The following is a 72,089-nucleotide window of genomic DNA, read 5'->3' as shown; positions in this document are numbered from 1 at the left end:
TCAACCTATAGAGTTAAAAACATGATACATTATATTAGAATATTTTTCATATACACAATTAGTGATTGCATTTTTTTATTTTGCAATCCCCATTCAATAAAATAATAGAAGTCAACATTAAATTAGTTCACCAAATCTAAATTCCTTGATTTAAATCTAGATGAAACACATTTTTTAGGGTCATTGCATTTTTTGGCTGTAAAATCCAACCTTATCTTGGATCCTCAGTTTCATAGAGATTGATAAAACCTGCATTAGGTTGATACTGTGGGATTCCTCAAGCCTGCATTGACTTCATTATTGGAAGTAGACTCCTTAACTTGTGTTTTTATTTTGAGGTCACTTTATTCGTACTTTCAGATAGGAGTGACAATTGGATGAATTTGGATGTATATGAATTTGGATCATAATAGATGGATAGAAAGTCATATACCAATCCATATAAATAAAAATACTACTACATTTTTTATACATCTAAAATATGGTCTATAATATACATTTTTAACAAGTGGTATAAATAAAAATAATTATTGTATTCTTTATTGATTTTTCAACATTAATATTAGTATAAAATATATGAATATCTAACTTCACTGGTATGCGATTTAATAATGAACCACTGTTTGAACCACCATATCACTATACCAGTACTCTGACTGGTAGGGTATTAATGACATTTGTTTATTATATTTTGTACGTTGAGTTTGCATAGCAAAGTTGGGTCTCCATGTTGCTTTATAGAAAAATTATTTATGTTTTTATTTTTTGGGTGGATTGAATATCCATCCACATGGATATACCCATGGATATCCATTGGATATAATGGATGGATTGGAATCCATCCATTATTAACGCTATCAATTGGATTATATCAATTTAAATTCATTACTTCTAAATAGTTTAATTTTTGTGATTGCAAAAAAAAAAGTGTTGAGAGAATTTACATCCCTAGAATTGGATATCTCTACTCAACTCGGGTTAGTCTAAATCTAATGCAATTTTTCAAAACTATATGTGTTACACTTAGTTTTTCATTCTCACAATAAAATAACTTTGATATATAATATTATTATATATTATTTGTTGTTATTAAAGGCAAAACAAATATGAGGAAGGAAATATAATACTCCTTAGTAGAACATTGTTTTCAAATTAATTTCAATTTATATTAATCAAGTTGGAGGTTGAGCTTTTGCACCACGATAGTATTATTTGCCTTGTGAGCTGGAGGTCATAGATTTAAAACCTGTAAATAGCTTTCTCCTTGGGAAGGTGAGGTTAATAACGTCGACCCCCACCATACGCAACTGGGTTGGAGTTTTGTGCAATAGATGATACTTCTATCTTTATTTTATTGTTGGAAAATTCCATTTTAATTGAATGTTCCGCTTTGTGCAAAAATTTGGTTGCAGTATACATTCATATTAGATAGTTTTTAGTCTTTGATCTTTATTATAATATCTGAGTATTAAGTACTCATTCATAACTCAAAGCATTGTAATTCAAGGATTGGGAAAATCCTAGCTGTGGTTATGTAAGGTGTTCTTCACAAAGACTTGGAGGTCTTAGAATAAAGAGCGATACCTTGGCTGGGGCCGAATTGCAGTAAGAAAGGTTTTCTTGGAGGCAGTTTTAGGAAAGGTCAAACCAAGGATGGCGAAGTTCTTTAGGTTCCAAGAAAGGAGCGTTCGAGTCTTGTAATTTGAAGCGTGTATGTAACGTACATTGTGTTTTATTGTGAAGAAGGAAAATCTCCCAGATCATAGAGGAGGACTGGATGTAGTTTTGCAGTGGACAGCAAAACGAACCAGGATAAAATCCTTGGGCAATCTTTTCTATCCCTTTCTCTTTTATATTTCAAGATGTTTTAATGCGAGTATGAAGCTTATATTTTGCATGCTTATACCTTGCTATGCTCTTGCCAATCTTGCATAAAAATATTTGTTGTATATCTGTTTGTGTGTTGGTTAATAACTGTGCAAGTTGTTGATCTGATCATTTTGTTTCTGTTTTGATTTAATCGATTAAGCCCACTGGTTAATCGATTAACTGGGCATTTTTCAGCAAGTATGTAAAAAACCATAAAAGTGGAACTTGAGCTCCGCCACACCTATTCAACCCCCTTCTAGGTGTATTCTGCCACTGATACCTAAAATAAAATCCAACCTTACCTTGGATCCTCAGTTTCATAGATATTGATAAAACCTGCATTAGGTTGTTACTGTGAGATTCCTCAAGCCTGCATCGACTTCATTACTGGAAGTGGACTCCTTAACTTTTGTTTTTCATTTGAGGTCACTTTATTCATACTTCCAGATAGGAGTGACAATTGAATGAATTTAGATGTATATGGATTTGGATCATAATAGATGGATGGAAAGCCATATATTAATCCATATAAATCCATAAAATCACATTTCTAAACTATCCAATTCATCCATATTCAATGGATTCCAATCCACTCATTCCATCCATATATCCATTTTAATCAATTGGATGGACGATATCCAATCCATATTTTTTTAAAGTTGAACTAAAACATTTTTTGAAGGAAAAAACCCTTTTAAAAATTATTATTTAATAAAGCATTTTTAAAAAACATTTTTAAAATATATTGTCATCAAAATATAAATTGATTAAAAAGAAAATGATAAGTAAATTTCAGAATTAAAATACTTTAAAAAACAGAAAGTTTAAGCCAACTTTATACTTTTTCTTAAAAAATATATATCATCTTACACCATAAAAAAGTAACATGTATTTAATAATTTATAATTTATTTATTAATGATCCTGTTTATTTAAAATAACCTATGTCATTTTCATAAGGATAATAAATCATTATTAAAAAATGTTTCTCTAATGGGACAATGTTTGCAAAACTGTCCAATCATTTACTCTTGGTATATTTTGATTTCTTGCCCGCAAGTTCAGCAATTTTTACGGGCACCGTTATCTAAAGTGTAGCTCAGATTCTCATTAGATGCACAAAATCTTACATCAGCAAGTAAAGCAGAAAGGCCACTTTCCCATATTTGCACTTATGTCCAACTCACTAACCAATTTTACTCTAGGCTCGAGGCTTCCTATCTCTATTATTTTGATAAACTTATTTAATTTAAACTAAGGAAAATATATCATTATTATGAAGAAGAGAATTTACACATAAAACTAATAGTGTAAGAACACTCTACAAAATCTTTAGAATAACTAAAATATTAAGAGTTTGATTCTTAAGAATGACACTTATTAGGAGAGGTAATCATATATACTTTGACCTTAAAGGGGGAATAGTCCTTATCAAAAAAGTGACAAATATCATTATTAGTACAAAAAAGACAATTTTTTTGATAGGATGATGTATTTTATTGTTCTTAAATTAATACACTCATTCTCTCTCCTATTAATTTTAGGTGAGGGTCCACTTATTACAATTAAGTTTTTTAAATTTACACATCATCTTAATCATCAATTTTAAGGAAATTTAATTGTTTGAATTAGTGAACATATTTAAGTCATTAGATATCCTTAAAATTGAATTAATGACTAGCATATAGAGTACATTTAAAAAACATAATCCTAGAGTAAGTGGATCTCTACACTTAGTTTATATATTTTTATAATTTAGTAGTCATTGCTAATGTCACTAGTTCCCTCGATTTCTCTCTCTTCATTTGGATTCAAAGTTTAATTATTTGGCACTCTCTTCCACGTTCAAGATCCTATAACATTCTTCATAGTTATCTCAATCTCTCAAACTTTTTCAACTCTTCTCCTTTGTCCCCTCACCTACAACAATCTTCACCTAATCTCTTTCATTTAACCAACCATATATATTATAAACCTAAAGCTCTATCTTTATCTTCCACTTTCTTCCCCTAGCTACTCTTTTCACCACTAAACACTTTTCCTCAGATTCATCTGAATAAGGAACAAAATAGGTGGAAACAAAAAAGTTATAGAACCATCTCTATTTATTCCCTCATTCCCTTACCTTATAATCCTATATATTATATTACATACATATATTACTAATATTGAGACAATTTTTTGGTGTGTGATTCAACATGGGTTTGTCTGAAATAGTAGAGGGAAGTTTTGAGTCAGAAGATAATAAAAAATGGGTCATAGCTGGAATTGCTTTAAAAGCACCATTGAAGCCAATATATACAATCCCTTCAAAGAAGAAGGAACAAGAACAAGAAGTTGAAGCAGATGAGTGTTCTTCTACGACACCAACAAGTGTAGAATCAAAGATCCCAACCATGTTGACATGTCCACCAGCTCCTATGAAACGAAAACCTTCTTCGAAGTGCAATTATTGTAGCATCGTTAAAGAGTTGTTTACAGCAACAACACATGACTTAGAAACTGTGTTTATGCGTCAAGTTGAAAAGACCAATTGATGGTAGCTAGAAACACACATCAAGATATTGAATAGGAAAAAAAATTAGACTTTGGTTCTGTTGTGTAGCTTAATCTTCTTTAGCTTGTAAGTGTTTTTATCTGTTTCCTTTTAGTAGCTGAAGCTTTGGTAGTTCAGAGATTAGGTCTAATTTGTATAGAGAAATGTTATAATTATAAGTAAATAAAATGACATTTTAGATTTCATGTTATGATTATCTTTGTATTTCTTTTCTTTTTCGATCATGTGTCTCTGTAGGAGACTTTTAAAAGTATATATAATGTATATTAAACCAATTTTATATATGTATACCCTAGATATGAGTTTATTAATTTTAATTTTTTTTAAGTTTTATAGATTGAATATTATATAGAATATAATTTTTTAACATAGACACTTTTAATTTTAAATTAAAAATCTATAGTGTTGATGACAAATAAGCATCTGGACAAACTTGTAAACAAGACATAAAAAGTGACATTTCTTCTCATTTTCTTCTTAAAGTTGAGGAAAAAGATTTCCATTGTTATTATTAGTTTTTTCTCTATAATTATATTTCTCTTTGCAACCAAATAAAATAAAATAGCAGTTTTCTCTTATCTCTCTTCTTTCTTTCCTCTTAAAATCATTTATACCAAAGATATTGTAATAACTTATGTCCTTAGTTAAACTTATCAAGTTTCTGCTTCTTTTGATAAGGTTAAAATAGAACTATTCTATTTCTTAACTCGGCCACCCATTATGTGAAATGTTACCCGGTGAATTCTATGTGCAAGTTTGATAGAAATAAATTATAATATATGAATGATGTATTTTATAAAGGGTGATATTTACCTTGTGATGAATTTAATTAAGAAAACCAAAAAAGTAAAAATACTATAATGAAAAGTAATATATTTAGATAAATAAACAATATCAAATTCTCAATATATAATATACCCTTTTATGATTTCTGAACTTAAGGGTAGACAACAAAATCATTTTATAAATAGTGTAGGGGAACATGACATATGCAACCTAGGTATGTGTGCTGGTGTGTCACTGTTCATGAACACGCTTATGAATGAGAAATTTGAAGTCAAAGTATAAGATAAGAAGCCAATAGTTTAGTTGCCAAATACAAAGTATTAGGACAATTTTTTAAAAGAGGTATATGTTGCACGACTACTCCTCACTGTTGATTGACACTTGCAGAGAGCAAACCCCACATAAGCCCTTAGCAAAAACTTCATATATATATATATATATATATATATATAATAAATTGTAATTGATCAGCAAATTATTATATTTTTGAATTATATATATTTTTTCAAAACTAATTACAATTCATTCCATATGAAGTTACATATATTATAGGACATAAAATATGTTTAAACCTATCTAATTAACATTTGACAATACCAAATCTGTTGAATTTAATTTATAACTCTCACCTCCCTAGCGGAGCCATCAATCCGATGCACTGATGGGTGGTTGAAAAAAAACACAAGGACGTTAAAGGAGAAGCGAGTAATTAAAATGCAATTATACAAAGTCGTTGTTTTTGGCAGCTGGTATTTCATATTTTTAATGTCACTTACACATTTTTGGTCAAAATCTTTGAATTTTATTATATTTAATTCTATCTTCCATCTTCTCCATATATAGTATTGACAATTAGGACAGTCTTATCTGTCCGTAGTCAAATAATGTCCGCATAAATTAAGGTTAATATGAGCATATCCATTTTTAAATAAGGCATTAAAAATTATATCATGTCTGTCGCAAACATGGACAGGTAGAGCGATATATATATATATATATATATATCTAATACCAATCATATTTTATCACCTAATATAAAAAAATTATGTTTTTATTATTTTTATTTTAAATTAGATATTACTTTTTAATTAAATTGATAACTCATACCGCCCTATTGACACCTAAGGAAACAAATCACATTATCTATGAGAGACCTATGTTAGCATGAACCTAATTGAGTTGGGTAAGATTTATTTCTGAGCGTATCCTAAATTTTGGCCACATTATTTTTTTGAAGTCAAATATAAAATTAGATTCAAATATAAGAGTGTAATATATACATAGTGTTAATATAATGATTTATACACATTTTGTATATCATCACTCGTTCATTTATATTATTTTCTTAGAAGAGATAATGATGATTAAATATAAATGATGGATGATATAATAACACTATATCAAAATTATCAGTGCATAATTTTTTTCTCTAAATATAATGATTATACATTTTATATAAAGTTTTCTCAATATTTTATGAATAAGTGATTTGACATATTAAATTATATACATCTAGATAATTTGTTAATCATTGCCATATATCTATGATGAAAATAATTAGAGAATCAATAATACTTTTAGCCAAAATATGATAATATTCTATACACAATTGAAATGCACATACAAATATGATAAATGAGTAATCATGAGAAGGATCAGTATCGGTCATGTTCGTCTCTTACATCTCCTTAAATATTGATCGAGTAAATTTTTAAACTCAACCTTACTAGACCTACTGAGATCACCCAATCATATTGAAGTCCGATCATGATCGGACCAGAAAGAGTAAGGGGTAGGGTTGAGCCATGCTCATCCCTATTATGGACCTATTTCTTCGCCTGCAATAAGCCATGTCAGACCAAGTTTTTTTTTTCATAAACAAGTCATAGGTTTTTAAAATGCTTATTTAATTTTATGACATTTAAAATGCTTGTTAAATCTAATAAGTTCTATTTATTTATATTATATAGATGAGAAAATGATGTATGTATTGATAATGTAAGAGTTTTTTATATTATTACTACATCATACACAATTCATATTTAATTAACATTGACTCTTAAATAAAAATAAAATAAAAGAATGACGAATAATGTACTGAGTGCATATAAATTTTACACCAATAATACATAGATATTATACTCAATATAATAATATATATTGTACTATTTTAATATAACTAATATTATTATATATGAATTTTAATATAAAATTTTATATGGAAATATAATATATTTGTTAGAGTTAGATGAACTTAGTTAAAACTAAACCAATTATAACCTATTTAAATGTTGGTTTGTTAGCCTATTTAAACATCTTATAATATAATAAAACTTTAAACATTCTAATAGACAACATCAGACTTTTAAAAAGTTGAGACCAATGTTTTAATTTTTGTTAAACAAGTCAGGTCTAATAAGGTTTATATGTTATATAGCTAGGTTTGTTTTGTTTAAGGCAAAATATGGTTTATTTGTTTCTATCTTTATATGTCATGATATTATGGAGTATATATACTATCCGAAAAAGTATATCACTTATTGCAATTGGTTAAAAAATATTTGAGCCAAAAATAAATAAAACATATATTTTTTCTGACAATACAACAAATAACACATAAAGTGAATTAATTTATATATGTGAAATTATAACTTATAAATATGGAATTAGCGATAAAAACTCTGAGAACACTGTAGCTAAAAGTGTATATATGTGTAGATAGTGAATTGAAATAATGTTTTGGTATATCTGCTTGCAATTAGATAACATTTTGTTAAATCAGTTCAAAGAATATAAACTATCATATTAATGCAACTTATTATTTAATAAAAAATTCAAAGATAATATTATCCAAAAACATGATCGATAATTTAAGCTTATAATAATTTATCAAGCAACTTAAAATTATATTCTAACAAATAAGTCATAAGCTTGTATGATCAGATATGCTCTTAAAATTTAACATGGTACTTCGATACTAAATTCAATGTACCATATATCCATGTCTGAATAATTTATTATTTTTCATAACATTTGATGCATATTAATAAGCAGTTTGTGTAGCATTAATCTTATTTAAAAAGTTAAACTTAGTTGAATAGAAATTCCCTATCCAAAAATATGTTGTCTCCCTATCCCTAACCATAAAATTTCAATGAGTAATATAAAAATATAAGATTTTATTTTTATAACATTTAAGTGATATTTTTTAATTAGATAATAACACAAATAGAGATATGAAAAAGATATGAATGAGAAAACTAATCTTCATTCAACTTAATTGGCCTTACGTAGAGGATAGTATGTGCAACTCTCTACTACACACAATTTCCAGGGTTATGATAAAAAACTTTAGCTATAATGTTATATACCATCAATTGCAATTGAGAAAAGTTTGGTTTTTATAAGTTGTAATACATTTTCATCTTGCTATGTTTTTAATTGCTCATTAAGTGGTGACTCACTTTATCCTTCTATTTTTTTTTGGTATTATTAAAGATATTTCCTCACCTTTTTGATATGGAATTAATCTTTTGAGCCATATAAATTGAACTCTCGACTTTAAAGATCCAGCTAGGTCCTATACCACTAGACCATTGACTTGTTCCTAACATTTGTTTCTGCTATAGGATTCAGAGTGAAATTCCCTTAATGGAGGGTAGTCACGTTTTGACTCACAGTATCATTTTATTAAATAAAATCATAAATTATTGTATCACATATGATGCCTTTGTTATTTTGTATTAAGGACTACCTACCTTTAAGAATATTTTGAGGAGATCTCTATCTAAAAGAAATTACTACCAAAATTTTATTGAGAATTAAAATTTATGAATTGATATTTTTATTCAAACTTTAGATGTGGATTACAAATTCGAATAAATATATGTGAATTACAATATCTCTCCGAATGAACCCCACAAAGTGGAAAAAGTTTCCACTTTTCCTGTTATGTTTTTGTGGTATTACCTCATTGATTCATATTGTAAAGAGACAAGGCACATCAAATTAGAATCCTATGCAAGTTGAATGGCTCTATTTTCTTTAACATTTTTAAAGCAAGTTCTAAGGGCCAATAATTGAGACTGAACATTATCATAATAATATCAAGTCATTGTTATCCTATTTGTCCCCTTCTTATACTAATATTATTATATTGAATGCTATCGTGACCATTGAAAGATCACATTAGTTTATTAAAGAGCAAGTCAAGCTGTGGTTCAAAATCTTCTCCCTCCCTTGGACTAGGATATGAGTCACTTATCCGACCATAAATATTGATGAGATTATTTTTTGAATATGAACCTAAATTGAAAACTAATCCAACCTTATGGATAATAAACTAATTATTTTTGGGATGTGTGACTATCTCTTCTAATAAGTATCAGTCACATAAATAAAATATTTAATCTTGTGGTCAAAATAGGAATGAGTAATAGCACTCTAATACACTTAAAGAAAACATAGATTTTACTTGCATTTAGTGGGTGATTTGTTGAATATAGTAGTACTCTCATTTAATTTTCATTTATGGAGCAAACTTATTGGCCCTTGCCATAGATGGTAGAACAGACCGCCTAACCCATTTTGTCTGTGTCGGTATTATGCCCATAGAATTTATGTGGGCGTGGGCATGCCTGCAAAGATTTAATAGGCAAAATCACATGTCCTGTCCGTTTTAAAATGAGCAAATGAGCATGCGGGCGGCCTGTATGCATTTTCCTATTTATACTAGAAAACTAAAAGTTGTGACATATAACTAAGTAAGTCCATGGTAGTTATGTAACCTTTGTTCATATCACTACATTTTCCTATTTTGTTTTGGAAATGTTGAACAAGCTTGAAGCTACTAATGAATTGCAACTTGGAACTGGAAGTTGGAAGTTCATAATGCAATTTGGAGTGAAACACGCCTAAAAAATTAGGCAAGATAATGCATGTGGACCGCCCGCATAGCCCGCTTGGAATGCCCACAAATAAAGCAGGCAAGCGGGCTGGGCAATACAGACTAATAGGCAAAAATGTCATGTCATACCCACATTTTTTATGGGCAATGCGGGCTGGCCTGCAGGCAATGCCTATATTGCCATCATTACTTCTAGTCTTATCCACTAGGTCACTTTTACCATTTGCCTTTTTTATATTATCATTATTGTAAGTAAAAATAGTCAACTATCTCCCTTTATGTTAGAATTTTTTATATTGGAAGAATACTATAGGTCTAATTTTACCTATTTTCTATATTAAAGTTCTATATTTGGAAATCTTTTATGTTGAGTTGTAATACTTTAGAAAAATCTTTTATATAAAATAATTTGAGAATAATTTATATTAAGCCAAACTCATTTTAGAAATAAGTAGTAGATTTAAAAATAAAAGTGTTTTACTATTTTGGCTGATGAACAATTTTTTTCTCTCGATGAAAGTTTTAATTTATTTTGATTAGTGACTTGTCACCCGAAATGAATTATAGGAGCTTTAAATTAATCTCCAAAAAAAATATTTTTATGAAATAACCATAATTTTAATAGTTGAATGAGATAATTTATCTTTTAGTATGAGAATATATTTTATTCACTTACGATATTAGTAAGGCTATCAGAAAATAACCAAATAATACATAATGGTAGCATTAAATGCCAAATATTACTCCATTTGATTCATATGTTTTGATGTTTGAATTTTTATTTTTATTTTTCCCAAATGTTTTGATACTTCAGAAACTAAGTATACATTTGTAGATTAATTTTCAATAATATGCTATTTATTACTCATTTTTACCTCTTATTCCTTCATTTTTCTTTAATGAGGAACATTAATGATTAATCATAATTTGAAGGTCGATCAAATTATCTTATATCCTAGATAAATATATGAGATAATCTCATGATAAATCACAATGAAGAGATAAATATCTATGTAAGATATGCACCCTAATGGATCAATCTAGTGAAATTTACAATAAGTAAAAGAGATACGATCAACCAAGATATTTATCGATATACTTACTTGATTGAAAATTTAAAAACTTAGAAATTATTAGAAAATGTCTTTGTATAACTAATCATTTGCATAAAAATCAAGAGTTGAAAATAAACATCCAACTCATTTGACACATATAACATATCAAACTCCACTAAAATGTGTTTGTAGGTGAGTATATAACACACTTGACACATTTTACAAAACAACAAGTATTTAACTATGTAAGTAAATATGCAAAAATGTATTAGCCTAATGGATTTGAGCTAGCTAAGTCTTAGGGAAAAATATAACCTACCAAAAGTTCGGTTATAATTTATGCATGTTAAATTGCAATTTAATTCCATTCTAAACGGGTTATGGAGGGATAGCTTTTAAAGCCCAGAATATTGAGAGGTCCAAAAGAGAGATTTAGAAGTCCTACTGGATGAAGGGTTATGTAGAGGATTAAAACATCTCTCAAAATTTCTCATATTTTTTGTTATTGTTGTTGTAAGATCTAATCATTTGTATGGTCCAAATCATTTAGTCATATATGTTTTATGCTTTATTAAGGATGAATGAATGAAGAGGAAGCATGATGAATTTTAGTAACAATTTTCTTAGATAATTTCTAGTTCATTTTTGTTATATTTCAACCCAATTCACTCCCACCTCCTACAATCTTCCTAACATTTTGGTGCTTTTATTCCATCTCAAATGCCTCCCAAAGTCACTCACAAAAAATCAGATGACTCCATCACATAGCTCCTCCTTGAGCAACTAAAGGAAAATCAAGAACAACAAGATGCACGACATGTCGCCATCACCACTGTCTTACACACAATCACTGATAAGTTGACTAAGCTCCGCATCTTACCCCCTTTGCAACCAGAACCACCATATGGTTCACCATTTCACGGTTCATATTCCCACCTAAAACACAATATCCCAAATCCACCATAAACCAATGTTAATTTTACTCCCATCCCTACACTTATTCCTGCTCATACATCCTCACCCCCTTTCCACAGCCCACTTTCCCAAATATGGCCCACCACCCACACTCACTTCACAACCTCGTTTACCGAAACTCCAACTCATTCCCTTTGATGGTTCTGAACCTCTTAATTGGATTTTTCAGGCAGGACAGTTCTTTCAACGTCTCCCTATGATTTCTTTTTACATGCAAGGGGTAGCCCTTAATTAGTTCCAATGAATGTCTCAAAACTCTCAACTCTCAGATTGGTATTCTTTTACTAAGACCTTGGAGACCCGTTTTGGTCCATCCACCTACACTAATCATCAGGCAGAGTTATTCAAACTCAAACAGATGGGGATAATGGTTGAATATCAGAAATTTTTTGAGAAGCTTTGTAATAGAATTTGGGGTTTGTCCCCAAATGTCATTCTTAATTGCTTTATTTCGGGACTATCTACTTAAATTCGCAGAGAGTTAGCAATATTACTATCATTGAGTCTTACCCTGTGTGGGATGCAACACCTCATTTTATGGATGAATCAAACCAAGTCTAGTCTCTTCCTCCTACAAGTCCAGATTCATAGGAACTAATTCATTTCCACATTTCAGACCAGGCCTTGGTGGTCAACTATCTCAAAAGACTCTTAGATTTGCGGGGCTCATTAAGGGACATCACGTCACTGTTTTGGTTGACACCGATAGCTCACACAATATTTTACAGCCCCGCATTGCAAGTTTTCTACACTTGCCGATTACTCAGATCATTAATTTTTCAGTCATGGTTGGAAATGGTGCTCACATATATTGTAGTGGTCTTTGTAATCACACTCCTATTACCATGCAGAATCAAGAGTTTCTCATTCCCTTCTATGTACTCCCAATTAAAGTTTTTGATATTGTTTTGGGAATTGAATGGTTATAGACACTTGGACCTATTGTCTCTGATTTCTCTATTCCATCTATGCGGTTTACTGTTGAAAACTCCACTATTACACTAACTGGGAATTGTTATCTTAACCTCTAACCATCCACCTTTCACCAATTCACTCGACTTTTCATTACTGGAAGCATTGCAACATATCACACAATCTCTCTCATTTCCCCCGATCCCCCTACCTCCACACATATAAACCACCCAAAAATACAAACATTGCTCAAATCATATGACTCTATTTTCTCTTTCCCATCTACACTACCCCATCCTAGATATCATGACCATTTTATTCCTCTTCTTCCCAAATCTACCCCAATCAACATCAAATTATATTGATACCCGCATTCCCCAAAAGAGATCACGACCTTTATGCTACATGAGATGTTACAGGCGGGAATCATCATCCCTAGCACCAACCCCTTTTCATCCCCAGTTTTATTAGTCCGCAAAAAAGATGGGACATGGTGATTTTGTATCGATTACCATGCTCTCAATTCCATCACTATTCCTAACCGTTTTCCTATTCCAACTATCGATGAATTGTAGGATGAACTGGGGAGAGCTACAATATTTTCTAAGATCGATTTACGCTTGGGCTATCACCAAATCAGAGTGCAACCCTTGGACCCTCACAAGACGACTTTTCGCACATTCGACGATCATTATGAGTTTCTAGTGATGCCCTTTGGGCTCACTAATGCCCCATCTACCTTTCAGGCAGCTATGAACGATTTGTTGAGGCCACACTTGCGGCGGTTTATATTAGTTTTTTTTGATGATATACTGACATATAGCTCTGATCTAGATTCCCATTTACAACATTTATAGATTTTATTGGACCTATTGGTTACTAATCAATTTTATGCCAAATTACCAAAGTGTATTTTTGGGGTTACTTCTGTGAGTTATTTGGGGCATCTTATAACAAAGGGTGGGTACAGTAGGACCCTGACATAATCCAAGCTATGTAGGATTGGTCGCAGCCACGATCTCTCACGGCACTCAGGGGATTTTTGGGTCTCATCAGTTTCTACCGCAAATTTGTTAATATTTTATGTATACTTTATAATGTTTATTATCAAGCTGAATGTCCCAAAAAAGAATAAAGGAAGATAAAATGGGTAGCTAGAGTAAGAGTTTTAAAATACTTTGTTTGATTCAAGTTTAAAAGGCAGATTTTAGTAACAAAATCTAAATAAGATACCTAATCTTTATGAACTTTTTGGCTTTGTCAATCCAGGTCAGTCAACCCAATCCATTTTGACAAGTATCTTAAAATATTGAGTAAATTACACTGACACCCTCTGAGTTTTAGCGAAATTACATAAGTCACCCCTCAATTTTCTACACCTACACAAACCCCCTAATTTTTATACTTTCATTACACACACCACCCTTGCATTAGAAATAAGTGCAATCTTTTAAACAAAAAATGTGATAAATGTAATTAAGTTAAACAAAACATGATATATTGTGGAGACAAGTCAAAATAATATAGAGTCGATACCTCTTTATTATTTTTGGTTCTTTACGATATAGTATAAGAATAATTTAAACAATATCTCTTTAAAATTATTCCTCATAATATACGATGTTTTGTTTAACTTAATTGCATTTATCATATTTTTTTTTTAAAAAATTACACTTATTTCTCATGCATGAGTGGTCCATGTAATAAAAGTATAAAAACTATGGGAGGTTTGTGTACGTGTAAAAAAGTGAGGGAAGATTTGTGTAATTTAACTAAAACTCAAGATGTGTCAATGTAATTATAAAAAATACGAAATAAACTATAAAGTATTCATTTTGACCCTACCAATTTTTGTGTCAGTCAACCCAAGCCAATCTTAAAATATTGAAACATAATAGCAAGTTGAAACTCTAGCAACTAACAAATATCCAATAAATTCTAAAATGGTTCCACAAATTCAAACAAAACTAAAACTTGAAAACGTCGAACCAACTTTTCTAATTGGGCTTATTTTCGGGTAATGAATTGAACCATATGAATGTTACGGTTTTTTTTATTATTTTCTTTCTGCCAAAAGCCCATCCCAACTTATTTTGGGCTTCAAGAGCTAAACCCTCTTATTTGATTATTGAGCTATGAAATACTTTAGTGAGTCAAAGGAAAATGCATGAGTCCATAAAGGGGATCTAACATATAAGCATAAATCTTGAAAGGCAACTTGATTCTACTTCTTAAATATTGATTTGATTACTGGTTATAATTAATATATAAGTAAAATAATTGATTTGATCTACAAAACAATTGAAAGGGAAGTTTTTTTCTCCCACTAAGTGTGTTTTAAGTCCAACAACATAAACACTTCTGATAGATTGACATTAGTTAATCTATTTAATTGATTTCATCTAATGATATTGTCTTTTGTTTGTTGATGTAATGTTATGCTCAAGTCAATTATCAAAATGCAAGCAACCTGAAAGAGATTAATTCTGTACACAAATGTAAGGTGATACTTTTGGTAATATAAACAATGCAAATAACCTCATCATTGACTTTCATTAAATTATAAGGGGTAATGTTAGGGTGAGCATGAGCCGGGTTGGGATGGGTTAAAACTTGTCCTTATCTAACATTAAATGTTAGTTGAGTCATTTTTGAATCCGGACTCGGTCTTAGACCGAAAGCTAACCCGACCTTAAATATTGACTCAACCAACTTTTAAACTTGAACCCGACCATAGACCCGATTAAATATAATTCATATTAATTTTAGATAAAGTCTTTTTAATATTATTTATTATTATGAATATGTAATTTGACATATAAAATGATATATGTATATATATTATTAATAATGTATATATGATCAAAAAATCAGAGAATCAAATGATACTTTTGATCCAAAAAAAAGTGACATTAATATGTACATATTTGAATAGAGACACATACAAACATGATGAATGAGTGACCAAGAGACAGGTCGAGATGGAACAAACTTGGTCCATATCCGATCTAAATATTAATTGAGTCTAATCTTTAAACCTGAACCAATTCTATACTTAATGAGACTCAACTCTATTAAGGTCCAATCATAATTGGACTATATATACCAGTTGAACAAGTAGGGTCAGGTCATGCTGATCCTAGTTATGGATAGTGCCACTGTTTTATAACTGCATTCCAAGTCATTTGTTTCTTTTCTCTCTAGTTCTAAATCAATAATTAATTAATCAGCGTTTTCTTTATTTCGATCAGTATCATATTCATAGTGTATATTTGTATCTTACACGTATATAGTTAATGTTTGACAGTTAATGCAGTGATAGGGTTAAAAAGTTTTTTATTAAGTTGGCTAAAATAAAACTATATTTTATTTAAGAAAGTTAACCTTAAAAAGTTACAATAGCTAATTACCATATAATTATATTACTAGCCCCTCCTGAGTGGATCATTGCTAGAATTACTACATAGGAGATGATACACTTACGGTTTTTCATAAAAATAAATTTTACATTTATTTTATGAACATTGACATCTATGATCTATTGTTGTTTCAAAGTAGAAGGTTTTTTATCCATTATTTTTTATCAGCTTTTGATTAATGATTATGAATTATACATAAGATTATTGAAGAAATAAGATGAGAATATTATTATGGTTGAATATAGGTAATACTATTTAGATTATTGATCAGTTAAAATAGTTTTGGTTTTCATGTCAGTCCTATAAATTGTTTTGGTGTTAATTTTGTAACTTAAAGCTCATATTTTAGTGGTACTTAGTTAGAAAAGTATTACAAAATTTTTATGGATCATTTTGAAATTAATAACATCAAAATTGTCACTTTTAATTGATAATTAAGAGTTTTGGAAAAAATATCAAATAGTAGCAAATCTAAAAAAAGAGTTAGAAACATATATGACACGCAAGAATTAAGGAGATTGTCTTAGCTTAGTTTGTTTTGTATGTATTTTGTGCATAATCATGACTATATCTATATGATCATATGATTTATGAGAGTGATTATCAATACTTATCACCATACACGAGTAGGACCAGCTTTACTTACTCACCGATACAGTCCGATTATGATTGAGTCCGAGTATGATCAAGTCTAGTGTTACGTTTAGATTCAAAATTGGACACAATTAATATTTAGGGTCAGGTAAAAACCAAACATGACATAATCCAACCTGTCTCATGATCATTCACTTATCATGTTTGAATGTATCTTCATTCACATATGTACAAAATAATGACACCATTTTGGTCGAAACTATAATTGATTCTCTAATTTTTCATCATATATATATACATGATTAATAATATATCTACGTATATCATTTTATATGTCAAATTACATATTCATAATAATAAATAATATTGAGAAGACTTGATCTAAAATGAGTATGCATTATATTTAAACGGGTTTAGAGTTGGATTTAAAGGCTGACCCGGTCGATATTTAGTGATATATTAACTTTAGGTTTAAGGCCGGACCCGAATTCAAAAAAATAACTCAACCAATATTTATGATCGGATAAGGAACAAGTCTTAATCTATTCCAACTCATCTCATGTCTACCCCAACTTATCATGACTGAAATGTTATGTGATAGAATCCTATTTCTTCTTTTTTTAACCCAATGAATGACAAAGATCAAAAGATACATTTGTTCAATGATAGCTCCTATTATAGTAACGTAAACTTTAAGGAAAAGATATAAGATAATAATTAATGTAGAATAAGTATGAAGTTGGACATATTCAAGTGGTTGCACTTTAATTCTACTAGGAAATATGAAGCACGTGTACTAATTACAATGGCCAAATTATTGTGTTCTACTAATTATGGCCTCACTCTGCTGTGACCCTCTATGTGCAATAATGTTATGAATTTGTATGCTTTATTTGCTTTATTTTTACATATATATTGGGATTACATGTTAAGAACTAAACTCAAGTCACACTCTAAAAAGAGGGAAGCTTAATAAAGTAGGAGAGTTTCATCCTAATCAACCCTAACAAAAGTGGATTATTTAACCATATTGTCATCTCATTATATTCATCACCCACCCTATTAAAAATATTATATTTACTTCTCCTAGAGAGAGGTTAGTGTGATGAAAACATATAAATTAGAAATGATCTATCTCTCTATATAAAAGAGATAAATTATATATACAATTTCATTAAATCTCACATGTTTGGATGTAATTCACTCTTAAGTTATTAAATATTTACTAAACATTTTTTTACCAATCATGTGATTGTGACATATGAAGATATCAATTATAGTCAATTTATCCATTATATTCGATAGATATTCACTGATATATTTATTGGATGAATATTCGATCCATCAAAAATAAACATACACATAGGATATATTATTTACTTTTCAATTTTCTTCATTATCTCAATTCTTACTTTCTTGTATGCACTTCTCATTCTGACTTTGATTTTTTTATTAAATTAAATTCATGTATTGATTTGTATACATAATAGTATTTAGTGGAATTATTGTGAGATTAATAATAGAGCATATGAATATGAACATGAATGTGGTTAATATTAAAATTTTAGTCATGAATATATAATATATCTAAATATTTGTTAAAAACTTTACATCTAAAACTTTAAATGTCAACTCTTGTAGAATGTTGCAACAAAATGTTTTTTCAAAAAATCACTTTTTAAAGAAGTATCTCTTAAAAAATTAAGAACATTTTTAAAAATATTATTTTTGTCAAAAATATTTTATTTCCACTTAAAAAATCAAATGGATTTGATACTCACTCATCTAATCCATTAAAATAAGTTAATAGATTAAATGAAATTCATCCTTTAAATTTGGATATGATATGTTAAATAATTTAATAAATTTATATAGATTGATGAATGACTTTTTATCCACCCGTTAAAATCTAAATCCATTCACTTCTCATAAGAATAAGTGGACTAAACCCTCTATAATATTAGAGAGTCCAATACTAGACCAGGATCTTGACACACACACAAAAGAGTTTAAGAGTTCATATTTAATTTATTTTTAAATAACTCAATACTTTTGCCATTTTGGGAAGGGGAAGAGTACTAAGAAAGATAATATATCCATTTGAATAGTTAAAGCATAATAAGATCTCAAACTTACTAGGTAAATATATTTCACTTTGAAGTTCACTTTAGATTATTTTTTTCCATACTATTTTCTCTAAGATTTACAAAGAATCTGCAGGTTGAATGACATGCTAAATGGAGGGCATGTTAGTAAAAATAAAACAAAATTATATGGATATCAATTTAAATATAAGAATGTATGAACCAAGCTCATTGCATGAGATTCACAAGGAAACCCTATCACTAAAACCCAAAATTGTCAGAAAGAGAGAAAAGGGTTACCTATATGTATATATTCAGTCCCTTATGGCTTGTTTGGGAGTTGGATTTTGGAGGGGAAAGAAGGGAAAGGGAAGGCTTGAGAGTGATCTCATAAGTGTATTTCATGGCTTCCAAGCCTTCTCTTTCCCTTCATTCCCCTCCAAAATTCAACTCCCAAACAAACTCTTAAGGACAATTTACATTTCTTCCGGGTCCACCATAATAAATATAATTTCCCCAAACATTATTAACCCCTCCTTGTATATCATAGCAATTTGGTTGGTCTGCTAGAACCTTGAGATTTGGCAATGAAATCAAGTTGTTATCCCAATCCACAACTTGCATGTTCTTAAAATATGAAGCTTTTGCAAAACCTTCCTCAGCAAAATATCCACTACCCATTTGGGTACAAGTATGAGACCCTAATGACATTGAATTCACTATTTCTCCACCAAATTGAACCATATTTGCATGATCCCCTAAGTGTGTGAACAGAAATGATGGCCAATATCCAACTAAGATCCCTGGTCCAAATTCAAGCCACCAATTACCATGCTTTGGATCCTACATTGCATGTACAAAAAAAGAAGCAAAAACAAACCTTTAATGATACCCTTTGTTTTTGTGACAAAGCAAAAGGTACTCAAACTTAGACATAATCATTAAGAGTAACGTGTTAGGCAACATATATGAGAAGTAGTGATAGTGAAATAGGTCAAAACGAGGGACATGGATCGTTGTCTGCAACGATATCTCATTCCCTGTCAGGGTCAATGATATATTGTCATAAACAAAAAGTAATATTCTTATTGGTTCAAAACAAGGAATATAACACTGTTGAAAGAGTAGCATAAACAAGAAAGGTGATGAATGAAATATGCAAGATTTTGGGATTTTGTTAAAATGATAATAAGTTAAAGGGAAAAAGTAAGGAGCTCAAAATCAGAAGCTCTTTAGTTGGGAAAAAAGGAAGAGAATCTTGAAAGGAAAGCATAAGGGAGTTACAGTACATTAATATTCGAATTCTCCTTGTGCATGCGCTATAATGTTCAAAAGTAGTAAACTGAGTAAGATGGTGCACATTTTGATGTCAATTTTCACATTTTGGAAATAAATAATTATCATGTGAAAACTTTATAGTAACATTGGCTTTCTGGTTTCGTATTAAATTAAGTATATCTTGATGTTAACTTACTAATTAATCTCAGAATAAATGAACTTTTATTTTCTTCAAGATCCTATTAACATTTTTAATTATCATCTTAACATTTTTTTATAAATATTTTCTCAAGAAATTAAATTACATTCAACAATCTTCTTAAGCTACCTAGAAATTCTATGGCATTGAATAGTTTCAAAATAGTGGGGAGCTCACAATTGTCCATCTCTTAGTTTTATTTGTCAACTTGTCTTGTTTCCATTTTCTCATCTTCTTTGAGGCTTTGACTATGAAATAAGCATGTTTTGTTATAAGATTATTCAGGTGTGAAGTCTCACACTACATATAGGAGGAGGAGTAAAAAAGTTTATAAGTAGAAAAAACCTATAAAATTAATGAATTAAGGTTTTGATTCAAAACGTGGTGTTTCACTTATAGTTCTCCAATATTCATATATATCATTAATAATAGAACTTTCCTGTGGTCGGACGCTAAAAATATGATGTAACAATATATGTAAAAATTAATCAAATGAAGTGGTAGGCATCATCCTTCTACCATCAAAATATTTTTTCTTGTCCTTTAGAATGGGACAATATTATTTGATAGTATTCATTTTCAAACAAAAGGACAATTGTAAACCAATGAAGAGTTGAACCCCTAATCCCTTTTATATGACATGCACATGTGTGACAAACCATAACTATCCCCATCAATAATAAAATATGCATGTACCCATTAAACAGAAATAATAAAACTGAGGAGAAACTATATAAAATAAAATAAAAATATAACACTATCTAATACTAATCATAATTTTCTAAGGTGAATTTCTTAACCTATGCTGAAAATTACCTTCCAAATGAGTAAGGTAATATCAAATTGGCCACCATCATATGAAGAAGTTGGAGAGATTGCAGCCCCAATTGCAATTTTATTGTTAGTTTGAACAAAGCCAGAGCAAAGTAAATTATAACACCCAGTTGCTTGATAAGCATCACTCTGCAAATAATAATGAAAAATAGTAACAATTATTTTACTTTTTCCATGCACCTTTTATTACTAGTATCTTATACTTGAAGCAAAGGTAAGAACAAATAGTATACATTTCCATGCACCATTTAATACTAGTATCTTATAACTGAAGCAAATGTAACAATAAATAGTATACTTTTCCATTTCCTTTACTTGAATAAATTGACTTACTGTCCAATAAGTAAAGAACCTAGGGTAGCTGTCCCCATAGAGCTCTGGGCTAACCTGCACAAAAAATACTTGGAATTAGCTTTGTTGGCTAAAATACAAAATTAAAGAAAAACTCTTCTCTCCTGTACTTGACAGTCTAATACTCGATTATAAGGCAAATTGATTTATAATTTATTTTATTAATAAATAAATTAAAATCATGACGGTTTGATTTTTATTTTTGCCACATGTTATAATAATGAAATAACAAAAATGATCCATATACAAAATTAAATACATGGATGAAAATGAGAGGTAGGTAGTTGGACATGCTAACTGTCTTTTGAATTCTAACCAAATAGGAAGGATTTCACATAACAAAGATAAATGTTATATCTAATCTTATCTTCTTATCAATTCTATGTTCTGGTTGGTAAAACTAGCTGATAAGGTAGCTAGAGACATATAAACTACTTAAAAACTTATAAACTTGAATTAGAAGTATCATGTAAAATTTGTCGATAAATTAGCTTATAAATATTAAATGAAATAAACATCTAACTTTTTAAAGAGGAGCTTATAAGTTTGTACTATCTCCCTTCCTTTTTATTTGTTTTTATAGAAAAAAATTGTTTCTATTTATTTGTCTTTTTACAAACTCAAGACATCATTAATTATGGCAACCTTAGATAGTTATAGAGAGATAATGAGTAAAATATATTAATTATAATTATTATAGAGATATAGAGTAAATTAGAGAAATATTTACAAAATATTAATTTTGATTCTTAATTCATGTGTTATGACCTTAAAATATAATTAAAAAGAAACAAAAGTAGCTTATCAAAATAAGTCATTTTATGAAACTTCATAGATAGATTACTTAAGCTAGTTTTGCCAAACACATTTGACCTATAATTTTTTTTTGTATGTTTGTAAAACATTAATTAAGGGTTAGTAGGAAACATAAGAAGAAAATATATAATAATTTGTGAGATAAAAATGGTAAGTGGAAAATGAAGAATTAATGAGAGTAACATACCTGCCAACCAGCTTCAATAGTGTTAAGATCCTCTCCAAAGGAACCAGATATGATCCACATTTGAGACAAACTGAATTCATATTGATTTTCAACAATGGGTGCCCACACATTTATTCTTGCCTTTGCTCCATAGTACTCATTCCCACTCACATACCCAATTGCATGCTGTATAAAGTATCCACCAACATCAACTATTTGTTAGTTCATCTTACATTATTTCTTCGTTTAGCCTTCGTATCGTGTACCACATTCGTGTACCTAGTACTATGTACAAGATTCATTATAAAGGAAGTACTGTAATATAGGAGTGACTCAGTGCATGAGGCTCCATGCAGTTTTATGTTCGCAAGTGGATATATTGTTTCCAGGATTTGAACCTGTGATCTCATAATCATTAAGCAATAACCTTACTATTGCATCAAACTCGCCCTATAAAGGAAGTAAATAAAAACTGATGAATGGCATAGAAATAGATGCCATGCACCAAAACCAATATTGTGTACCATATAAGGTTGATAAAGAGATTAAGTTTCTAAGTTGAATTAAATATTTGTTAAGTTTCTATGGAAGATAAAGATAGTTGAAGGATATAATGAATTGAAAGACCCTCTTGCTTTGGAGTTTGGAGCAAGTTATGAAACACAAAATAATAATTTGTTTTTGTTATTATTATTGTTGTTGTAAAGTGAAATACCTCATGTCCATTGCTGGTTGTGTCTCTTCTTACATGTCTTATTATTTTTCTTCCAAATTCACTAACAGAACTTGCTCTTAAAATGTCTTCCATTGTTGTTCTTCTTACTGGAATTGTTCCTTCTGGGCATGATTCTCCAGATAAGGTCCACACTTGAAAATTCTCACTCAACAAATCCATTTTGTTATGCCCTCTAGGTCTTTCTGGAGGATCATACATCTATATACATCAACAACAAAAAGAAAGATGAAAAAAATCAACAGTTGAAAATGACTAGCTCATATTCTATGATAATTATTCTGACTTCCATGACACAATAAAATAAAATTGGAAAATGTTTCTTACACACCGAGGTACGACATTTTCGCAACACTTTTCGGGTTTATAGGGTAAAGTATCTTATAAACTTGAAAAGTGTCGCAAAAGTGTCGCGTTGTGCTGCGCATATACTGATGCTCAATATAATTACCAATGGTTTCTGATCCTTGAGTAGAGGATGATCAAAAGCTAGTTGTTGATGAGACAAAACACAGTCAATAATGTCACCGTCAGGACTCTGCAAAATAGGAACACAACACAAACTAACATCATATTATGCTTCAAAATATATGAAGTAAATAAAAACTCTTTATTTTCAATCTTCACATACTTGAATTGTCTTAACATAAGGCTTGTTGATCTTCTGAAGAAAAGTTCTTAAAATTTTCAACTTATGCATCTCTTCCTCTGGCCAAAAACTCTGATTGGCTGAAAATTCTGAAGAATAAACAGGAGAAAACAAAGAAGCAACAAGAAGAAAATATACAAGGAGGGAAATGATTGATGAGGAGTTAAATTCTGTGTGTGTTTCTTCACATTTGTGTTGTAGTATTCTTTCCACAACAAAACAAAAATGTGAACACTTAGATTTTGATTTTGTACATTGAAACACATCTCTCACTAAATCCATTCAACACAAATAAGTGAGTGTTGTAAGAAACTTAAAATAACTGTTTCACCATTTCAATGCATTGGAAGCACACAAAAACTTGGACCTTCTATTCTATATTGAGTTTAGTGCTGATAAGTAATAAGTAGACTAAAACTTGGGATATATTATTGACACGTTGAAGTTCCAGGCACTAGCTGACATAGGCTTCAGAATATTTATATATGCCAATCTACTAGTTGGTTGAGATGGTTAATATTTTGCTTGCTTGACTAATTATAGCAATATTTTATTGCTGAGGCAACCCACTGCAGTCATATCATAGTTGACAAAATCGAGATCTTACACAAGAGCGGAAGGAATAGATGAAAGCGTAAATCATGTGATCATAACACAGATCGTTAGATCCTATCATTGAATTTTTCTTATATATACATATATACAAAATAATGAAAACTTCGACTTATATATATATATATTTTTTTTCTTTCTTATATATATATATACACACTACTATGAGTTATACTGATGTTGTCCCAAAAAGTATGTCATTTCATATATCACTGTCTCTTATTAATTAAAAAGAATGTATTTACATAAAAAAAAATTAATAATGTTTTACTGATCAATTGCAAGTGACATATGAAGTAGGATACAAAAAGCAGCATTCTCATGCTTTATTTGATTTCACTAGCATTCTTTTACCCCCTTGTCTTTGTGTCATGTACATTTCAGTCACTGAACTTAGAAGAGGTGCAATTTAATCTTTAACATTTCCTAAATGTGCATTATTTTTCTTTACAAGTTATTTCTTATGAGCCTTATATGTGCACCTTATCTTCACTTATCATGATTTATTTTTTAGGGTGGTCTATTTACACTCCAATACGTCTATATCTACATTTTTCACACGCAACTTTTTCAATTTTTGTAATATTTTTCTGAACTACCTTTTTTGTTCACCTTTCTGATAAACCTTTCTATCATTTTATTTTACTATTTATTTTTAATCCTAAACTAATTATATTTTTGAAATCTGAAACCTTTTCCACATACTGTTCTTGTAGATTAAGTTGTTACTTGCGATGTAGGAGTACTTATTAAGGTTACGTAATGTTTATGTAATTACATACCTCATAAAAATACTGTATATACATTATGCTACAATGAAAAAAATTAATAAAGTTGGAGAGGTTTGGAATTGATGTCACATTTACACAATTTTTTCAAATATATTAATAATTTTCTTAATGTTAATTGTTTTCTATTTCTTTTATATCTTAACCATGTACCAGGTTGTAAGGAAGTATGTATCTGTTGGGTTTCTAGGGAAACAGCTCCAGGCTTCAGCCGAATCCAGAACAGAAGTTGAAGCTGGAGAAATGAAAAACTCAACGCATTAACAAGTTCAGTGGGTTTGCCAAGGATGATAACATTTACAAAGAAATTGAAGCTCTTTTAGGAAGTCTTAACAAGCACTTAAAATGGTAGTCATGCAACAATATTACAAGATAAGATCTCCTATACCATTGTGATTTGTGATTGGAATAAAGTGTCTTACTTCATTGTGTACTGTGAGGCTTAACATTAATTAGGTGAGATAGGATGGGACTATATCATGGGAAAACCAAACCAAAATTAAATCTATATTTGTTAACACCGATAATAGAACAAGAAATGAAGATCAAAGAAATAAGAAGAAATCGATTCGGGATCAATGTTATCCCGAATACTAATGCACTTTATTCAATTTGGAAATATTTGAATTACAATATAAGAGAGAACCCTAATTGATTCCCATGAACCAATCTCATACAATAGTATTCCCAAAACTATCTTCTATTACTTCTTATTCTCTATTTATACAATTCCCCTCCCATATAAAGCAGTTACAGGTAGTTATAACACCTGCCACGCTGGTAGGTTTAGTGGCTACAGTGCCACGCGGGTCAACGCCACACGGGTCAGTCCCCAAGTTGCCATGTGGACGCCTCTTATACACTCTAATGATGGGTGGTTGTTTAACTCTATTAATACTCCCTCCCTGAAGAGCCACCTTGTCCTCAAGGGGAAATAAAGGAAAAGCATGTCGAACCTGAGCCACTGATTCCCACGAATTCTCAAAACCTGGCAGATTGTCCCACTCGACTAACACCTCCATATTTCCGCCGATGTCCTCTCGGTACTGCAAAATATCAGCAGGACATACCTGCAACTCGAACTCTTCTGAAACCATAGTGGGAAGCATTTAAGATTGTTGGACCGATTTCAGCGCCTTCTTTAACAATTACACATGAAAGACCAAATGAACTCTAGCATGATTCAGAAGTTCCAACCTATATGCCACCGAGCCAATCCTCTCCAATATCAGATAGGGCCCGTAAAAATTAGTCGACAACTTGGTCGATGGTCTTGTTGCTAAAGTTTTCAACTTATACGGTTGAAGTTTCAAAAACACCCACTCACTTACTTCAAATTCCACCACACGTCTATGCTTATTGGTCAAGGCCTTCTTCAAATCTTGCGTCCTCAACAAGTTCTATTGTAATTCCTGGATAACCATATCTCGAGACAAAAGAAGTTGTTTCACCTCCTCTACCTTAGAGGTAAAAGTACATCCCTTAATTAGAGTAGGGGGATCTTGTCCGTATAACGCTTTAAAAGGTGTCATCCCTGCTAAAACGTACGTGGTGTTACCATAATTATGCCCACGAAAGTCAATCAACTCATCTCTTCGGCTTAGGCCCCATAAAACACCGGAGATAGGTTTCCAAACTACGATTGACCAACTTTGTTTGTCCATCCGTTTGAGGATGATAAGTTGTACTATACTTCAACCTACTCCCAGCCAAGCAGAAAAGCTCCTGCCAAAACTCACTTAGAAAAATCGGATCCCGATTTGAAACTATAGAAGACGAGAACCCATGCAGCCTCATTATCTCCTTCACAAAAACAGATAACCCAGGGGATAAAAGTGGGCATACTTCGTGAGTCGTTCAACCACCACAAAAATCGTATCCTTGCCGCTTGACTTGGGCAACCTAGAAATAAAACCCATAGAAATATCTTATCATACATGTGTAGGATCGACAATAGCTGCAAGACACCCCCTGGTGCTAGAGTCGAGTATTTCTGGCGTTGGCACACATCATACGTTTCCACATACTGCTTCACGTAACCCCTCATACCTTCCCATTAGAAGAAACTCGAAAGCCTTTTGTAAGTTCGAAAAAACCCTGAATTCCCCTCGGACACACTATCGTGGCACTAAGCTAAAATCAAAGGCAGCTTATTGGAAATTTTCGACAATTCCCTTGTACAGTAACCGCCCCGATTGGAACTTGAAACTTGGATGTGACTTGGTATTCCCCGCAAGGTCTTGAATCACCTTTTTCCATTTAGGATCTTGTTGTACTTCTTCAAACCATGCTTCCTCATCTGCTAAATTGATCACGGAAACTGCGACATAAAAGACTTTTCTTGATAAAGCGTTGGCCACCGAATTCTCCTTGCATGGCTTGAACTGGATTTTAAAATCTAAGCCAATTAGTTTCACCGCCCACTTAAATTGCTCCTCACTAAAAAGTCTCTGCTCGGTAAGGAATTTTAAACTCCTTTCGTCAGTCTTAATCATGAAATGTCTACCCATCAGATAGTGTTTCCACTTCTGTACCGCTTGAACCACAACCATCAATTCTCGCTCATATACCAATTTCAGTTGAGACCTAGTCGAAAGACCTTTACTTCAAAAATCTAAAGGTTGGCCTTCCTACATCAAGACCACTCCTATGCCCTTACTGAAAGCATCAGTTTCTACCACAAAAGTCTTTGAAAAGTCGGGTACATCCAACATTGGCAAACTGATCATAGTTGTCTTCAAAGTCTGAAAGGCAGTCGTGGCAGTATCCGTCCATACAAAATTATCCTTCTTCAGCAAATCAGTCAAAGGTTTAGCTATTCGACAATAACCTTGCACAAACCGCCGATAATACCCAGTAAGACCCAGAAACCCCCTCAAGCTCTTCGGATCTCGAGGCATAGGCCAAGAACTCATAGTGGTTACCTTCGACTCATATGCGGTGACCCCTAAATGAGAGATGATATGCCCCAAGTACTCCAGAGTAGGCCTAGTAAAACTACATTTCTTCTGGTTGACCTTCAGCGAGTTGGCCTTCAAAACGGTCAACACCTTTCGCAAATGTTCCTTAAGAGCCTCCTCATCTCGACTATAGATCAAAATGTCGTCAAAGAAGACTAAAGCCAATTGTCTCAAGTAGGGTCGCAAAACTTTATTCATGAGAGATTTGAAGGTTGAAGGAGTGTTGGTAATACTGAATGGCATCACAACAAACTCATAATGTCATTCATGTGTTCGGAAAGTCGTCTTCTCAATATCCTCACTTCTCATTCTGATCTGATGATACTCGGATTTCAGATCTAACGTAGTGAAAAACTGTGGCTCCTCCAATCTCATCCAACAGTTCCTGTATGATGGGAATGAGAAATTTGTTAGGTATAGTTATCTTGTTCAATGTGCGGTAATCAACACAGAACCGCCAGCCTTCATCCTTCTTTTTGACCAAGATAACTGGGCTAGAATAGAGACTAATATTGTGTCTGATGACTCCAGATTGCATCATCTCCCCCACTAACCTTTCAATCTTAGTTTTCTGATAATGGGGATATTTATAAGGCCTCAGATTAGGGATAAAATCTCCCTCGGCTAGATGTATGGCGTGATCATGCCTTTTGACGGGAGGAAGTCCAGTAGGATCAACAAACAGTTTCCCAAATTCCTCTAACAATCCCACCATTCTGGAGGAAATGGCCACTGGTGAGTCAAACTCTCGGTTGGCCATCTCGCACTGCATCAACAACCATTCCCCTTCTTCCATGAGCACTTACAATAAAGCCCCAAATGAGAGTTCTGTTTTCGCCAATGCTAGATTTCCAGTGATTTGGGTCACCTTCGGGCCTTGCTTCACAATGAGTTCTAATTTTCCAAAGTCAGCCTTAACTTCATCCAAACCTGCCAACCAATCCAACCCCAACACAAAATCAATTCCCTTTAGAGTAAAGAGATAAAAATCTTGAACCGCCTCTAACTATTGTATCTGGAAAGGTAATTGCACACACTTTCCCTTACATCTCACCTTATGTCCATCCCCCACCTCCACCATGTAAGAAAGTGTATCTTGGACCACAAGTTTCAACTCATCCACCAACTTATTGGCTATGAAATTATGAGAGGCCCCATAATCAATGAGAATTACCACCGATCTTCCTTTCAGCCACCCCTCCACCTTCCAAGATCGGGTCGTAGTGAACCCCGACATGGATCACAAGGATAACCACAAATCCTGAACATAATGCAAAGATTCTCCTTCCTCTCCAATTTCCTCCTCCTCATCTATAATGATCATTCGAAACTGCATATTTTTGCACCGATGTTCCCGGGTGTAAGGTTTATCACACCGAAAACATAAGCCCTTGTCACACCTCTCCCTTATCTTAGATTTTGTCAAATGCTTGAACTCCCCTCCTCTTGGTTGAATACCTTCGGTAGCCGGTTTCTGAACTAGCCTTCCCACACTATTACTATCAACAAAGCTGTCACGCTTGCTCTCCCAAGCCACTTTAGATTCCACAGTTACTATTTTAGTGTAGAGACTACTACATTGACTTCCCCCGTTTAGGCCTGTATAACCATAGCCTCCCTTCTTGCTGAGTACCACGTTCTTCTATTCAATCAATAACACTTTTTGTATAATATCATATAAAGATTGAAGCTCATACAATTTTACCTCAGCCTGAAGTTCTTCCTTGAATCCATTCAGAAATATGCCTCTCGCAAACTCTTGATCGATGGTTCTCAAAGCCCCAACATATTTCTCAAATTCCTCCACAAACTCCTCCATTGAATCGATCTGTTTGAGAGACAACAATTGTTCAAACGGATTCTGGACCATGGATGGCTGAAAACGACGAATCACGATGATCTTGAACCCTTCTCAATTCGGCCTCGAGTTGCACTTCTACCACCAATGGAACCAACTCAACACATTCCCCTCGAGGGCTATAATAGTCGCCTACATCTTCTCATCTTCCGACAATACTTTCAATTGGAAGTATTGTTCCAACCGGTGAGTCCCAACCGAATGCATCATCACTGGAAAAAATCGGAATCTCCAACTTCCGCCAACGCATCATCGCTTGTGCACCTCCTCTTCACCGCGAAACGAACTGCTCACGAAACCTTCCCGGTTTGGACTTTCAGTGTCGCGACTCTTGCTGAGCTTAACCACTAAATTGACGATCTGCTCCTCGTGCTTCTTGGCCAACGCTTCCGCAAATTCCAGACGTGTTCGCATCCCCTCGCGTTCTTTTTCCCAATCTTCCCCCGATCTCGTCATGCTTCGCGTCTTCATTCAACAGTGGCGAAATCACAGCACTTCTCAGGGCACCAGAATCGGTGCTCTGATACTAGTGTTAACACCGTTAATAGAACAATAATTGAAGATCAAAGAAGAAGAAATCGATTCGGGATCAATGCTATCCCGAATACTAATGCACTTTATTCAATTTGGGAATATATGAATTACAATGTAAGAGAGAACCCTAATTAATTCTCATGAACCAATCCCATACAAGAGTATTTCCAAAACTATCTTCTATTACTCCATATTCTCTATTTATACAATTCCCCTCCTACATAAAGCAGTTATTGGCAGTTACAACACCTACCACGCTGCACGCTGGCAGGTTCAGTGGCTACAGTGCCACGCGAGTCAATGCCACACGGGTCAGTCCCCAAGTTGTCATGTGGACGCCTCTTATGCACTCTAATGATGGGTGTCGTTTAACTCTATCAATGTTGGTCAAGTTACAAACTTATTTGATGAAATGAGAGACTATGTGGGATCAATGGTTAAATAACACTATATTAGACGACCTTAACTCTTAAGTATTCTTGATTTGGTAGCTCAAATATGTTCAAACTTACTACTCCTTTTCCAGTTGCTATAGTGGCCATAGAACTCCACCACTAATATCACCTTTCAAATGAGGGCGAACTTGGATCACATCACAATTGATCTAGAGTGCAAACATCAAACTCAAGAAACGATGGAATAGAGCATCACACCAATGATATTAACATGCGTTATGCAGAGTTTAGGTTGAAATAATAAATTCAATCACATATTGTTGAACCTAACCATATTCCATAAAAATAAAAATAAATCATGCTTAGGAAGAAGAAATTCACATAAATATGTTATAAGAAAAAATGGAATATAAAATTTTCTAGATTTATATTAGTCAATGTTACACTTATAAATTATTTATTGTTTTAATCTATCATATAAACTTACATTAAATCTATCAAACCAAATTTGGTAATCTTCAGGTTTAGTCTCAAACTAGCAGAAGCTTCCTCAGTCATGTTTGAAGCGCAATGTTGGACAGGGATGACATAGTTGAGGTAGATGGATTAGGTGATATGGGTGTGTAGAAGCTTACATTTGTGGTCTTGTCTGGACAACGTAGACTTTGCCATCCCTGATAACACCTTCAATGTCCTGAGGAGAGCCATATAACTCTTCAATTGCATTTCCTGCACCAGCAATGCTTGACAGGATCGACTGCCGAAAATTACCGTCAATGATCAGTTGATCAGATGAGTAATCAAGCACCACTTTGTCCTCTTCATCCATGGGCACACTGTTTTATGGGGAAACTCAGTTAACCGATGTCAGAAAACACAAATTTTTGTTTTCAGAAAATATAAATTCGAAGAGATAAAGGACAAATTAATCCCTCTATGCACATACTACGCACAAACTGAAACTCTACCGACCAATTGTCAGCAACATAAATAGGCTTTATTTGTTGTGACATTGAAAAAGGTAACATGCCTTTGACCAGTTCAGTCCTTTTACTATCTCATTTTTTATCTCTCACCAAATATGAAGTCAAAAAGTGCTTCCAAGTGGAGGGGAATGAGAAAGAAAAGAAATGCAGAAAGAAAAAAAAAGAATGAAGAAACTTGATCGTTTTCACTTAACCGTTGGTAAGAACTTTAGCAAAAATAAAAGACCAAAATGTGAGATACACTTCAATACTCAGTGCAATGTGCGCGGAGATATAAGACTATAGTCTCATCCTTACACCTAAAAGTTTTAAACTGAACACAAGTTTCGAGTATGACTTCTGCATCTTTGATCTAATATTTGTCCCAATTTCATCTTGTTCCAAGGGGCAAAAGTTAAATGATAACTACTTGGTTTATATAAAATTTAAACAAGTAAACTCAAGTTGCTCTTCAAATCTGTATTTCTACTAAGATGTTCATTGAAGAAAAGATATGTCAAAGTTTACCTGTCATAAAGGCCAGCACCAGCATAACCTTCTAGATCTTCACCATTGGAATCAGACCGAAAAATAATTGACCGTCTTATAAATAGGCCAATAGGTTTGCTAGGATAACCCAAGACCTAAATAAGCCCAAAATCATTAGCTAAATAATGTATAGAAAAATGCAGTAGTGGTAAAAGTAAGCTTCAAATTCCACTATGATGTTCTTATATTAAACATAATGATATAAGAATGGTAACTATGGATACTATATCAGAAAATATATGACAAAAAATTTACCCGAGGGGAGTTCAAATCATGTTTTTTGCAGATAAAACTCAAAGCACGACCTGGATATGCTCCAACCAGTGTTTCTCCTAGTCCCTTAACCACCTATGTAAAAAGAGTATCACCTCAATGTCATTGCTTCTTTCTTCAAATGGTGAATTTGTTTCTTAAAGTGTGTGGAAGCATAGCCACAAAAACATGACACCAATGAACTATACCTCTGCATATATTTCTGAAGAGTCCCCAGAGGACGGATTAGTTGTGTGGATGACAAAAGCATAGTCAGCATTTATCACTTCCTGAACAAGGACAGACATGGAAAGATAATCGTGGTCGAGTTTCACTTTTCTTGTGCTGAAGTATGCCCTTTCATTCCACTTGGAGCCCCACACCTTTTTGTGAAGCAAACAAATCAAATGACATTGGTTCATGAGCACTAAATATGATTACACATGAGTACCATAAAGAATTTTTAACTAAAATTTGAAGATAAATAAGACACACATCTAAAATAGCTATTTTTGAATACGTTTGTTTCGATTGCAGCATGTCTTAATGCAGCAATTGAGAAAACATTGTGAAAATCAGCAAGGAAAAATTCATTGCTACATACTTCAATTAATAAAATCTAAGGTTTTTAACCCATTGGAGACATGTCATATTAAGAATTTTCATGACAAAACCAATAGTAAATGGCAGCCTAATGCAAGAGACTAGTACCAAGTGGCACATAGAGAGGGTGGAAAACCAAATAATAAATTCAAAAAAGTAATAATATATTCTCCTACCAAGTCCTCTTACAAATCCTCCTACTCATAAAAAAGTAGAGACACATGTCACTTATAAACCAAACATTAATAAAGAAAGTACCAAATTATCACCTTGTGACACATGTCACTTTTTCTCATGGTGTAGGAAGATATATCATTTTTCAATTCAAAATTCAAAATTCAAAATGTTGGTAAACTTAAGCTTGAGGGGGTGTTAGAAAATATGTCACGATATCTTAAATTATCTTGCAGGACATATCTAGAAGATATTTAGATATTGAGAATATGTCATATTATTATGATTATAAAAGATTTGTTTGGAGAGTATTTTATGATTGATATTACTTTATTTTATCTTTTGTTTTCTTGTTTAATTTTTTTAATTAGGAATCTAATATTAATATAAATATGGATTAGTGTTATGTCTTTTGTATCATATCATCACTCACAATAGGACCAATAGCACTAACTACTCGGCTAAAGTAGAGCCAAAAATAAGGAAAGAAATATTTTCTCATAATCTTCATACAATCTACAAAAAGTACATGATTTTAAGAAAACAAACATCAAATCTAGTGAGTGTAATGTACTTTGTGTGGAGATAAGTTTCACCTTCTTTATAGCTTTCCATGCTTGCTCCCAGCGTTGTTCACCATCATCACCCGGCCAAGGCATTCCAGAACTCTTCATCTTAACCTTCAATTCCTCTACCTAAAGATAATTAATTCATTAGCTTCGTCTATAAGATTGATTCTATATCATTCTACATGGAGGTGTCCAAAATTTTATCAAAATAGCAAAGAACTTTAGACTACATATCAACTCTTTGTAGTCCACTTGGACAAAAAATGGGGAAAAGAAGGGAAAGGGAAGGGATATTTGGGGGGTCAAAACAAGCAATAGAAAACCTTGAATCACAACCAGGCTTTATCCCACCAGGTGGATTGGCTACATTAATCAAATCATGCCAATGGGAGCAAAATTGGAAACCACATTTTCAATGAATTTAGAGTGAACCTTCACTAAATTCATATGTAGTTATCAACTTATCATAATCAAATGAAGGGAATACATGTCATATTGTGTCAATGAATGTTAAGCATACAGCTATAAAGAACATACCAACTGGGATGGTGCATTCAACTGTAAAACTGTTTCACGAATCTCCTTGAGGGCACTAAAATCTCCCTCGGTTAACTTCTTCTTCAGAACATTGACCTTCTCAGCAATAGCCTGTTAGTTAATATACAGTCCAAAACTTCATTAAACTGCGGGAAAATCTTGCAAAACTATAATTTCAAAGACTAAATGAAAAAAATAGTAATATAATGGGAGATAGTTGAGAGAGTTTTAAAGCTTGAAACCAAAGGATGATTAACCTTCAAATATAAGTTTGCATGCTGGAACCCCATCTTAAGGCTCCTATACGAGGGTTTTAGATTATATTATATTTTTAGAAAAAATAGCTGTTTTTTTTGCCAAAACAATAATCTGCATAGGACGGTGATGTTTGGCAACCATATAATCTGTTTTCTACGGTCCTAGATCGAATAAAACAGGTTAGCAATTCAACTGCTGAAATCAGAAGCCTATGTGTATATCAACTAAAAAATAAATCCAAGTACTTGACAAATATAGTAAATCCAAACAGAAGATAACCACAGAATATATGCTGCACAGCTCATATGTAACATGATAGTGTGCAGAACCTGATTTGATTTATCAGAAAGGACATGTTCAAAAACTCCAAATGGTAAGGCAACAGAGGTGGGGATTCCAACCCATGAAGGCACTTTTCCTTTTAAATAAGAGATATTACGAGATTTCGCTCCAACCTGAACAGACACAACCATAAGCTAGTTATGCCGAAGGACACAATATAAAGACAGTGTACTTACACATATCTGGTGTTTGGGAAAAAATGATGGCTAGAAAGATAGAGACTTAAGTAAAAACAAATGTAACTTCTTAAGATTGACACTGCATTTTTAAAATCTAACCATTTCAACAGTGAATTCCTCAGACGAAACAGCATATCTCCCACTAAACTGTTTTTTGACCAAAGATATGGGTGACCCAGAACCAAATTCTTGCAGGTGAGTTGATTTGTCATCGATAAACTCACTCTCCTTGACCTCACTGTGAGAATTTCCAGAAAAGAAACAAAAAGAGTATAAGAAAGATAATAAAGTAGAGCAATTTATGTTGTGCAGGAGGAGATAGCTTGAGTGCTTTATCAACAAGGTATTTCATCTCGAATAATGGGATATGAAAATAGCACAAGCCAATGAAGTTTCTTCTGACTTGAAGATAAAGCAGAAATGTTACCTATAAACTACATCAGCTGATGTGGGTTTTAAGCGCAACAACTTTCCTTTATTTGCTTGGAGTTCAGCCAAGATATTAGGATCAAAGCATGTAGCAAAACACACCTGAACAACATGAGAATTTAGTTCAACAGTCAATGCATATGAAAATCTTATTTAGAAAGAAAATATCTTCATTCTTTAAGATTTGTTGTACGTGTAAACAAATCTTAAGAACTAAATATCATTTGTAGGATGGATTCCTGATAAATCTCATTGGATAGGAATGTATATATAGATATATATGTGTGTGTGTGTATGCGTGTCTGTGTAGACACACAATTCCACATTAACAAAAGGTCCTCTTTGCACTCTATCAATATATCATTACATATACATTTTTCTTTATGAACATAATATGAAATCACCTACTTCGTAACATACTTATCACCATCCAATTTTTCAAAATGTTGGCATGCAAGATCAATATGACAATTACTTTATAATTTATTTACTGGGTTAATGAAAATCACATTCTATAACAGGTTAGGTGATAGCATAAGTGTGACAAGTCTCAAGCCTCAAAACATTGTTGATTGGCTAACTATTAGTTTCTTTCAACATATAGTTGTTGATAAGTGTCTTGATTGCAGTTTGACCATACATTAAAATATATTATTATATAAGAGCTTGTGGTTTGACTATATATGCTTATCACGCACCAAATCAAACCTACAATACACAGATCAATCATTCGCTGATAATTGCCTCTTATATATCAGCAAAAAAATAAAACAAAATGAAATAAACTGGCTATCCAAACCATGACACCTTGCTGTTTCTTGCTCGCACAGAAACGTGAGATAGGACATCTGGCATATCAGGTGTCAGGACAGCAACTGCCCCATCTGGAATTTCTTCCTCTCCTTTCACCCTCTTGGCAACCAAAATTGTAGGCCGCTCATATGATTTGTTCTGAACAGTAAGCAACTCATCCACAACCTCCACATATCCAATGGTTTCAACTGGGCTAATAACCTGCCAGCTGTTCCAGGCCATCCAGAATTGCATTAGAAGGTTATCACTATCAAAACAACTGCATAATGATATGACAGTCTAATCTGATAATTATATTATATTGAAGATGAAATGAGAGACTAAAGTTGAACAAGCATGATAATTCCACCTGCCAAGATTTGCTGTCTTTCGGAGTACAGGATCCAGTCGATTAAGAAGAGTGGACAGAGAAGCAGCAGAACCAGCACGTATCATTTCTTCAGTAAATATTTCGATCTGCAAGAGAAGATTTCAGGGGAGAGAACCCATAGGGGATTGAAAACAGGAAAAAAAGAAAGACGAAAATAAAAATGACATACAGCCCATCTGTCCACGCCAAGTAGTGATCCAAGGTATTCTGCCGATGGTTGCAGAATTTGCTGGTATAACTCTGCTTTGTTTGTGAGTGCAAGGCGTGTTCTGTCAAGAACTGATTTTGCATACAATGCCCAATGAGTGTCTTTACTCTTGCACATGCTTAAAGCAATGTCCCATCCCTTCAAAGTAACAAAAAGGAACATTGAACTAAGGTGGATATTTTCATTTGTATTTTCAATTGTATAGGCAACTAGACATTGAACATCTTTAACACCTCATATATTACTTCCACTTAGCACCTATATTGCAACAGCATCAGTGGTATACTAGTGTTGTTATGAGCCTTAGAAATCATTTTTTAGGTGATCAACTTCTCACAAAGCAATCTCAAATTGATGTTGAATTGAGTTTATTTAGAAGGTGCCTTGTCCAAAAGAACTGCCCACATTGACCAAGAAAAAAATATGTGTACATAATGAATGAACAAAATAAATCATAATGAAGGTCATGACAGTGTCCAGAAGCAATCTTTAGCACATATCATGGATTTATTTTCTTTAAACTAATAACCCGTTTGCTACTTTTCCAAAATGCATTAAACAAAACATGATTAAAGCAGTGCAAAATTCAATTCTTTCCAGTTAAGTGAATAAAGTTTCAGATGACAGGCCACAAATATAGGCTTTATAAGCCGGAATATGCATCTATCTGGAAATGATGACGGGACTAGTGAACATGAAACAAAAACAGACATAAATAATAAAAATCATATACCTTCAAACAGTAGATAAGATCTTCATTGTCATCTGATGAAAGTGCAAGATTCTCAAGAACCATGCTGATGAAGTACATTATTTTCTGCATAGTCCATGCATCAGCATATCAGACTTTATATACTTGTGTATTTTTCTATAAAAAACACATATTGTAAATAAATGCAGTGAGAACAATTTAAGAATAATTAGAACAGGGAATCACTTCAGGTCCAGCATTGTTTAACTGCTCATATCCCCTTTCCACAGCTGTTCTAACTGTAGAATCAAGTGCAACATCTAAAAATAAAAGATCTTTAAGACGACTTTGGGACATCTTGAGTGATGGTTGGAGTTCCTGACGAGCCTCTAGCAAGCCCTATTGCAAAAAAAAACAGAGAAACACACATACATATATCAGAATTGGAATGTCTAGGGCATATACACAACTACAACAACCATCAACCCAACCTTTATCACACTAAGTGGGTTCGGCTACATGGATCGAACGATACCATAATGCTTTATCACAAATCATGTTCATTGACAAAACATTGATCTCTAAGTTTTTCTTAATCATCTCTAAGTTAAGGCATATATATGCAAACAAAAAAAGATTGTTGACTTTTATCAAAGCAGTATTAACCTCGAGAAGTGGCTCAGCATTCTTATCTTCAATGTTTTCCATGACAAACTGAAGTAACTCCTGCTTGAGACAAATCAAAGACATTATTTTCATAATTCAGACAACATAACAGCATTACAAACAGTCTCATAAAAGTTAGATAGCATTACAGGAAAACCAGATGGCAAACCAGAAACTGGATTTATGTTCACGCCAACCATGAATCCCTGACCCTGAAGAGCAATACAATACAAATTAATGACATGGAGATCTCACAAAATATAAGAACAAGATGGTGCCCTGGATAACAAGAAAACTTAAAATTCATGTTACCTCAGCTTTGTAGCCCTTACAATTTGTAATAGCAGATTCAAGATCTGCACCTGAATGAACTGCCTGCATATGATGTAATCAAACAAAATAATCACTTATAAAATTATTATCCCCAAGGTGAGTGAAATATGTCAAGGATACTGGGGTAGAGAACACAGGATTGGACAAAATCTTCTTACAAGCCCACTAATGAGGGAATGGAATTTGAAAATAAGTTCAAATAATATATGTAGCTGCAGTAGGTATAAAAAAGAACCATAACAAAAAGGAAAACATACTGAATAGAATCCAAGACAATTTTCAACTAATGTGCAATCAATAGCTGAAAAAGAAAGAAAAATACAACACATAATTAAGGCCACATGAATCAAACCTTCAAAGTCTTCATGTAGTTTCCCAGATCACGCAAAAGGCCTTCCTTCTGATCTCTCCCGAAGTTTGGTTCAGAATGGATAGCACGGTCGTAGCTCAGAAGACGTTCTTTTGTTATTCCATTGTCATTCAATGTTTTCCAGTACACACCAATATCGAAGTCACTATTTATATAATCAATCAGTGCCTGGAGTGATTTACCAAAATATCAAAGGTGAGGATGATGAGGAAAACCATAAAGAATTACAAAGACATAAACAGCTATATTACCTGACAGATTACAACATCATCAGGACTAGTATTATTGTGCAACTTTTGATGCCACTCCTCCATCATTCCACCCAAATCGTTATTCCTCTGGAGGTCAAACATAATTTTTCCATGCAAGTTAAAATCCATTTATGTGACAGACAGGAAGGATAAACAAGGATTTCATCTCAATCAAGCATAACAAACATGCAAATGAACATAATGAAGGTCATGACAGTGTCCAGAAGCAATCTTTAGCACATATCATGGATTTATTTTCTTTAAACTAATAACCCGTTTGCTACTTTTCCAAAATGCATTAAACAAAACATGATTAAAGCAGTGCAAAATTCAATTCTTTCCAGTTAAGTGAATAAAGTTTCAGATGACAGGCCACAAATATAGGCTTTATAAGCCGGAATATGCATCTATCTGGAAATGATGACGGGACTAGTGAACATGAAACAAAAACAGACATAAATAATAAAAATCATATACCTTCAAACAGTAGATAAGATCTTCATTGTCATCTGATGAAAGTGCAAGATTCTCAAGAACCATGCTGATGAAGTACATTATTTTCTGCATAGTCCATGCATCAGCATATCAGACTTTATATACTTGTGTATTTTTCTATAAAAAACACATATTGTAAATAAATGCAGTGAGAACAATTTAAGAATAATTAGAACAGGGAATCACTTCAGGTCCAGCATTGTTTAACTGCTCATATCCCCTTTCCACAGCTGTTCTAACTGTAGAATCAAGTGCAACATCTAAAAATAAAAGATCTTTAAGACGACTTTGGGACATCTTGAGTGATGGTTGGAGTTCCTGACGAGCCTCTAGCAAGCCCTATTGCAAAAAAAAACAGAGAAACACACATACATATATCAGAATTGGAATGTCTAGGGCATATACACAACTACAACAACCATCAACCCAACCTTTATCACACTAAGTGGGTTCGGCTACATGGATCGAACGATACCATAATGCTTTATCACAAATCATGTTCATTGACAAAACATTGATCTCTAAGTTTTTCTTAATCATCTCTAAGTTAAGGCATATATATGCAAACAAAAAAAGATTGTTGACTTTTATCAAAGCAGTATTAACCTCGAGAAGTGGCTCAGCATTCTTATCTTCAATGTTTTCCATGACAAACTGAAGTAACTCCTGCTTGAGACAAATCAAAGACATTATTTTCATAATTCAGACAACATAACAGCATTACAAACAGTCTCATAAAAGTTAGATAGCATTACAGGAAAACCAGATGGCAAACCAGAAACTGGATTTATGTTCACGCCAACCATGAATCCCTGACCCTGAAGAGCAATACAATACAAATTAATGACATGGAGATCTCACAAAATATAAGAACAAGATGGTGCCCTGGATAACAAGAAAACTTAAAATTCATGTTACCTCAGCTTTGTAGCCCTTACAATTTGTAATAGCAGATTCAAGATCTGCACCTGAATGAACTGCCTGCATATGATGTAATCAAACAAAATAATCACTTATAAAATTATTATCCCCAAGGTGAGTGAAATATGTCAAGGATACTGGGGTAGAGAACACAGGATTGGACAAAATCTTCTTACAAGCCCACTAATGAGGGAATGGAATTTGAAAATAAGTTCAAATAATATATGTAGCTGCAGTAGGTATAAAAAAGAACCATAACAAAAAGGAAAACATACTGAATAGAATCCAAGACAATTTTCAACTAATGTGCAATCAATAGCTGAAAAAGAAAGAAAAATACAACACATAATTAAGGCCACATGAATCAAACCTTCAAAGTCTTCATGTAGTTTCCCAGATCACGCAAAAGGCCTTCCTTCTGATCTCTCCCGAAGTTTGGTTCAGAATGGATAGCACGGTCGTAGCTCAGAAGACGTTCTTTTGTTATTCCATTGTCATTCAATGTTTTCCAGTACACACCAATATCGAAGTCACTATTTATATAATCAATCAGTGCCTGGAGTGATTTACCAAAATATCAAAGGTGAGGATGATGAGGAAAACCATAAAGAATTACAAAGACATAAACAGCTATATTACCTGACAGATTACAACATCATCAGGACTAGTATTATTGTGCAACTTTTGATGCCACTCCTCCATCATTCCACCCAAATCGTTATTCCTCTGGAGGTCAAACATAATTTTTCCATGCAAGTTAAAATCCATTTATGTGACAGACAGGAAGGATAAACAAGGATTTCATCTCAATCAAGCATAACAAACATGCAAATGAACATAATATCTACCTGGATAACAAGGATTTCATCTCGAATCCGCTGTCCCACATCACCTTCACCTCCACGACCAACAGTAGACATGATCATCCTCACAAGCTCCCTGTACTGTGGATAACTTGTATAAACATCTTGGAGCAAGTCTGTAAGCCTGTCCTGTGCTTTACTTATCTCACTGTTCCAATAGGTAAGAAATATTTGCGATCAGAAAAGGAACAAGTACAGACAGAAATACATTATCTTAAAATATATACATGTATATAGTAAATGAAGCCAAACCTAAAGCAGAAAGTTATATATTATGATTCACAATCACTATAATCCAGAGTGTAAAAAATATCTATTGTCCATAAGCGCATAAACCAGGTGAAGTAAACTTTTATAAGAAGTATACCGTGGCTTCACATTGTAATTTTTGTTCCATATGAGCTGCCTTGTAGCCATGAATCTCATCCATACCAAAATTCCTGCAAGACCCAATTGACCAGCATTTTTGGCTTCATCTATCAAATCCGACGCAATGTTAAATCTGAGAAAAAGTGGACGAGTGGTCAGCCCAGACTCAACTGAACAAGTGAGATCCTAAGAAATATTTTCGTCAACAAATTGAATGAGCAGTTATGCTATGTTAGATGTTTAAGAGTAAATTTTCAAATACCATGTTCATGGATTATTAGAAGCAAAACAACAACATGCCAAGAAATTCCTCATTCAAGTGGCACTATGTTGGGAAAATGAGTAATGGTTGGATTAACATTTGAAAAAGGAAAGAAAAAGTTATCTATATTACTTTTAATGAGTGATCATGCTTAAAGCAACACCAACAAAAACTAAGCACTTGACAGGGAATGCACAATATGATCAGTAAAAAGAAGGGGGCAGAAAATCAACTTTCAAATTGAATACAATAATAACAGGTAAGATTGCTGAAGTATGACCTGAATGTGCTTAAAGTTAAAGGTAGCAAATAAAGCTAGCGCTTATAGTGGACTGGTTGAATATGGGAGATGTAGGCTTGCTCATAAAAGAGGCATGTGCGACCCCAGATCCAAGAGATAGGTAAGCCCGCAAGAAGCAGTACAGAAATAGAAGGTGCTAAGTTACAAAGCATTATCAATAGACAACAGACAACTCTCTGTGAAAAGATTAAGGCATTAAGCTGCTAGGTGGAGGCTCATTAATGACTTTATATCTAGTTGTTGCAACGGAAGCGATCGTTATGCAGCATTGGCTACGAGCAATCAAATGAAGCGCATAGAATAAATAGAAGAGAAGAAGACAAGAGAATTTGTTAATGGGATTCAATCAATTGCACATACATCCCCCAGAGCATTGAGCGGCTACCAAAATATTATTAAAGTTATTAGAAATTAAGGATTACAATTTACAAGCTCTAGCACATCCATGTGTCCAAGGTCAATGAAATGTTTCAAATTGGTGCTTATATTTTATGTATATTATAACAATGGACTTGAGTCCAATAAATAACAATGGTCTCTCACTTCCATTCTAATATTGGGCAATGTGAGATTTCATACAATAACATATTACAAGCATTCCCAACATATCTTATGAACACCCTCACACAAGAGCTCCTTGGACTTGAAGCATGGACAACGCATAGGCTCACCACATGCTGCGCTAAAATTCAAATTTTATTTCAAGAATATAGTTGGAAAGAATCAAACTCATGAACACTACGCCATAAAGGCTCAAATAGCATATTAATAAATGACCAGCTCCCAAAAAGCATAAGTTGATATGTGAAGACCCATACATGGGCCGAATACGCCATATTGCTCTATCCTAAAATCAAATTCCCAAAAGTAGGAGGTTAAATATTTCATTGAGAACATAAACAAAATTAATCATCACGATAATTTATCATCTCATAATTATCAATAACTCCCAGGAAAAATTGCAGTTTTTGAAAACATTGGGCCCGTCTTTAAGCCACGTTTCTTTAGCAGAAAGAGTTTTTAAGGGATTACTTACCTATGCATGAAGGACTTTTGTGCCTCACTTTCCATTTCTGCAATTTTATCCAACAAACCCTTTGCTGTACCTTTGGCGTCACCAAAATCCTTTCAATGGAACAAAAAGAAAACTCTTGTTTGTTAAAATAACAAGGTGAGACCAATGAAGATAAGTTGATCAAGAGGAACAAATATTACAATGTCAAGAAGTATAACCTTTTGTATTTGCTTCTTCCCACCAAATTCAATAATAAAGTTTGACCCATTGTTCTTTATCCATTTTCCACCTGACAGAATGACAAAAGGTATTCCTTTAAAAGTATCATCTTTAACCTCTATGTCTAAGGTCTGGACCTGAAAATTTGATTGATGTGATTAGGTTTTCTTTAACTAAGATCTCAAAGGCCAAGGAGACTTAAAATACAACTTTAATTTAATTTGTAGACACCTCATAAGAAAGGTGAGATGAAGAGCCAGCTTTAAAAGGAGTTTCAGCAGCCCCTTCCATAGTAACAGACCCCGGGGGTAGAGCATTTGCAGGTGGTACCTAAGATTGCCAGTGTGATTCATGGAGAAAAAAATGCCCATGGAGATATACACAAAAAGGAGATATAATTGTCAGTTTAGAGTTAGCAAATTAACAAACTCACCAACCACTCTCCACCTCCTGGTGTTCTAGTTAATGCCCAGTGAAATGTAACAGGCACTTTGGAGTCTGTAGCCAGATGAATATTTGTCTTATCATCATCCTTAGTAACGAGGACCTTGATATGAAAGAGTATCAATTTAGGATCATCACCAAAAGAATACCAGCTATGAGAAAGAGATGGAAAGGGAAAACACGAATTTGATGAAATTGTCTCACCAGGAGATCACCATCAGCAAGCTTGTGAATTTTCTTATTCAAAACAAGACTCCCATCATACTCTTCTCTTGCCTTGGCATAACTCTCGATTATTGTCAAGGTCTTTGAAGATTCAATATATTGTTCAACTATATTTTCCACCACATTTCTGTTGATAAGCTTTGTCAAATCTCTTTTTTTCCTCTGTATTCTTTGAACGTTAAAGTATTCTTTGGTGTTCAATTGTTTGGCAACTTTAGTTTGTATCTCTCCTTTGGTAATCTTCTTCCGTATCTCATCCACAGAAGCCCCCTTCTCAAGCTCAGATAGCAAGTCTTTTCTTGCTTCCTCAAATTCCATCTTTGTCAATTAAGCAATGAGTGAAGACGTCTCATTAGATACTTAGAGCAATTAATGAACATTGCAATTTTGACAATCTAAGAAAGCAGTAGTCAACAGAAAAAGGAAAAATCAGAAAGGCTATTATGAAGTTACAAGTTGTTGTTCTGGAGAGTAGTTAGGCTTCCCAGCTTTCTCCCAACGTATAAAAGCTTGAATCTGTACAAGTTCATCAGGGATGGTCTTTGGTTCATAAACAGTAGGCTCCTTAACTTCAGTGGCATTCGTTTTGTTAGTTAACCTTGCACGGAGGTCTTGTACAGAAGTACCCCTAGTTACTTCCTCTAATAGTTCACGTCGAGCAGCTTCATATTCCTCCTAACATGGTAGAGGGGAAAATCATATACATGTCTTGGGTATGGCAGACAAATTGTATTAGTTCCAACTTTAAAATTGAAATATTGCAAGCTCACAGGTCTATCAAATTCCAACAACCACAAAAGAATGACAGCACTATACTAGCCATTTCCCTGACCATCATGTCTGTATCAATATCAATCACATATTACTCTAAGTCTCTATTTTCTTTTTTCCTTAATTATATAAAACTGTCTGATTCAACATAATCACACTTCATAAATAACCATAATAAAAAGGTATTCCTGTTCTAACAATTGATTATTTCATTAGGAAACTAAAGGTAGTAGAAACATTAATTTAATAATCAACCTCTAATACAATTATCAACTTTTTTAGAGTGGTTATCATGCTAGTGGATGTTCAAAGTTAATTTTGAAAAAATCAAGAATAGATGGAATTTACAAGGTAAGTGCCTATTCGACAGGCACAATGAAATGATATTCTTATTTCTATGTCATGTTAGTGAAGAAAGGGGTGCTGCTTCTAGTAGTTTCATTCTCCACCACAGGTCAAAGCTTCTGACTACCTATTTCACGGAAGCTAAAGTCAAGCATATCAGAGAGAGTTTTAAAGCACATTGGACAGGATCCTAGAACCATCTTAAATAAGGATAGCACCAGAAGTAAAGCTACAGAATACATAAGTTCACTGTTCACATGAACACAGCACTGATTGGAAGAATTTACAGAGCTAATGAGTGCCAGAGGTTTCTATGGCATGCATAATCAAGAACATGTACCCCGGCTATAATTAAAAAGAATGTAATACATTCTTCAAAGGTGAAGCAAAAAAGCAATATTGAAATGAAATTGGAGAAAAAACAAACTAAATGGGAAAACCGGGAAATCGAAAAAGAATTAGCTGAACAAATAAAAGTAGAAAGCAAACTGGAAGATTTGAAGCTAATGGGAATATGAAACATATGATCACTCGATTACTGACCTTCTCTTGCTCTGGAGTGTATATCTGCTTACCCTTTCGTTCCCACCTAATATATGCTTGAACTTGTACAAGGTCTTCAGGAACTGAAACCTGTTGAGCTAGCCTATCTTTTACCGGTAACTTGATGTGAAAGTTCTCACCATTGTTTTTAAACCTGTACTTAGATAAAAAAGAAATAATTATTTTCAATTTTACCATAATACTATAAATTGAATATAGGGGACAAATGGAACAAGATAAACGCACCACTTATTCTGAGATTCATCAAGTATAAGGAACTCAATAGCTTTTGCAGCAGGATCATCAACTTCTATTTTAAGGAAGGATCCTGAGCCGGACTAATAAGAGAAAAGTAAAAGAAAAAGTAGTCAAACCAGAATTAAATTAGTCAAGTCAGTATATTGATTTTTGTGGAAAAGTTTTATCTTTTGAAATTATTATTGGAAGCTTACTTTCACAAAAGGAGTTCTAAGAGCTCTGTTCTTATAAACTTTAGTTCCATCTGGGGAACGAGAAGGAAGTACCCACCTAGAAACAAGAGACAAGTATAAGTGAAAAAATCACCTTCAAATTACAAGGTAGATTACAAGTTGTTATTACCTAGTCCAAACACCTAAAACATTCGAGTATTAAGAAATAACTTAAAAACTTGTACTCAACATACCCTTGCCTATCATGTACAACTCCCCAATGTAAAACCAGAGAGCCACTACTATTTGAAACCTGAATATCCACTTGTCTTGCAGCTACTGGAGCTGAGGAATTAACAACAACCTGCTCCATTGAATACAAGCATCCATTAGCTAAAAGGTTATTAAAATTTCGTTTATTATTTAGGCTTAACATATGTTTTTAGTCATTCAAAGTTTAGGGAACTTTTTTGGTCCTTATAATTTTTTCTTGAATCCAGTAAACAGCCTCTCCGCATGCAGAGTACATCTGTATTCTCAGACCCCACTAGGTGGCTATCCTTATGTGTTCCAAAAATTAGGATTGAGTTTCTATCGATAATATGCCAATATCACAATTGGTCACATCGGCAATAAGTATAACACATGTCACATGTGGGTTTTAGCTATTAAAACCAAGTTTTTGAAACACACAAGAGTGAAAACTTTAGAAAACAATTTTATACGAATTAAAATCAAAATTCGCAAAACTCCTCTGGGACCAAAAACATATATAAACCATATTATTTGTAGTTTTGTACATACATACCTGCAACTCAAGATTTCCTTCAAGATTGAACTTCCCTGAAAGCTGCTCCAGTGTGAATAGAACATCAAGTTTAAGTTAATAAACAAATATACATTACGGAACAAATTCAGTACGCGGTATACAATGTTAACGAGAGAATCCAATACAGCATTGTTGAAAAGATAACATACATCTTCAGAAGCCGCATTACTTGTTAACACAGCACACGGATTAACAAATCGATGTTGTTGATGCTTTTCCTTCAGTTTCTTCACACAAAACCTGTTCCCGCGAAAATTAGTTGAAAGCAGAAACTTGTTCTTCGATCCTAATCTGTTGCCACAAGAATTCACCACCTTACTTTGATAAATCAAAGTTTGGTGAAAGATACTATGGCTCACACTGTTACTCATAATCCTTCGATCCACTCCTTTTTTTCTGCAGATTAAATCGCAATCATCATTTCTAAAACTGTTCAATTCATTAGATTAAGTAAAAATTACGATGCGAGAAAAATGGAAAAACGAAAAGGAACCTTCGATCGAAATGTGATGAGAAAAATGAGAATGAGAATCGAAATTGAAAGGAAAATTGCGAAGATGATTCTTCGCGGTTTGAAGTGAGTGTGAATGAATGATAGCGGTTGATTCACTTCAACTGAGAGATACTAATATTGGTTTATGATTACGTGGCGCAATTGGATTGGGTATTCCTTCGTTTGAGAGAAACACGTGGAGTCCGTTAGATTTCTTTACCAAATTAATTTCAATTATGCTATTCTCATGATTGATGTCATATTTTAAGACATATTTAATAATAATAAGACATGGTAAATGATATAATAATAATGTATAAAATATATATATTTTATTGTATATATTTTTTCTCTTAACTCTATATTCACATTTTCAATTTAGAAGTTTTATAAAACATTCCTCACAATTGTTAAAGGTGATCACCATCTAAATACGTATGTTATGTATACATAGGTTGAATTCATTAATCTTGTAATAAGAAAATAGTATTATGAGTTTTATATATTATTGTTGCATCATGTTTAATTATTATTGACTTTTTGAAAAAAGTAATCAAAATACATGATGAATGAAATAATAAATGTATATAAACTTTTATACCCATGGTATATAAATTTTACATTTTACAGCAAAACACATAGAATTAATATCATAAACATTTATGCTCACGACAAAATAGGAATTGCTCTCCAAACACCATAAAAATGAAAATATGCCGACATACACTAGAAAATCTTAAAATACTCTTTACGATAAGAGTTAATTTTGTAATTTTTCTTCACTGGACCTCCCATTTTGGTCAATTGAGCAGACCACTTTTTCTAGATTCTGAGTACTTGCTTGATGGATCCAAGACGTGCTTGATAGATAAAATATTTTTTGGTTTCCTACGTGTATCATTACATTAGAGACAATCATGTTCGAGTCAGAAACATCCACAAGCGCGTAGTGCTAATTCTTCCTGTAGATATTTTTTCATCCACGAGACTTGAATCCAAGATCTTGTTTAAAGAAATCAAACATATATCACTTGAACTAGCGTACATTAGTGATAGATACAATATGTTATATAGTAATAAAATATCTTTTCCCTTTAAATAAAGAATATATACTTTTCCATTTAAAAATTATATCATGTCTTTTATCCTTTTCATATTTCTATATATGATTAACTCATCTATGGCTTTGAATAATGGTAGGCCATAAATATCTTATCCCTTCATTGTATTATTTTCATTTCAATATTTCAATAGATTCTCAATTACACGCTAGGCAAAGCAATCACTTTTTTTTCCAAAAAATTAATCAATCATTTTGAGAACAAAAAGTTTTTGTTTGGTGCATTTTTTAAGGAATAAGCTCATAACTCATATAATTATAGTTTTTGAATCTGACTATTAATATAAAATTTTGTTGATAGATAATGTGTAAGTACTTATAAGACTAATTCTGCATTTGATCCTGAACTCACTAAAAATTGAATTATTTAAAAGTTGGAAATCCCTTAACAAATTAATTAGAAAAAATAAAAGATAAAATGTAGGGATATATTAAGTGTGTGGTTGATATAAATTATGTTTTTAGTTTCAGTTTATAAACCGGAAGATTATAATTTATTAAGATCACAATTTGTTTATATTTAGGTATCTTAATTGAAAACTAAATATAAAAAAATATATTTTGTTTGGGTAAAGTAGAAAGATTATTTTTACATAGTAAATTATAGAAAAGAGTATGAGGTTATTTGTTTATGTTATGATTACTTTGGTTGTCTTTTACACTATTTTTTAAATATGCATTTTTTAATATTTATTATTATATATATTTTTACTATAAATTTTTAATATTGCATAACATAAGCTAAAAAAATTAAAATAAATACAATATAAAAACCAATATCAATATTAAAAACAACATGACATACAATTAAATAGAAGTTGGTAAACATGAATTACATAATTCAAAAAATAAATAATACACAAATATCGAGTTTTATACAAAAGTTTTAATAAATTATGGTGATGATGGGAAGAGTTATGAAGTTTGGTGGAAGAAGAAAATAGAGGAGTGAGAAAAAGTTATGATGTGCTCAAATAAGAAGTGAAAAAATTGAAGAAAAAAAATAAACTAACAAAAAATAAACCTACACATGATTTTGGAGCTTCTACTTTGAGTTTAATTTTCATTAAAAAAACGTTAAGTTTATAATTTCATTTGGTTGCCAAATATACATAGTTTACGATAGTCTCAAAATCGATGGTATAATGTACCAGACTCTTACTTAATTAGTTCTTGAGATAATAAATGTATACACTTTTACTTCTACAAGGAAAGGGTTTATTTTAAGGATTTAAACTCATGATCTTATAATTATTAACCAACAATTTTACCATTATACGAGTTTACCCTCATGAACAAATATAATAATATGCATTCCAAATAGAAGGATTTGATAAATAAAAAAACACGGTCGACACAAAAGAAAGAAATACAAAATGATTTGACATTCATCACATGAAAATGGTAACCAAGCATCACACATGAAAGATACTTGTCCAACCACACAAGCAAAGCCAACCTTTCATTTATGCATGGCTGAAGCCGATTTGCATGCTTTTGTGGTATCTTATATAGGTCATAAAAGATATCATAGGCATCTCTTCATTTTTCTATTAGGATTGTTTTGAGATCTTTTATCGGTTATAACATTATTTCAATTTCTAAGAAATAGAAATATATCTGGACCAAAAACTTTAAAGTATTATATATCTTAATTCATTTACTTATATATTCTTCAATTCATCCATTTTTATGCAATGTAGCACTTTTTTTTTACTCTCGATATATCCGACATTGTTGAACAAAAGGACGCTTGAAGTTGAGTTATGCTATATGTAAGACATAATTTTACAATTTTATATAATAAAAATAAAATTATCTATATCTCTCCTTACTTATTTTTTTCTCCATTTTTTATACATAAAGATATCTCCATATAAAATCTCACAAAATACATAACAACATGAACAAATTATACATCAAATATTATTAATTGAATTTAGGAGGTGTTATTTGCACCCCATGTTTAATTTTTTACATTCCTCACTTTTTTTTATTATAGTCCTTTTCTTATCTTCAAATATACACATACTCTTAGTTTTAACTTGTCACTCTTTCACCTCATTCCTTTCTTCGATCTCATTCCTTCCACAACACACCTAATTCCATTTGTTTTTTCACCAACCACTCTTCCACCTACATTTTTGAAATCATGTTCGGGAAACATGTCACTACTTTGTTACCTACATCAACGTTATAGAATGATAGTGAGACTCGAACCTATAACCTTCTGTACTCCCTTCCTTACGACCGCCCTCTTCAACATCAGACCACCTTAATGGGAGTTATAAGGGTGGTTTGATGGTAGGGTGTAGGAGATTGAGTGTGAAGTCTCACCCACAACAAAATACTAACATATTAACATACTAACAATTGCCGATAAAAAAAAACATTATAGAATGATATTTTTCTTAGTTTTTCTTTTACAATTTTTTTATCAAACATGGAAGAACATCCAACAAGGAAAGACAATATTTCAGAACAAGTAGACATGTTGAATAATGAGTCAATGGGATTATTTTTCTTCACTTTATAGAAAAACAAGCATTCATTTACATAACTTCATTTCCAAGAAAAGTCATTATGTAATGCAAGAGACACTTGAAGTGTACCCGCTTAATTAAACATGAATAATACAATAATACAATAACAGTGTATAAAAAGATTAGTCAAATTATATCCACAAAAAAAGCAAAGGTAAAAACTCCTAGCTCACACAAAAAAGCATGCAAAGACTAAACTAAAACTAATCCGAATAAAAAAGCATGTGGGATTAAAGATCAATTGCATTGAAAATGATCATCTTAATTCCAAAACCTATTTAAAGGACCATACAACTGTGTAAACAAATATAAAACTTACACGCTAGGCAAAGCTCTATAGAAATTACAAGTAATCCAATGCAATTAGAAACATAACCAAACTTTAATTTGATGAAAAAGAAAGTTCTATAAGTATTCTAGCTCAAATACCTTCATACACTTGAGAAAGAATAAACAATCTATTTACAATCTTTGCTATTTATTCACCCGCCCAGTGTAAAACTTGTAATATATAGCTATATTGTTCTTGTTGGTATTTTAACCACAACAAATCTTATTGACTTATTTGTTAAGATCCTGAAGAAGCCTTGCTAAGAGTGACTCGATGAGTAAATAATACTTACTGATAGAGTCAGAGGTGATTTTATAAAGAAAGAATATTGGATAGTGTTGACTAGATAGAGCCCAAGTTGGGGTGAATAAAGACACTTGTTGTGTGTGAATCTTTTGACCCTTCTAATTCATTTATCTATTTGATATGATATAAACTATGGAACTAACAATGACATAATTAATTCTGTTCAAAAGCTTGCTTTAAAAACTTAGTTTGTTGTCTCTGTGAGTCTGATTGCTAAATATACATTTTTACAAGTCATTTCAACTTATCAAAATGTTTTCAAACACAATTCTACCCCTTTGTGTGTAATTGACTATAAAAGATTCTAAAATGAATTTGTTTGAAGAAAGAAATATATTGTAAGTATGTGGAAGAGGAAAGAATGAAGGAAAATGTTGCAAGTCAAAGGTTAACTACCCACTTTGAGGGGTTCATCTTGGTGGAGAGAATTAGGGAACCTTAGTCAACCTAGAGAAGAGATCAGTTGTGGTTGAGTGAGTGTGGTTTTCGACTTTTCGTTGCTCTTTAGGATTTGGTTCTTCTATTAAGTTCTGGACATATTTATGGGTGAGGGAAGATACTCTTAATAACTCCTTTGCAAGATTGTTTTAGGTAGCTTTAGATAAAGATACCATGGTCAACTCCATGGGAGATTGGTGTGAAGGGGTATGAACTTGGAATATTACTTGGAGAAGGAGCTTGTTGGATTGGGAGGAAGATGAGTTTGAAGCTCTTTTAAAAGGCCTTTATGACTATTTGCCTAAACAAGATAATGATGTAGTTAGATTTAGATTCATGACAAAGGTGAGCAATAATCAGTAAGAAATGCATATTAAGTTTTGCATTAGGAGGAAGGAAGCCGAGAACATGATTTCTTGAAGAAGGTTTGAGCAAATTGTTTTGGATGGAGTTCCAACTAAAGTGAATCTAGCTAAGAGAGAAGTCTTAGGAGCATAAGATCTTCAAAGTTGTGCTCTATGTGGTGAGTTGGAGAATCTACTAACCACTTATTTTTCTCTTGTTCAAATCATATTTGGTTTGGCAATCGTTATATTCTATATTTGATCTTATCTCCATTATCCATAATGATGTTAAGACTCGTTTCTCAATTCATGAGAACATGGTTTGGATGGAGAGCAAGAAAAAAATTGTAGGTGACTCTTTGGTTTGTTACTATTTGCAATCTTTGGATTATTAAGAATAAAATTATCTTTGAAGACTTAGCTTCAACCTTGAGGAGACTTTGGATATTATTTTTTCATTCTCTTATGTAGAATGAGTGTGACATCCATCAAATTGTCTATTACTTTGTTAATTCATGAATGTAGTGAATATGAGTACTACTTGTTCTCCTAATTTTTATTATATTTTTTCTAATAAATTATATTGCTGATAGAAAAAAACCACCCAGTTTGAGAGAAAAATAGAATTGAAACCTTTCTAAGTGAAAAAGGAACCTTTCCAAAATAAAAACGTTGTGAATATATTCTCTGTTTTTTAAGGTTTCTGACGTAATCCTTATAAATTTCTTACGCTGCTTTTTGCATCCATCATGATATCTACTATGTCTTGGTGATAAAGAAAAGAGTTGAAGGAGCTAAGGTTATACTTTTTGTGCTTTTTAAATGTGTTAGTATGTAATATTTTCTTTGAAATTTCTTCCAAATATTACTCTAGAGATCTTTAAATCCGTTATAAAATACTCTTCCAACATGGCAAAGTCATGCTGTGTTGACTATGTCATGATAATGATTCTACAATATGTTCACGAGTGAGTTTTCTTTCACACACTCTCTCTTGTATACTTATTAGCATGACTTTTGTACTACTAAATATATATTTTCACCTTTTAGATTAAAAAACTTATATATTTTGGATATATGTATATCTCTCACAATAAATATTGTTCTTACAAATTAAATATTTAATTTTTTTGTCATCATGATTTTACACTGCTAGACCAATACTTTCATAGAATGACCAACAGAATAGCCCAAATTTTCTTAAGTTGATGATTGACTCTAGAGGATAAAAACAAAGGACGGCCCATTGTAATGCCTATGCTTGATTTTTTTTCCACTTTCTCCAATAGTCACTAAGAGAAAATCTATGGTTTTGATATGATCATATCCATTTAATTGACTTCAAAATTTGACTCGGTGAGCTCTTCTTGGATTAGTCCTTCTTTGGTTGGCCCATTACGACGATTGTGTTATCAACAATCATAAAAGTTTATTATACTAATTTGTCCATTAATACTCTATTAGTTGTGAAGTCTAGAGATTGCTTTGCAAAATAGTGGTGACTATTGTAAAAGGTGTGTGGGCAAGCTTTCCTATATCCTTGAATGTAAGAAGTGAAGTTAGGTATGATTCTAGAAATAAGAAAATTTGAAAATGAGTAATTTTAGAATTTTGTTTTAACTTTCAATTTGACCCGATCATAATTGAATTTACGTACCATTGTGTTTATCATGTGTAAGATCGAATTTGAGTTTAACAATTAGATCCAAATGATATTTAGGATTAGATAAGGAATAAACATGACCTAGTCTAATTTGTCACATAGTCACTAATAATTTCTATTTGATATGTTTATTCAATTGTATACATAATGACATTTGTTTAATACAAAGTAGATAATATATTTTGCTACCATGATCTATCTACTTATTTCTAATTGTGTTTTTTAATAGCTATTTAGAATACTCTTTTGCAAATGATTTATCATTACAATATATACACGATTAACAAAATATATAGATATAATTTGATATATAAAATTATATATATAATAATAATAAGTAAAGTTAAAATATTTTATCTAAAACAATATATTATAATTAATTGGGTATGAAGTCATGTTCAGATTCAAGAATTAACTTAATCGATATTTAAGGTCAGATAAATAATAAATCTTAGGATAGCAGGACCGAACCCTATTCGTTCACTCAGTTTGGTCCGATCATGATCGAGCTCGAATAAGATCGGTCTCATCGAGTCTAGGGTCGAGTTTGAGTTTAAAAACTAAAACCGACCAATATTTAGGGTTGGGTAGGGGATAAGCATGACCCGACCTAAACTCGTCCCATGGTTACTCACTCATCGTATTTATATGTGTCTCTATTTAATTATGTACAAAGTAATGACATGTCTTTGATAAAAAATATCATTATTTCTCTAATTTTTATCATATATACGATTAACAATATATATAGATATATCATTTCATATATAAAATTAAATATCCATAATAATAAATAATATTGAGAGACTTTTTCTAAAAGAGATATACATTACATTTAATTAGGTCTAGGTTAAGGCTCAAATGTTGACTCAAACGATATTTAGAGTCAGGTTAACTTCGGGTCTAATATGACTCTAAATTCAAAAAATGACTCGATCAATATTTATGGTCGAGTAAGAGACCCTTACGTGACCCATGCTCAACCGTACCCATCATAAATAACTAGTAACACATCTTCTATTCAAAAAAGTGTTACTTTCTTTGATTAGCGAGAAAAATATTTTACCATTAAATTTTAACGATGATAAAATGCCTACCATTTGTCGAAGGCCACGAGCACATGAGAAATTACTACAATTCACTCTCCGTGTGGGTCCTTCCCTCCTGCAATACTTGAAGACCGAAGCACTTACTCTTTTGACTCTAAAAATGACAGGCTTTGTTTATACAACTTCCACAGCCATCCAACAAGGGAATGACACGTACGCAAATGGTCCCACTATCTTGTCCTAGGTTGTGTCACCTACATGTAAGTATAGCATGACCAAAATCTAAATGTTCCTTCCGTTGACTTCATTGCCATTCACTCGCTTTCTTTTTGCTTCAAAGTTGCAACGATCCTTCCAAATAAAAAACAAAACAATGACCCTTCATTGACATCAAATAAAACACCATTATTTTAAGTTTAAATAAATCATAACTAGGTTTGCTTTACCTTCAAGTTTTGTTCAATTATTTTTATATCCATTTTTACAATCATTTATTTACAATTTGATGTTATAACTATGTTTAATAAGTATAATATTTATGCAAAAATAATAACTACTATAGAAAAGTAAAGTGTCTTGATCATGAAAATCTTTTTAAATGATATCTTTGAGTAAAAACTAAATAATCACTATTTTAATTAGAAATACTCTTATTTACTTACCATTATTATTATCGGGCTTACCTACTATTATTATTATTAATAATGTATACAGACAGTTCGTGCCTGTCGGTGAATACTTTGTGATACTACATATTCAATTTTTATATATTTTATTTTTATGAATTAAAATGTATTTGTTGTGTTCGGTGTATTTTATATTATACTTTTTGTGTTTATGATAATGTTAAATTCAAGGTGAGATATGTGGTTAATTAATGTATTGGTGGTAGTTGCTTAGGATTATATAGTTTTTTTGTAAAAATTAAATAATGTTAATGGCAATATAGGAAATGAAAATTACATTTCAAGTGGCTTTATATATAGTATAGATAATTTGGCAATTGAATAATGAGTTTAAAATCTATAAATTATTATTATTATAAAATATTTTATATTATTAGTCTATCAACTATTATTGATTTGTATGGCTTATATTTAAAAATATACAAATAATAGATGATTTGATGATACTATTACATATTATTTTCTCAAATTCCAAACCCCATTTTTTATGTGCTTATGATATTCAAGCAACAAAGCAACCATAAAAAAAGAAAAAGAAAATAGTATTCCACCTTCAATGGCTTCTTCATCTCTTTTGCTTCTCTTCCTTTGTTCCCTTGCAACTATTGCAGTTTCTGACCCAAGAGCCACAAAAGCAGCTTTATTATGCACCAACAGAACTGCACCTATGCTTCACCGTGATGTTTTCATATCAAGTTTTTTAGCTTCCATGGATGCACTAACTCCTCTTATTTCATCACAAAGATATGGTGCAGTTGTTAATGGCACTGGAAACAACACTGTCTATGCTTTTAGTGAGTGTTTCAAAGATCTTTCTCAATCAGATTGTGATCTTTGTCTTGCACAAAGCAAGACTCAAATACTTAGTTGTCTTCCCTTTCAGAAAGGTACTCGTGGTGGAAGACTCTTCTTTGATGGCTGTTATCTCAGGTTGGAATGTTTTCACTTTCTTCAATATCTTTTTGTATAGTTAGGTTTATATATGGTAATCTTCATTAGATGAGATGAGAATAGTAACCAAACACTAGTGAAGATGTAAATAAAGATGGGTTCACAAGGAAAAGTTATTCATTTATTCCTAGTACAAATTTTCCTTCTTTGATTCCAAGTTTGCAAAAGGGTATATTAAGAGTGTTTTGGTAATACCAAGTTGGCTTATAAGATAGAAATTTATTTTATTTGATAAAACAGAAGCCAATATTGACATTTGGTAAATAGGCTTATCACAATAAGGTAGGAGCTTATAACCTTTGAAGGTCTTAAATTTGAGTTAGTCAGTGTTTTAAATTATGGTTGCGGTCATAATTGCAGTCATTGTGGCTGTTGCAATACGGATTGCTGTGATTCCCGTAGTAGCGGTGAGCGAAATGGGAGCAGGCTAAACCGTGAAAACGGGGTTGTGGGAGAGCTATACAAGCGTCGTGCTGCAAGGTGAAACAGCCATTGCAGTTTGAATTATTTTGTGAGTAAAAAAATATTTTTGAGATCAATGCGGTCTATGTGGCCCGCGGTTGCGGCCCAAATGCGATCCGATGCGGTTGCGCCGTTGCGTTACGGTCTTATGCGACGACATCATTGTGATTCGGTATCACACCACAAATGCGGTGTGATGCAATTGTAGCGGTTACCACAACCACAATATTGCGGCCGCATTATGTGATGCAGTCCGCAATTTGAATCACTGGAGTCGGCAATCACAACAAGGACCACAATTGTGAGTGCAGTTTCCCACAATAGTATACAATTTTGGTTAATACAACTACAACATGGATCACAATTAAAACTTTGCTTATATTTGATAACTTGTGATAGTTTATTGCTTCATAAGTTAGAGGCATATGCTATTTTACATTACACTAACTAGCTTATAAATTAATCTTACCACACATTTATGAATTAATCAGCTAGATCATAAGTTGTCAACTAGCTTATGGGTCATGTAGAGTCCAAACATTGTTTAAGGAATAAAAAATGAAAACTTTGCACAAAAAATGATCTTTTGAATTTTTAATATGTTGAACCTACCATTTTCTTATGCAAAATTTGTATCTTGAATTTCTTAACCAATGTCTTAAGAACACTACTGTTTAACCTTCTGTAATAACTACACATGTGTATTTGGGCTCCTTTTAATTCTCTGTAGATGGGTCTCTGTCTCAGGTATGATGACTATAACTTCTTCAATGAGAGTCTAAGTGATCAAGACACAACTGTGTGTAACACCAGTGATTTTAAGGGTAATAGGAATGTTTATGGAGACAATGCTTTGGAGTTAGTGAGAAATTTGAGTGTGTTAGCACCAAGAAATGATGGGTTCTTTGTAGGGTCTGTGAATATAAGGAATGTAAGTGTTTATGGGTTGGCACAGTGTTGGAAAATTGTGAATGGAAGTGCCTGCATGAATTGTTTGGAAGATGCTGTTACAAAGATTGGTTCTTGTGTTCCAAGAGATGAAGGGAGAGCATTGAATGCTGGTTGTTACTTGAGATATTCGAACCAAAAGTTCTATAACAATTCAACCAATGATTCACCTGCCGGAGGAAATCGTGGTGAGCTAGTCCTTTTTTTCTATGAACCTTCCCTTATTTCTCTGTTTTTCTATCTGGTTCTTGTTTAATTTTATTTTATGATATTGATTTTTATCTCTTATGATTTGGATTTAGGAGGAAATTAGGAATGAATGCATAAGAAGGTTTTAAATTGCAGTCCATAGTTTCAATTTTGGCTGCAGTGTTATGGTTTTGAGTCTCTTTGCAACCTCATCGCAATCTCATTTGAACCCGCACTTTCAGACGATTTTGCGATAAATGCAACGTAACTGCAATCATAACCACAGTTTAAAACCATTTGGAGAAAGTTGATGTAGAACCTATCGCACTCTCACCTTAGATTATTTGGACATGTTTGAAGAAGACATTTGATATAGGAAGATTAGATCACATTCAATATAGCGCAAATGTATAATAGTCAAAGGTGGAAGGAGACCAAGAAAAAAGTATATAGGTGAAATGAAACCACTGAAAAGGATTTGGTTTTAAATGGTTTGTCCATAGATGTGACTTATTCTAGGACATTTCGACATCGTCTAATCCATGTAAGTGATCCTGCTTAGCAGGAAAATATTTCGTTGTCGTAGTTGATTTTTAGGCCATTGACCCTCCCATCCTAATTAGTATTTCTCTAGTTTGGAAATGAATTTAAGATGCATATTTGATTTGAATATCTCATATAGGCCATATAGCCATTAGAACTCTAATATATCAAATAGTCAATGTTTAAGCATGTATCTAGTATTTACTTTTGTTTTGCAAGTGATATTCAAAGGAAACATTTGATTCTTTTGAGCACTTTTATGTGGAAGTTTTTCCCTTATGATGTGTTTGTCATGGAATTTTACCTATTGAAATCTGATAATAGGCATGTTGTGAAAATTACACAAAAATCACTTTTCTTATAAAGCATATCATTAAAGCTGTGTTACTGTATGTTAGGACATCAAAAGCTAGCTATAATCCTGGCTGCTGCTTCTACCGCCGTGGCGCTTCTGGTGGTTGTTGCAACAGTTGTTTTCTTCGTAAAGAAGAATGTATTGAAGAAGAGAAGAGGTATCAATTGTTTGACATTTCAAACTAGGATATATTGTCCAAACTCCAAGTACTTAAAATTTCTGTCATGTTTTTCTTACCTCAGAAAAAAGACAATTTGGTGTACTTTTGGATAGAGTGAGCAAGTCCAAGCTAAATATGCCATATGAAATTCTTGAAAAAGCATCAAACTACTTCAATGAGGCCAATAAGCTAGGACAAGGGGGATCAGGTTCTGTTTATAAAGTAACTTCCGATCTTATGCCTTATTATGTTATCCGGCGACTAAATTGATGTGTAAAGATTGCTTACATCTACCCCACTAAATGGGAGCCTCGTGTACTGGGCTGCCCTTTTAGATTGCTTAACTATATTGATTTTTTTTGTACAGGGAGTTCTTCCGGATGGAAATACCGTAGCAATTAAAAGGCTTAGCTTTATCACAACACAATGGGCAGATCATTTCTTCAATGAAGTCAATTTGATCAATGGAATTCATCACAAAAATCTTGTAAAGCTTTTGGGTTGCAGCATTACAGGACCTGAAAGCCTTCTTGTTTATGAATATGTACCTAATCAGAGCCTCCACGATCACCTTTCTGGTTTGTTTCTTTATATCCGATATCTGCTCTATAAGAAATTTCATTTCTATATACTACTTAGTTACTCTTGTCGCATTCGAATCGGTTCAGTCAGAAGGATTTCTCAACCATTGACTTGGGAAGTGAGGCATAAGATCATCTTAGGGGTTGCAGAGGGCATGGCCTATCTTCATGAGGATTCACCTGTGAGAATCATTCATAGGGATATAAAATTAAGCAACATTATGCTTGATGAGGACTTCACACCCAAGATTGCCGATTTTGGACTCGCTAGATTATTTCCAGAAGACAAGTCCCACATTAGCACAGCCATTGCTGGCACATTGTAAGTGCTTCACTTTTTATATCATCTTATTCTTATGTAGCTAGAGATCAATGTGTTCTGTATATGACACAAGTGTAGGATATATCCTGCATAAGCCTTGGGCTATAAGAGCCTACAACCAAAATCGTTATCTTACCAGTATCCAATACGTATCGTATCAGACACTTCACTATTCTTATATTTAATGTTCATATTTAGGGGTTATATGGCTCCGGAGTATATAGTTCGTGGTCAGTTGTCCGAGAAAGCAGATGTTTACAGCTTCGGAGTTCTAGTTGTCGAAATCGTATCTGGCAAAAGAAACAGTACCTTTGTTTTAAATTCATCCTCTATCCTACAAATGGTAACTGTTATAATCCGAAACTATTACATTCGATGCTTGTTTAACAAGAAAAGTTTTGTTACAGTTTTAAGGCTAATGATCATTTTCCTCTGCTTCTTTTGTACAAGGCTTGGAGCCTCTATGGATCAAATAGGCTATCCGACATCGTTGATCCGGCCCTAGAGGGTAATTTTCGTCGAGAGGAAGCATGCGGATTGCTTCAAATAGGGTTGCTTTGTGCACAAGCATCTGCAGAGCTGAGACCATCAATGTCAGTAGTTGTTAAAATGATTAATGGCAATCATGAAATTCCTCAACCAACTCAACCACCATTTCTTCATTCGGTTAGTTCAGATCTAAGCAAATCTAGATATAATAATTTTCAACCTGGATCAAACACACCCTCTTCAGGGGACAACATGACTGAAAGTTTAATAGAGCCAAGATGAGTTACTTCCACTACAGAATATCTATGGTTTCAATTAGAAGCATGACATCAATGTTAAGAAATTTGAGCTGGATATCAATCCGGGATAGGTCTCGTATTCGGTTTAATTGACTAAAGTATTCGGTCAGACAAGATGATGTCATATATAATTGTATATAAATACAAAATTTTATATAATTATATTGAGATAACATCTTTCCATCTGTTTTGGACCAAAATAAAACAAAATATTATAGTAGTATTTCGCTTTTTTTTCTTTCTAATTTTAAGTGAACCGTCTGGTTGACTTGAGTTACTCCAATTTAACTAGGTTTGACACAGTTGAACCGAAATTTCCCCGTTTAATTAGTCCAACCCCTTATTCAGTTAATACTAAAAATTAAAATTATTTTGAAGTTCTGTCAGTGATGGGACCATTTAATTATAGTCCAACATCTAGAATGATATGATCTATGCAAAATTAATATATGATCTATGCAAAACTAATACTAAATGCTTTTATACCATTTGAGTTCTCTTTAAAACTGTGGACTTGATTAACCCTTATAAAAATTGGACTGTGTTGTATGAATGGTTACTGAACTTGGGTGCTCCCTTGTTAGTTCAAGAATAAAAAGGAAGTTCGTTTCCATGGTTTTGAAGAAGAATAAAGGTTAATAGAGAGTTTTAGACTCATATTACGAGTATATTTCATAGCTCCCAAAATATTTTTATTCCTTTCATTATCCTCCAAAAACCAACATACCTTAGAAGAATAGGTTATGGAATTAAACAAGAAAAACCTTGTATCGTAAAATAATATTTTAAAGTGTTAAATGTTAGAAATTGTGTAATTTTAATAAGAATGTCTTAGGACACTTATTAAAACCATGCTTAAAATTGTCCCTAATCTTGTTTGCCACCCTCTTAACTATACCAACCAACCCAAACTTTTTTACATTAATGTTATTAAAGTTGGACCACAGAAAAATAAGAACAACTAGGTTTAACACAATCTAATTAGATGATGTCAAAATAACTCATTTCAACTTTAGTCTCCATTTTAAATAAACATTTGAGAGCAAAAATGAAAAAAAATATATAGCAAAAGGAGGTGATAGGAAATACATAACACTTAATAAGGTTTCTTGAAGATTAAAAATGCAAATTGACAAACACAACTATACCTATCAAAACAGTTGTTAGTTTAGAAAAATAACAATTTTAAATTTGTCTTAGGTTTAGATATACATTCAGTCATGTTTCTATTTCTAGGCTTGGGACACCTATAGAAAAAAAAACAGTTGCTATTAAAATAATACTTCACTTTAGAAAATAAAAATGTATTTCAAAATATTTGTTCACGTAAAAAATGAGAGACAAGAATAAAGTTGAAAGAGTAAAACAAGAACCATATATTATTTTTCTAAATTTGAATAAGATTATTTGCATTTCTTTATTTTCTAGATACTTATTTGAAAAAAGTGACCTTAATCTTGGAGTAAAAATTGTGAGCATAAGGGACCAAAGTTGTCCTACGCCTTTATATGATATGTGGAAAGTGGATGACAACATTTATAATGAATACACTTATGACTTCCTTGGCAATAATCTAAAGTAAAACTTTTAGAAATGTTGTATTACAAGGGACCCAAAACTTCATTTCCAATTGGAATCAACTCAATCACACTTCACATTTTCGATCAACAGAAAAATAATGTACAAACAAATTGCTTGATGCTTAAGCAACACATGAGCTAAGTTGGCCTGAGCATGGAAGCCATTGTGGCCCATTGTCTAGCTGAGAAGATCAGACCCATTCTGGTGAACATGACCGAGAAGATTGGATTTGGTGCGGTGTGCCTTCAATTATGACTGAGGCTTGCAAGGGGACATGGTGCGCCAAGGCCTAAACACTAACTGAGGCTGACGATAGGACTTAGTGGGCCAAGGCTTAGACTCTGGCCGAGGCTGGCGATAAGACTTGGTGCACTAAGTCTTGGATTATGACCGAGGCCTATGTTCCTTGGTGCAACATCTTGATTGCTTGGTCTGCTGGAACACTCTACATCATGACCAATGTTGTGGGAACATCTTGCACCAATAAGTTGGCAATTGTTTGATCCTTGATATCCATGATTGTCAACCTGTCATGATGAGTCAAATTATCAGAATTCATTATGTTTAACATCCCCCCACAAGCTGGAAAATGTATATCACACAATCCAAGATTTGATACATTATCAATGAAGATTCCAGGGGACTATGCCTTGGTAAATATATCAGCAATCTGTTGATTGCTAGGAATTGGTAAAAGGTGCATTACACCATCTATCACCTTTTCTCTAATGGAATGACAATCCATTTCAATATGCTTAGTCCTTTCATGAAAAACAGGGTTAACAACTATGTGTAAGGCTGATTGGCTGTCACAATACAAAACAACATGACACATATGAGTTTATTGCAGATCATCAAGTAGGTGTAAGAGCCATTGAGCCACACAACCTGTAAGAGCCAAAGCTCTATATTCTGCTTCTGCAGAAGATCTAGAGACTGTTCTTTGTCTCTTACTTTTCCAACATATCAGGGAATCTCCAAGGAAGAAACAAAACCTTGTCACCGATCTTCTTGTATCAAGACAAGAAGCCCAATCAAAATCACCATACCCCTGTAAAATAGTGTTATTTTTAGAAGGAAAAAGTAAACCCTTCCATAGAGCATCCTTGATATATCTCAGAATTCTTAAGGCAACTTTAAAATGTTCCAAAGTTGGAGTGGCCAAAAATTGGCTCAAGTGCCCTACGATAAAAGATATATCAGGCCTAGTATGAGTTAAGTAAACCAACCTATCAATTAATCTTCTATATGAGGTAACATTAGAATATAACATACCAGAGGTGTTGTGAAGTTTAGCATTGCTATCTATAGAATTGGAGCAAGGTTTATTGGCTAAGAGCCCTTAATGTTGAAGTAAATCAAGAGCATATCTTTTTTGGCACAAACTAATTCATTCCTTATTTCTAGCAACTTCAATTCCAAGGAAATATTTAAGCACTCCTAAACCCTTGATACTAAATTTCTTATCAAGTGAACCTTTAATACTTTTTATTTCATTGAGATTGTCTCCTACAATAACAAGATCATCTATATACACAAGAATAACAATATAGCTACTAGTATTGATTTTGGTGAAAATGGAATAGTCTACCCTTGATTGAATATAACTAGATTGAACTAAAACAGTAGTAAGTTTGACCTTTCATTGCCTACTTGCTTATTTCAATCTATATAATGATTTTTCTAGCTTGCAACCAAATTCCTATTAGGTATTTCTAGGCCAAGTAGAGGTTTCATGTAGACTTGTTCAATTAAGTCACCATGTAGGAAAGTTGTGTTAACATCCAATTGATGTAAGTGTCATCCTTTCATGGATGCAAGGGCTATGATAACTCTAATGGCAAAACAAAGCATCAATTGATGCTCTGATTCTATCTTAAAAATGGTACCTCCATGGATGCATAAACTTGCAAAACAAGACAAAGATATGAAAGTAGAGAATGATGGAAAGACTTGATAAGAGAAGAACTTATTTCATGGATTGATTAACGAAATACAAAGAGTAAACTATTTATATCAAACTAACCTAATTGTATATCTTGTTTGAGCAATATTGTACTGTCTCTTGTTGGGTTGATGTTTGCTTTTGCAATGCATTATCTTCTCAAAAATATGATAAGATCGAAAGATCATTTCACATCTCAAATTATCTAAATATGCCCAACCCCTTAAGCTTGAAAGGTTCTCTCATTACATAGCTAGGCAAATGGGGTTCAAAGATAAGAGAAGTTGTCCACATTTATGTAAATTGGCTTATGAATATATAAGGAAATTTGAGGGATGTGAAGATGACATATTCTTTCAGAATAGACCAGAAGCGAATTCCCTATTTGAGAACTTGTGGAGGAGTTTGAGATTTATTAGACAATAAATAGATACGTTCATAACGTGAATAATCATCAATGAAGGTAATGAAATATTTTTTCTTATTGAAAGAATTAACATCAAAAGGTCCACAAATATATGTGTATGATTTCGAAAAGCTTGGTGCTTCTTGTGGCTCCTTTCTTTGTGTGTTCTGTTTGTTTGCCTTTAATACAATCCACACAAATATTCATATCGGTAAAATCTAAATCTGGAAGGATTTCATTCTTTACTGATCATTTCATTCTTTCTTTGGAAATATGTCCCAAACTTTTATACCACAAGTAAGCAGAAGGTTCATAAATTAAGTCACACTTAATTCCAACGTTATGATGCAAGGTTAAAAATGTTTCATAAAAAAAATTATCAAGATTTATTTAACTTATATAATCCATCACATAATATATCATTGCCATTTAAATGAGTATATTTGTACAAACTGAAACATTCATTACCAAATTTAAAAGAGTATCCAACAACATGAAGTTTAGATAAAGAAACCAAATTCCTAGATATATTAGATACATAAAGGGTTTCAAATAAATCTAAATGATATTCGGTGTTAAGGATTAAATGATAAGTCCCGACTACTTCCACTAGAACCTTCACTCTATTTCCCATAAAAACAAATTTTTTATTTGGTCTTGTAGTTCGGGTCATAATGAATTCATAGTATTAGAAACATGAGCAGTACATCCAGATTCAATCCACCAAATATTACAATGAGCTTTTGCTAAGTTTGATTCAAAACATACATAAGCACTAGGCTTACCTTTCTTTCAAACCAACCTTTGTGTTTTGGACAATCCTTTTGAAAATATCCAATCTTTCTACAGAAATGATATCTGTAATCATGATGTTCATTCTTATAGATTTGAGAAGGACTCATTAATCTTTAAGAGTCCATTCCCTTTTCTTGTCATGTTTCTTACTGATTTTCTTTCTAGCTCCTTGATGATTAACATAATTGATGGAATGATTTCCTTGGCTCCTCATTCTGATTTCCTCTTGAACTAACATACTATGCAATTCATGCATTTTCCGTTTATCTTTCATGGTGTTATAGCTCATTTGGAAAGGATCATATTCGGAGGGTAATGAATTTAGTATAAATTGCACAATGAAGTTTTCATCCACATTCATTCCTAATGTCTTAAGTCTTGCTGCATTGTTTGTCATTTCAATGATATGCTCATGCATAGTATGAGAACCATCAAATTTCATGGTGGTCAATGTACTCATTAGTGTCACAATAAGAGACTTGTCAGCAGTTTGGGAGCGCTCTTCCACAAACTTTAGCATTTATTTAGCACTTTCAATTTTAGAAAGATCTGACTTAATGTTGTCAACAATACTCAATTTGCATATACATTAAACCCATTATGTTTCATCTTTCCCAATTCATATAATGAACTTTATGTTCTTCAGTGCTTATATTAGTAATAACACTTGACTTATCTTCTCTACGTGATAAATCCAAATCCATTACCCCAAGGTAAAATTGGACTTGTTCACTCCATTCAGAGAAGTTAAGTCCATTGAAAATTGGAACAGATGAGAATTGCGAATGCAAAGCAACAGGTACTGCAATCAATGAAATTAAACAAAAACATTAAGGCATTGAGTTAGATGCTAACATAATTCAGACTACTTCATAAGTGTATATGAATGTCTACCTTTGGGTAATCCATCAATCTACCATACTAGACATAATAATACTAAAAGAATTTCACATAATTTGGCATTGATACATACATATATTAGAAACATTTACTATATTTGAATATATAAATATAACTACTGATGTATTTATACTACCAACATTTATGGTCATTGATTACAAGTACAAACAATCAACCTTCAGATGATTCTTAACTGTCTTATAATAATGAACTTTAATTTATTCATAAACAAATAATTCATAGTATCAAATTGACGAGTAAATGAAATATGATCATACAATTTTGAGTTAAATAAGCATAAAGATTTGACCACTTTGGTGATTAACAAATCTATCATACAATAATTCCAAACAAATGAAATACGATCATACAATTTAGAATTAATTAACCATAAAGGTTTGACCACTTTGATGATTAACAAATCTATCATACAATAATTTCAAACATCTAACAAGTTATAATATTATATGTACATATGACTCACAAAATTGCACATAAATTATAAAGTCACATATATATTTATACAACAATTACATCAAAGGAAAATGAAATTTAATTATATATCCATTCAATTGTTATATATATTATCTGTTATATATAACATATATAATACTTCTCTTTAACTATTATATATGTAACATATATGTTAATGTTTATCTGTCACGGATATATAATATATATTTGCTTCTCTGAAACTTTTATATGTATGTAACATATACACATTACTTTATTGTTAACCTATAACATATAGCAATATGCATATATATTGCCTCTATCTATACAGAGACGTGGACAAAACATAATATAGATAGAACACAGAGAGAGAAAAAAAAAACACTGATTATTTTCTGCATAATATATATATAACGCATATAAACACTTTACTTTCTGTGTAATATTTATGGCATATAAGCATATACAGAAATATATATGAAACAGTGTTGAAGAGAACATTCTGTATTTATGTATTAGATGTTATAATTAAACTGTTCAGACAACATAATAGCAACATAGTGCAGAATAAAAACAAATATAACATTTTGTTTCTGTTTTCATTAGTTGGAATTATGATGCAGCCGAAATAATTTATTTTAATTCTCTAAACATTCAAGAATACATTTTAAAACATCATTGATGATTAAATCAAAATTAATGGAAAACTATAATTTTTTAAAGATAGTGCCCTAATACCATATGTAAGTTTACTCATAAAAACCATGTGTAAATGGATTTTAAGAATTCACAGCTTTCACATAGTAAGAATGGTTATAGGCTACCTCTATCCATGACGACACGATCTTCTTTTGTATGTTGTATTATTCTTCGTCAATAGAAAAATTCTTCTATCTCTTTCCCTTCCTTTATATGCTCTTCCTTTATTGATGGCCGATAGAGACAAACTTTATGGGCAGAGATATGGACAATGTTTCAGCTCTTTTTTCTGATTAGTATAGTGCTTCCATTAAGCACTATATAGACTATTTCCCAAGAGTTACCATTTCATTCACAACTCTACATTCACGATTTACACTATTCAAAACAAAACAATATAACCATTCATGTAACATTAGACGTTTCTTACAATAAAGACCTTGGTTAAGTGGAATTGAAGGAATGAAGAAATGTGTCTCTTAAGTCATTCACTACATGTTAACTTATTGGAATTTGACAATTACATCATATTCTAGAGTTAACATAGAGCTGTAAAGATGGAAGTAAATATTATATTAATCTTCTAATAATGGTTCTAAAGTAAAAGATATTACTTCATTTCTATCTTGTCGTTAAAGATTGTTGTTAGATGTCAACCTTGATTAGTATCGATTTAGTAATGAACCTACATGTCGCACACTAACGAGTGTTCTGTTTTTTATTGAACGAGAAAATATTATCGATTAAATTAAATAGTTTAATTTTTTAATTTCTTTTAAGTAGAATATTATTGTATTTTTTACTAGCACAGATAATACGAATAATATTATTCTGCCATCTGTATAATTAAGTGAGACTTAATTAATATATTTTCAAATGTATGTTTAAATTAATAAACCTGATAAGATAGTTATTGATTTAAACATTCGAAAAATAAAAATAACAAAACCAAAAAAAGAGAAAAATAAGATTGTGGTTACTATGTGATAGGAATAAAGGATTGGGTGGTTGTTTTTTTTGAAAAACATACCACAAAATCCTATGTTCATTTTGGGATTGAAAATGTGTGCATTTGGGAAGTGTGAAGAAAAGAAAAGAATTCTTCTTCATCTCTTGATTTATTATTTTTAGAAGATTCTTAATTCGTTCCATAGATAAAGTGTTGATCAACAAAGAATAATTTTGGTGTGAATACACGTATAAGACCTTCATATTTTTGAAGTCATCACAGTCTCATGAGATATTTTTTATAAAATTTTTTTTGCCTTATTGTTATCTTATATGCATATTTTAACACAAATAGATCCATTAATAATGTTTAATTAGTATAAAGCAAGTTTTCGTGTTTTAATTTATGCTGTAATATTAATTGGTTTTAGAAATTGATGTAAATTATTGAGACTGTGAATAATTAGTTCTAAATCAAACACAATAAATGATTGATGCAAATCATGTCACAATGACTACTTGAAAAACGTGTGACTACATGATTGTAAATGTGAACAATGATGACTTAATGTTATTGTTTTTTTAATTCGTCACACATTAATGACTTGAATTGTTGCACTATAAATGTCTTGACATAGTGTTGTATTGAATGTATTGGATTGTGAAAAGTTTTATGAAAACTAAACAATCAGTTTGTATCCTAAAAAATAATATAATGAGTTATATTGTTAATATATTTAATAGTGCATCTAGAAACAGCACGTAAACTCTAACAATATTGTTGGTGTTTGAAATGTATGAAATGAAATTTTGGCTGAGGTGCAACCACTTCATATTCTGAATATAACGAGTGATGATTAATTAGTATACTAATGTATAAATTAGATTTATATATCACAGTTATAAATTTAAGGATGTATATAGATTTGTAATATATTAATCATAAATTTCATGTGATGGACAAATTTATTTTATTGTTCTAAAAATTATTTTGTATAAAATACGTTTTTAATAGCGTGTTAATTATTTAATTTCAAGAGACGACTTGACTAGCAGAGGACTTGTAATTAAGATGATTAACATGGTATATGATACTAATCAATCAAAAATTAATTTTATCACTAATCTCCTAGACTACCTATAAAGTGTAAATATTAATTTAATTATACTTATAGAAATGACCTGACAAACAAATAGCTATTTGTTATTTATTATTTCGATTAAAATTGTATTTGATACATTTGCCTTAAAATGTGCATTAGAAATAACTTGACAACCAAGTATTTGTTCACAATTTTAAGGCATTTATTTTATATTTCCACTAGAAGAAATATTTATTTCTTAAATTGCTATTTTAGTAAGTGAGATTATTTTATTTGTGATATTATCTTTTTACATAATATGTTCTCAAGTATTTGTTTAACTTTGTAGAGATATCTCAACATGTCTACTTTGTCATTATGTTCGATATTCGCTGATGGAAAGTTGGTCGGTGACAACTTTCATGGTTGACTGAACTCTGAGAATTGTTCTCATGCACGAGAAACTTATCGATACAGTTGATATATCTGCTCTGCCTGAACCAAACAATAATGATGATGTTGAGGCAGTTAGTGCTTATAAGAAGTACTTAGAGGACTTTATGAGTACAAAATGCCTCATCTTAGCATTAATGAGTTATGAACTCTAGAAGCAGCATGAGGGCATGGATCCAACTAACATCATTGCACATCTTAAGAAGATGTATGGTGCATAGAGTATGACAACTAGATACCAGTTGTCCAAGACTTTATTTAGGTCCATATTGAATATTAATGCTAACGTGGGATCCCATGTTGTAAAGATGATTAGTGTTATGGAAAAACTTGAGAAGTTGGACTACAAATTTAGAAAGGATTTATCCCAAGATTTGATTCTACAGTCACTCTCTGACTCTTTCTCACAATTCATTGTTAATTTTAACATGAATAAGATGAATCATGACTTGCATGAGATGTTGAATATGTTGATTGATTATCATAATCATATTGACTCTGGAAAGAACTAAGGATCTGTCTTGGTAGTTGGAAAGTCCAACAATAAAAAGGGCAAATGGAATAATAAGTCCATAAAGAAGTCTTTCACGCCCAAAGGTGGTGTGACCAAACCTAGGGACAAGAAAGATGATATTGACCAAATCAATGCAAAATG

General features: G+C 32.2%; 4 protein-coding genes across 6 annotated transcripts; 2 read left to right on the top strand and 2 right to left on the bottom strand.

Annotated features, from left to right (window-relative positions):
- On the top strand, positions 4,067 to 4,405 carry LOC109330956. Its single transcript, XM_019565220.1, has one exon. It carries the CDS (start codon positions 4,067 to 4,069, stop codon positions 4,403 to 4,405), a length of 339 nt encoding a protein of 112 aa, XP_019420765.1.
- LOC109330661 lies at positions 19,617 to 24,594 on the bottom strand. The gene is made up of 7 exons (XM_019564920.1): positions 24,165 to 24,594; positions 23,985 to 24,071; positions 23,516 to 23,734; positions 22,822 to 22,986; positions 21,801 to 21,854; positions 21,450 to 21,596; positions 19,617 to 19,999 (listed from the first exon to the last, which is right to left on the bottom strand). The coding sequence occupies exons 1-7, from the start codon at positions 24,462 to 24,464 to the stop codon at positions 19,622 to 19,624; spliced, it is 1,350 nt and encodes a 449-aa protein (XP_019420465.1). The 5' UTR covers positions 24,465 to 24,594; the 3' UTR covers positions 19,617 to 19,621.
- LOC109331535 (alpha-glucan water dikinase, chloroplastic-like) lies at positions 31,722 to 48,506 on the bottom strand. 3 transcript variants are annotated; one of them, XM_019566089.1, is made up of 34 exons: positions 48,394 to 48,506; positions 48,050 to 48,296; positions 47,880 to 47,924; positions 47,326 to 47,435; positions 47,114 to 47,189; positions 46,908 to 46,999; positions 46,662 to 46,815; positions 45,456 to 45,677; positions 44,982 to 45,320; positions 44,767 to 44,880; positions 44,565 to 44,663; positions 44,333 to 44,470; positions 44,136 to 44,224; positions 42,535 to 42,669; positions 42,153 to 42,315; positions 41,944 to 42,030; positions 41,675 to 41,860; positions 41,302 to 41,364; positions 41,139 to 41,201; positions 40,990 to 41,049; positions 40,570 to 40,722; positions 40,366 to 40,449; positions 37,539 to 37,715; positions 37,349 to 37,455; positions 36,994 to 37,207; positions 36,185 to 36,288; positions 35,857 to 35,995; positions 35,566 to 35,691; positions 34,979 to 35,089; positions 34,469 to 34,567; positions 33,305 to 33,478; positions 33,099 to 33,191; positions 32,823 to 32,938; positions 31,722 to 32,165 (listed from the first exon to the last, which is right to left on the bottom strand). In XM_019566089.1, the coding sequence occupies exons 2-34, from the start codon at positions 48,269 to 48,271 to the stop codon at positions 31,961 to 31,963; spliced, it is 4,359 nt and encodes a 1,452-aa protein (XP_019421634.1). In that variant the 5' UTR covers positions 48,272 to 48,296; positions 48,394 to 48,506; the 3' UTR covers positions 31,722 to 31,960. The 3 variants fall into 3 exon arrangements, with proteins under 3 accessions (XP_019421634.1, XP_019421635.1, XP_019421636.1); XM_019566090.1 differs by having other exon boundaries at positions 47,880 to 47,921; positions 48,050 to 48,295; XM_019566091.1 differs by lacking the exon at positions 45,456 to 45,677 and having other exon boundaries at positions 48,050 to 48,295.
- On the top strand, positions 57,328 to 62,170 carry LOC109331884 (cysteine-rich receptor-like protein kinase 3). The gene is made up of 9 exons (XM_019566652.1): positions 57,328 to 57,369; positions 57,425 to 57,803; positions 59,034 to 59,422; positions 60,365 to 60,478; positions 60,564 to 60,703; positions 60,849 to 61,059; positions 61,150 to 61,384; positions 61,583 to 61,727; positions 61,835 to 62,170. The coding sequence occupies exons 2-9, from the start codon at positions 57,430 to 57,432 to the stop codon at positions 62,153 to 62,155; spliced, it is 1,929 nt and encodes a 642-aa protein (XP_019422197.1). The 5' UTR covers positions 57,328 to 57,369; positions 57,425 to 57,429; the 3' UTR covers positions 62,156 to 62,170.

This window comes from Lupinus angustifolius, chromosome LG17 (genome assembly GCF_001865875.1).
Source record: "Lupinus angustifolius cultivar Tanjil chromosome LG17, LupAngTanjil_v1.0, whole genome shotgun sequence".
Taxonomy (NCBI): Eukaryota; Viridiplantae; Streptophyta; class Magnoliopsida; order Fabales; family Fabaceae; genus Lupinus; species Lupinus angustifolius.
Note: the sequence above shows the minus strand (reverse complement) of the source record. Positions and strands in the feature narration are given on the sequence as shown.

What these genes read in the sequence shown, in the direction of transcription:
- LOC109330956 (XM_019565220.1), top strand. Translation starts at nt 4,067, where the DNA reads ATGGGTTTGTCTGAAATAGTAGAGGGAAGTTTTGAGTCAGAAGATAAT.
- LOC109330661 (XM_019564920.1), bottom strand. Translation starts at nt 24,464, where the DNA reads ATGGATTTAGTGAGAGATGTGTTTCAATGTACAAAATCAAAATCTAAG. An exon ending in CAACCAGCAATGGACATGAG is followed by an intron (nt 22,987 to 23,515) that starts GTATTTCACTTT and finishes TACTTTATACAG; the next exon opens with CATGCAATTGGGTATGTGAG. An exon ending in CTATTGAAGCTGGTTGGCAG is followed by an intron (nt 21,855 to 22,821) that starts GTATGTTACTCT and finishes TTTTTTGTGCAG; the next exon opens with GTTAGCCCAGAGCTCTATGG.
- LOC109331535 (XM_019566089.1), bottom strand. Translation starts at nt 48,271, where the DNA reads ATGAGTAACAGTGTGAGCCATAGTATCTTTCACCAAACTTTGATTTAT. An exon ending in CAAAAGTCCTTCATGCATAG is followed by an intron (nt 42,670 to 44,135) that starts GTAAGTAATCCC and finishes ACTTTTTCTCAG; the next exon opens with ATTTAACATTGCGTCGGATT. An exon ending in ATCTTATCTACTGTTTGAAG is followed by an intron (nt 37,716 to 40,365) that starts GTATATGATTTT and finishes GTTACTTTGAAG; the next exon opens with GGATGGGACATTGCTTTAAG.
- LOC109331884 (XM_019566652.1), top strand. Translation starts at nt 57,430, where the DNA reads ATGGCTTCTTCATCTCTTTTGCTTCTCTTCCTTTGTTCCCTTGCAACT. An exon ending in ACCTGCCGGAGGAAATCGTG is followed by an intron (nt 59,423 to 60,364) that starts GTGAGCTAGTCC and finishes ACTGTATGTTAG; the next exon opens with GACATCAAAAGCTAGCTATA. An exon ending in GATCAGGTTCTGTTTATAAA is followed by an intron (nt 60,704 to 60,848) that starts GTAACTTCCGAT and finishes TTTTTTGTACAG; the next exon opens with GGAGTTCTTCCGGATGGAAA.